The sequence below is a fragment of the Lepisosteus platostomus genome, chromosome 3, assembly GCF_059453375.1.
Source record: "Lepisosteus platostomus isolate fLepPlt1 chromosome 3, fLepPlt1.hap1, whole genome shotgun sequence".
NCBI classification, from domain to species: Eukaryota; Metazoa; Chordata; class Actinopteri; order Semionotiformes; family Lepisosteidae; genus Lepisosteus; species Lepisosteus platostomus.
In genome coordinates, this window is record NC_142613.1 from 76,062,708 (window position 1) to 76,134,796 (window position 72,089).

The following is a 72,089-nucleotide window of genomic DNA, read 5'->3' on the forward strand; positions in this document are numbered from 1 at the left end:
GAGAGACTTTCTGTAAGTAAGAATTCCATTGTACCAGTACATGTACCGGTTACATATGGCAATAAAGTTCAAGTTCAAGTTCAACAGTTTGTTTAAATAATCTGTATTTTCTTGGGGTTATACGAGGGACTTAACTGGATATACTCCCAACATAATGAAATGTAAAAGAATAAGTAATAGGTTAATTCTATGCTGAAAAGAAAAGAAAGAAAACACAACATTTCCGCTCCACACCTGAAGAAGGCTCCATGGTCGAAACGTTGTGTTTTCTTTCTTAAGTTCTTAAGTACTGAGTTAGGACCTCAGTACTGTAGTGGCTTTAAAACTACACAGCATCACACTGTATGTCTTTGTTCAAGTTTCAAAACTACAGTATGGAAAAACGAGTGTTTAGAAACAACAGGACTTTTGATTGCTGATTGTCTTATGTTAAAGAGAGACAAACACAACAGAGGGCATGCTACTGAAGGTGCATCCCCACCCCCAAAAATTATCTATTCTACATATCAAACACAGCAGTGTGTAACACTCCTAGCCTTTGTGACAACTATTTCTTAATGAGGTACGGAGCTGCTTTACATAACATAGCTGCAATGGAATACATAAACAGCCGCTGAAGCAATTGTGCCTACTGGCCACTCGGCCGGTCATATTGATGCAGATGTTTACAAAGAAAGTGGAATATGGTAATACTTTGAACTATATAAATATATTTAGATCCTTCAATTAAAATCGTTATTAATTTCTTTAGACATGTGATTCCGTAGTATATTCCCTATTAAGCAGATTCTAAAAAGTATGCGTTTTTTTACTGCAATAACAAGGGCAAGTATTCATAGAAAAGGTTAAAACATTATTGCTTTTTTATAAAGTATATAAACTTAAAATAGTCAGAACGAGCACATCAAAATAACCACAGTTAGAGACCGAGTAAAAGACTTTGATGCATAAAATGTTTATGAAGAAAGGAATACTGTTGTGTATTTTTTATTTAAACTACAACCACAAGCCATATATAGTTTTTATAATATATTTATATTCCTAAATTAATGTGTGGGTCACAATGCCCCAGTGTAGTGATGGGGATGCTATACTGTAAAAACGAATTGTTCTGCAAATGAGCTGTGAAACTGAGTTTTTGACTTTCTGAGGTCATTAAAAATCACAGAGCTTTTCTTGAAAAGTGTAGGGGTGTTTCCCAACAGTCTTGCCCAAATTTTCTCCTGGCCTTTACCAGTCATGACTTCTTAATAATCTCCGTCTATGAATTGGCTTCATTACTCTGTTTTCCTCCCCGCTAATAGCTGTTGTATAATGCGTTTACTGGCAAACTTTGTCTGCTGTCACGTTAAACAGGTGGGGCTAGAAATTGGTGATGATGGAGGGGAGTTCCCATTACCTGAAAAGTGCTTTGAGTGGAGTGTCCAGCACAGATCTGTATAAGCGTAAGATAAGTGTAAGGATTCTTTATTATTTATTAAATTGACATGAATGATGGAAGGTTGCTGGTTTGATTCCCACGGCCAGCAGATGAATCCTACTCCGTTGGACCCCAGCTGCTCCAGGGATGCCATATAAATGGCTGACCCTGCGCTCTGACCCAAGCTTCTCTCCCTATCTGTGTGTCTCATGAAGAGCAAGCTGGGGTATGCGAAAAGACAAATTCCTAGTGCAAGAAATTGCATATGTCCAATAAAGTGATCTGATCTTTTAAACATGAGCCCCTCAAAAAAGCACCCACCTCTGAAGACATGCTGTAGCCATTACTGGAACATCTTTCTATCGCTGAAAAATGGACACCGAAGGATGGTGTTCAGTCACTAAGGGGAGGTAATGTGGAATTTTTGTTACACCCCACACAAAGCTCAAACCTTCACAGACCATTTGGGCATAACCACGTTCTGCTTTTGTTAAAGATCTGGAACCAAACAGCTCTGGTCTTTCAGTGCCATCTGTAAGCTTGTGTGATACTTGTGTAAGCTTGTGATTGACTGCACCAATACTGAAAGGTGAAGCATTACATGCCTGTCTGATGGGCAGAGATGGGTCAAAGTGCACAAACACTGATGCGATCAATCTTTTCATTTCTTGGAAAGCTCTACTGCTGCTTTCACACCAGTTCCAAGTTACTCCCATTTGAAGCAGAGCATTTAGGGGATGAAGAACTGTTGACAGGTTCGATTAAAACGTGTGGTAATAGTTTACCAACCACAGGTAAGATCATGGTTGGGGTGCTCTAAACACTGCTGCCATTGTTTCCTGTGACTACTGTACAAAGGTTATGTATGTTAATCATATGACCACAATATGAGATTTCACTTTTAAGAAATTCACACTTGGCCTTATTAGCTCTCAATCCACACTCTCTGAGTCTGGTAAGTAGTCTCTCTAAATTTCCCAAGTGTTCTCTATCATTTTCCCCGTCAGTCCAGAAACTGTGTACCTGGAATTCCTTGCAGGACTTGATAAATCACCCACAGCCATAGAGCTGGGGCCAACAGAACCCCAAAAACAAGGAGATTGTATTGAAACAGACCTTTGTGAGTATTGTCAAACGTTTCTTTGATGCATCTTCAATCTCCATTTGAAAATATGCCTGGGCTTAGTCTATCTTGAAGGAAAGCTCTGTTACACGTGTGGTCTTTCAGTCATGTATGAACAATGTTTTTTCAAGATCTCATTCAGAAATGCCTCCTTGTATATCTTGATGATATTTAGATTTTTTCCACTAACCTGCAGGAACATATCTCTCAAGTAAGAGCGGTCCAGTCTCGTCTGATTCGTCACAAGCTCTATGTTAAGAAGGAAAAATGCATTTTTCATGTGTCCAAGATCCAATTCCTGGGCTATATCTTCTCACTGCAAGGGGTCACAATAGACAAAAGCAAGATCTTTGCAATTACGGATTGGCCAACCCCGAAAACCCTAAGACAGGTACAATGTTTCCTGGGTATTGCAATTTTTTATAGGAGATTTATTCGTAATTTTAGTTCCTTAGTGGCTCCTATTATGGCCCTCACCTGGAAGGGCCTGTAACAGGGTAAATGGACCCCTCAAGGCGATGACGCCTTCCAACACTTAAAGGGCCTTTTTATCTCTCCTTTTGTTGTTGAAGTTAGCACCTCAAGCCACAGTGTTGGGGCCGTTGTCTCTCAGTGCCACGACGACAAAGGCATCTTGCATCCTTGTCCTTTTTGTGTTGACCACGGCTGAGATGAACTAAGATGTTGGAGATCATGAACTCCTAGCCATCAAGTTAGCACTTGAACAGTGGAGACACTGGATGGGGGGGGCACAACACTCTTTTCTCATTCTCACTGACCATAAGAACCTTTCTTCCCTTCAGTCGGCTAAACATCATTGTTCCAGGCAAGCAAGGTGGTCTTTATTTTTCTGAAGGTTCAATTTCATAATTACCTACACACCAGGTACCAAGAACCTCAAAGCGGATGCCCTCTCTTGCCTCCATGAACCTCCTAATGTGCAACAACCCCTGGAGCACATCGTCCCATCTAGCAGGATTTTGTCCAGAGCGCCCCTGGAGCCAACTCTCGGTAGACTTCATCACTGACCTCCCTGTCAGCCAGGATTGCACCAATGTCCTAGTTATCATAGACTGGCTCTCGAAACCTGCTCATTTTGTTCCTCTGCCCTCTTTGCCCACCACCCATGAACTCGCAACCCTTTCATGCAGCATGTTTTCAGACTCCATGGAATCCCCAAGGACATTGTCTCGGATTGGGGTCCGCAGTTTGTTTCCTAGTTCTGGCATGCCTTCAAAGCTCTCGGAGCCTCCTCCACATACCACCCTTAAGCTAATGGGCAAACATCACATACTTCAGAACTTTAGACTTTTCTCAGAGCTTACATCTCTACCATGCAGGACAACTGGGTTTCTTACTCCCCTGGGCGGAATATGCCCACAATTCCTTCTCCACCTCATACTAGACATGCTGCTAGTATGTCTCCGTTTCAGTGTTCTCTTGGCTACCAACCCTCTCTCTTCCCTGATACCATTCCAGAGATCCAGGTACCATCTGTACAAGATTTCATCTGCAACTTTTGGAAAATTTGGAAAACGGCAAAATCGGCTCTCTTTTCGCACCTATCTGCCAAAGGACATCTGCAAATATACACCGCATTTTTGCACCCCAGCTCAGGCGTGGGCGACTGGTTTGGCCCACAACCTTTCCCTTCATTGCTCATCCCACAAACTTGCTCCCCGCTTTATAGGTCCCTTTCGTATTCTGGCACAAATGACCCTGGTAACATATTGTTTAAACCTCCCTTGTTTGTTGAAGATTCACCCCACTTTTCATGTTTCCCTTTTCAAACCTTTCCACAGATCTCCCCTTTCTAGACCCCACCCTCCCGGACTATTGATGGACTCCCAGCATTTACTGTAATGATACTGGAGTCTCGCTGGTTCCGTGGCAAGTTACATTATCTCATTGATTGGGAGGGCTATGGGCCCAAGGAGCGCTCCTAGGTTCCTGAAAAGGACATTTTGAACCGACAACTGATTGCTGGTTTCCTCCGGTGTCTCTTCAATCAATCCTCTGGGGTGTTGGAAGCCGTCCCAATTAGCCCATTTACCCCAGCCTGTTTAATGCTGCTTCACACTCTTCCCTGTGCTCAGTATTAGGGATTTCCTGGCTAGAGCTACTTCGATTTTCTTATAACTTACTAATTGGTTTTTGGCTTCCTGACCCTGGTTTATTCTCTGATTACGTCTCCTGTTGATGGTTTTGGTACTTCGGTTATTGTTCTGGTTTCGAATCTCGGCTTCCTCATGGCTTACGGCTCCGCTTCTGGTTTTTTACTTTTGCACCTGCTTGTTTACCTTCGGTTTTCGGACCTTGGATTGTTATATCGACTATACCTCTGGAGATCACCCTGGTTTTATGCATAGAGTCCTCACTACTATTTCCTAGCATGCCCACCTGTACTGATGTTGCAAAAATGTCTTCTATATGAAGTAAAGGGTAATGAACACAGTGGAGTACAGGATTTATCGTAACTTTAAAATCTTCACAAATGCACTAATTGCCAGCTTTTCCTTTCTGGAACTGTTGGAATTTCCCACTCACTGTGTTCAGTTTAAGACAAAATTCCCATTTTCTCTAAACATTATAATTGTGCCTCCACCTTAGGATGAATCATATAAGGTACGCTTGTTTACATAAAAATATTGCAGACAGATTTAATTTTACTATTGACACAAACACACAGAAAATACTGGCACTCCTATGCAAAAGATTCATCCCCACCCTCAGTATTTTAATATTTAAGATACTGTGATATACTGTATACACCTGTCCCTCTTTTTATAAAGGTTCTTTTTATGGAAATTCTATACTACATAGCATGCAAATTATTCCATACATTTCGAATAACGAAAGCCAACTTTGAAACTACAAGGTAGAGATACGAAGAAAAATTCCAAGTGTCTAAAAATATATTATATATAGTTGCTTTAATGTTTAGTATTTAAAAGCAAATATGCACATAAAATTGTGTTTTCTGTGCAAGAGCATCTTTACATTTTCTTGCTTTCTCCAAGCAACTGGTAGAACTAATTTTTAATCCCACAATTGAGAATATTCATGTTTTGCTAACTCATTCCTGTTTATTGAATGTTTTTCATTTTAACAATATATAACATACATGCAAAAATAATGAAATATTCTATTTTACTATTAAAGAAAGGCGCTCTATTTGTTAAAAGCACACCTTATGCATTGGCCAGGAATTGAACACAGAACCATTTTCAATTCCAACAATCTACAGTATACAGCAAAATACAGTTAAAGCAAGCATGTTAAAATGTTTCCAAAACAACCAAAAACCAAAACTAGTGACCTGGTAAAAGAATTAAATGCAACATTTATGAAGATGGTGGAATATGGAAGATGGATACTGTTGTGTACCTTATTTTTTATTTTATTTTTACCACTACCAGCTATACAAATGTATTGTATTTCTTTTCATATTTCTATACATATAGTTAATAACATTCAGAAATGTTGTTATACTTGAGTTATTTTAATTTTCAAAATTTCCATATTACTATTCTATATTAAGTTAATTTAAAGAAGTGGTACAAAAGATTAAATGAAGCTAATGTAGCGGAGTTCTGCAGAACTGTGGACTGTACGGCAGCTGCTGGTGTAGCGGAGCTGGTGTGGTGACGTCAGCGCCCTCACTGCGCGTAGCAGGGTCCTCGGCTGCCTGGGCTGGGGGTGGTCTCCTTTAGCTCACGCTGTTGGTGCCCTGTTGCGTTACGCCAGAGACCCGGGATCGCGCCCCAGGTAAGGGGGATGGAACGGGCGTTGGGGGGCACGACCCCGCGCGGAACTGTGACTATCACAGCAAGCTGAAACACATTGCAGTTTACCACACCTTGTTTATCAGTAATGCTAGTTCCTCATATTATGATTTTAACTCGAAACAATACTTATATTTGATTAAGCTTTTACTTCTAATTGACACTTTTTTATCAATATTTATCATTTTACTTACTTCTCTGCCCTACTGGAAGGATTATCATGCTAACAAGTACTACAATATTGATAGAAATGTACCTGCACAGAAAGACACTTTATGACATGCACCTTTCTGTGTGTGTTTGTGGCAAAAGAGGTACAGTGACTGAAGTCCAAACCACAAAACTCTTCCAATACACAGTGCATTTTTAAGATGTTTTTTAAATGTGATATATGTTAAATGTGATAAAGATGTTGAAGAAAGACAGGCAATGTAGGAACTGAACACTGAAATGTTACTTTTTTCTGCAATGGATAATTAATCTTTTTCAAATTTTCATTATGAATTCACACGTAGTGGATTTTTAAATGACATACAAAACCACAACATTTTGGGAGACATTTTAATTGATTCTTTACAAAGAAAAATAATGTTTTAGGTCATTTTTATGTTAAGAATATGAATTTTAAATAAAAGCTTAGCCAGTAAAAATAAAAAAAACTAACAAATAAAATCACATCTCTAGGCACAGATCTTTATTTCTGCAAAGATTAACTTGATTTCTAATTAATATGTTTCATCAATATTAATCATTTAGGTTGCTTTTCTCTCTGAGTGATTATTTGGCAAAGGAGAACTAAATACTGATAGAAATGAATCTGTATAGAAGTATGCTTTTTGCCAAAAGAGATACATTGATTTTAAACAGCAAACCACAAACACAGTGAACAAAATAGTTTAAAACCACAGAAACAAAATAAAAATAAATCTTCAAAAGCACATCAATGAACCTTCAAAACTGAATACATTTTTAATTCGTTTTTCATATTAGCAAAAGTTAGTTTCTAGAGAGTGTAGTGTTTAGGATGGCTTCATACTGTATAATAAACAGTATGAAATGAGATAAAGACAGTGAAGGAAGACAAGCACTGTAGGACTGGGGTATTCAAATGCTGCTTTTTTCATTTATTTTGAAATCAGAGGTTTTCACTTCATAAACATTAAAAAAATACACAGGTACTGTATTGTTCAATGAAACAGAACACAAAAAGCTTAGAAATATTTTAAAAATATTTTTTAACATAAAATTAATTGTAGTTCAGTTTTAGGTTGCATGCATGTTACTGCACAAAACCAATGTTACAGTATTACCTAAAATTAAATAAAGAAATTGAATATATAAATCCTTATATATATATAAAGTACTAGTTTACATTTTAAGGTGGGGGTGTAAAATTGAAATCAAAGTTTATCTGTAGCATCCCCAGCAGCTCAACTGTTCATAAACACTTCTTTAAAGACATTTAAACTACAAAGTTATCATGTAAAACTCCAAGAGAAACACTCCAGTTCAATTATACGAATCAGTTGGATTAATCATACCTCTCAAAACTTAAAATCTACACTGACAATCAGTATAGATGCCATGAGCAGGTTTTTATAGTACAATATTGGATAAAGTGTAATCAAGTATAAATTTAATATAAAATAAGAATTATAATTAAAATACTTTAAAAATAAATTTGTACAGAAAAACATTAATTTAATACATTAAATTAATGTCATAATTTATATTTCTGATGTAATGAGAAGACTGAATTTAAATCTCTTTAGAAAATACATTTATCAGGGAGGATTCTATTTTAAATATCTTAAGGATAAAAATCAGCTTCAAAATAATAAAATTACAATAAACAGAATTAGTTAAAGAAGGTAGCCGTGTCTGCATGTGTAGGATGCAAAGGGACAAGTAAAGGTTTATTCCATGCTGAAAAGGTTAGCTCCAGTTGCAGAATTGAACTAATTATTTAGGTTACCTGTGGAAAGATAAGACTGCAAATTTAAATATGTTTAGAAAACACATTTATCAGGGAGGATTCTATTTTAAATATCTTAAGTGTAATAATCAGTTTAACCGACCTCTGGAACCAGGGATAAAACAAAGCATAAATAATAGGATTGATGGCAGAATTAAAATATAAAAACCAACTCAGAACACTAAGTACTAAAGAGGACCGGTCCACATTTTCAAGAGCAAGACTGCATATGTAATACGGCACCAAACAGAGAAGAAATACAATCACTAATATTCCTAATGTTTTTGCAGCTTTCCATTCAGATTTTGCGGACATTTTATTATTCCCTCCATCTGCTGAATGCATTTGCTCTGTAACAGAGCTGATTGCATGTGCATGCTTTCGAGCAACTATGAAAATCTTGAAATATAATGTTATCATTATAGAACAAGGCAAAATCAATGTACATAATACATCAAATATTACCCAACCTTTAGTTACAAAAAGCAAACAGTCTCCAAGACAAATATTTAGCTTTTCAGCACCACCAATATTTCCATTAAAATACATGAATACAAAATTATACAGTATTGATATCAGCCAAATAAGCAATATGACAGCAGCTGTAGCATTAACTGTGACTTTAGTAGAATAAAGTAATGGGTAATAAACAACTAAATAGCGGTCAATAGCTATGTATGCCACATTACCTATTGAAACAGAAGTGAAGATATAAAACAAGATTTTATAAATTATGCAAACTATTTCTCCAAAATACCAACAGGTCTCTACTAATAAAATTAAGCTGAAAGGCATCACAGCTACTCCTATTAGAAAATCTGCCACAGCCAGGGAGAGCATTAGGAAGTTAGTTGGTGTGTGGAGCTGCTTGAAGTGAGAGATAGAGATGATCACCACCAGGTTTCCACACACTGTCAGCATCACCACTGCCACTGCAGAAATATACATCACCACATACACAGCTGGAGATCGGACTTGCTTCAGGCAGGAAGAATTAGATTCAAAACAGTTTTCAACAGCTTGTAATTCTGACTGTTCCATTGAATAAAGAAAGCTTAAAATTCAGACTGTTCTGAGTTCTGTATAATTCAAAATTCTATCCTGTGTAATAAAGATATGATCATAAGCTTGTAATAAAAACAGGTTGTCAGTTTTGCAGTGTCTGGAAATTCTATGATGGTGTTGTGACATTTATAGAGCTGGCAGCCATATCACCCTGCAACTCACAACTGGCAACCCACTGAAGCTAAGCAGGTGTGAGCCTGGTCAGTACCTGGATGGGAGACCTCCTGGGAAAAACTAGGTTGCTGCTGGAAGAGGTGTTAGTGGGGCCAGCGGGGGGCGCTCACCCTGCGGTCCATGTGGGTCCTAATGCCCCAGTATAGTGACGGGGACACTATACTGTAAACAGGCGCCGTCCTTCGGATGAGACGTAAAACCGAGGTCCTGACTCTCTGTGGTCATTAAAAATCCCAGGGCGCTTCTCGAAAAGAGTAGGGGTGTAACCCCGGTGTCCTGGCCAAATTTCCAATTGGCCCTTACTAATCATGGCCTCCTAATAATCCCCCTCTATGAATTGGCTACATTACTCTGCTCTCCTCCGCACTGATAGCTGATGTGTGGGGAGCGTTCTGGCGCACTATGGCTGCCGTCGCATCATCCAGGTGGGGCTGCACATTGGTGGTGGTGGAGGGGATCCCCATTACCTGTAAAGCGCTTTGAGTGGAGTGTCCAGAAAAGCGCTATATAAGTGTAAGCAATTATTAATTATTATTATTATTATAACATAAGTGGCATTGTTGGCTCCACCTGCTGTTAGCAGAATTCAATGATAGTTTATTTGTCCTGTTAATCTCTATTCTCCTGAGCTTATGTGCGGATGCTAACAGAGCAGCCCCCCCCACACAGAATGAACTGTATGAGAAAATTAGAAAACAAACTGGTGGAAACATTCTGGTGGAAAAATGTTTTAAGGTAAAGAAGATTTAAAATAATACATTTTAAAAATAACTTTATTTAGAGATTTTGTCTCAAATGTGTTCATCAGAAGCCATATCACCCTGCATCTCACCTTTGGCAGCCCACTGAAGTTAGGCAGATGGGAGACTAAGCAGATATGAGCCTGGTCAGAACCTGAATGGGAGACCTCCTGGGAAAAAAAAAACTAAGGTTTCTGCTGGGAGAGGTATTAGAGCAAGGAGTGCTCACCCTGCAGTCTGTGTGTCCTAATGCCCCAGTATAGTGACAGGGACTCCATACTGTAAAGTGGCGCAGTCCTTCGGCTGAGGAGTAAAACCGAGATCCTGACTCTCTGTGGTCATTAAAAATTCCAAGGGTGTTTCTCGAAAAGAGTAGGGGTTTTACACAGGTGTCCTGATCAAATTTCCCATTGGCCCTTACCAATCATGGCCTCCTCAAAAGCATGAGACTGTACTATGCATTCTCTCTTAGGATTTTACTTACTGTATTTGCATTTCTGTGGTCTGTTTTTATTTTAATTCATGTGCTTAAATATCTTACACTTTCTGTTGTTTACTGTCTTTTTCTGTTTATTTCCTGTTCACTATGAGGATGTTGGATGCTCATTTAACATTTAATTATGCTGAAATTAGCCAATGAATACAAAGGGATACCATACAAAAATATTTAGCACTAACACACCTGGGTGAGGAAACTGCAGCACTGGCTTAAGATCAGTGCTGTTACAATCCCCCTTACGTACAAGTAATGAAATGTGGAGAACGCTGGAAGAGGTTAGAAAAAATGCATGAAGAGTTGTGTGTAGATAGAAATGCAACAGTAGAGTTCTTGTACATCAATTAAAAAACAGGACCAGCCTGCAATGGGAATTCAACAACAATACTGGACAATAATCTTTAATTAACACATTTTTGGGATCTCATTGTACATTAGAAAACATTACAAAGCTGTAAAAGATTCAGTAAAAGTATTCAGGCATAAATAACATGTAGCCATTCAGAATGCACGTTAAAACCCTGTAACGAGTTATTAGGACTTTACCATGGCATGTGATTCAGTGGCCAAAGATGATCGACAGGTGGCACTTGTGGTGCATTAGATGTAAGTGAAATGAGTGCTTCATTTAAGCTCTCAAATATGCACGCTTAAATCTGCTTAATATGGAATATTAATATAGAATTTTACAACTAAAGGGACATTTTGCTAGCTGAGCATAAAAATAACAGGAGCATAACATCCCCGAACTTCATAAATGTATTATACATACAGTACTGTATATGGCTGGTAGTGTAGCTTAAATAAAAAGTACAAAACAGTTTTCCACTTTCTTTATAAACATTTTATGCACCAAAGTCGATCACTTAATTTGGTTATTTTGGAAATGTTTTGACATGCTCGTTCTGACCATATAGGTTTATATACTTAATATGTTAAGCTTTAATATTTTAACCTTTTTTTATGAATATTTGCTGTAGTTCTTTCAGTAAAAAAAACATTCACTTTTTAGAATCTGCTTTATAGGGAATATAATATGGAATCACGTATCTAAAGAAATTAATAACAATATTAATTGAAGGATCTAAATGTAATATATTTATATAGCTCAACGTATTACCATATTCCACTTTCTTTTTTAACACATCTGCATCAATTTCTTTGACTCATTCACTCGACATTACTTTGGAAACATTTTGACCTGTTAGTTTCAGCTATGGTTCTGAGGATTCGCTTCCTGCTTAGTGCACATTTTTCTTCTAACAAATACTCATTTTTTTTTAATAAAATAATAAATATTAAAATAAGAGAAGAAAGGAAACACAATGTTTCAGGTGTCATACTACATGAGGTCCTGGCAACAGGCAACAGGTCAACAGACAAAAATACTGTTACAAATGGGTGGGTTGTAAAACTAGTGAAAATGAGGAATTGACCGAGTATAATAGTTGATTATAAAATAATTGATTATAACCCGGAACTTGTAAGTGATTTCTGCGAGAATATACCTGTGTTTTATTGTCAAAACATATTTTTTTCACCTCAGAAATATCGCTAGACTATGCCCTATGCTATCATTAACTGTGGCTGTAAAGCTGATCAACATATTTGTGTTCTCTCTTATTGACTACTGTAATGCCCTACTCGGTGGGTTATCTAAATCTACATTGAATAAACTCAAGTATGTCCAAAATTCAGCAGCTAGGATCCTGACCAGGTCTAGTGCAAGTGATCATATTACTCTTATCCTGGAGTCCTTGCACTGGCTTCCTGGTAAATTCCGTGTGGACTTTAAAATCCTCTTGCTTACCTATAAGGTTCTGCATGGCTTGGCACCTCAGTACCTCTCTGAACTATTATCGCTCTACTCCCCACCTAGCAACCTTCGCTCTTCTAATTCTGCTCTCCTTACTGTCCCCCAAGCCCATCTACATTGTATGAGTGACAGGGCCTTCTTCTGTTATGCCCCTAGGCTCTGGAACTCTCTGCCCAAGGATATCAGAGAGTCAACTTCTCTAAACTCCTTCAAATCCAGACTCAAAACCTTCTTCTTTAAAAGAACCTTTACTTAACTGGTTCCATTCTTCACCCCTCTGCTTTTCCTAGTACCACCATCCACTGTCTCCTCTGTATATTGTAATTGTGTTTAATCTTGTGTATTGTGTTTATTTATTGTTGTTCTCGTTTTGTAAAGCGCTTTGAGAAGCCACCTTTAAAGGTACTATATAAAATAAAGTTTATTATTATTATAATATCAGTAGTAGTTGGAAATTATTCGTTGTTATTAATAAATGACTTTGCTTCGAACATGTTGTTTATTTAGAAATATAAAAAATACAAAAAATGTCAAAATACAGTAGTGTCCATAATATTTTCTATTTTAGTTTTTCAAAGAAATGTTTATTTGTTAAAAGAAAACTCATGGCGATAGCTGGGTTCGAATGCCAGACCTTATAAGTCAGTCACTTAAGACATCAAGCCACATAGAAAGCATTGAAACAGATGTACATATATCAGTAGAAAGTCTTATACTACTGTTTGAGTTAGAGTATATTAATATAATTATATCATTATTAATTTCTTTAGATACGTGATACCATATTATATTCCCTATTAATAAAATTCTTAAAGTATGCTTTTGTTTACTCCAATAATGAGCGTATTCGTAGAAAAGGTTAAAACATTATCACATTCCACAAAGTATATAAACTTAATATGGTCAGATGGAGCACGTAAAAACGTTTCTGAAATAACCACATGCTCAAAATGTTCAGGGAGAAAGTGTAATACTGGTGTGTATTTTTTCTTTAAACTGCCAATACCAGCCATATACAGTTTACATGTTATGTTTATGTTCCTAAATTAATATCATTTATGATCATCAGATGCGTTATGCTCCTCTTCTTTTTATGCTCAGCTACTAAAATTTCCCTTTAGTTGTAAAATTCCATATAAATATTCAATACTAAGCAAATTAAAACGTGCACAGTAAAGAGATTAAATGATTAAATCTTTTCACTACCGACCAATGCAATACAAGTGCTCCTGTACGTCGCAGTGGCTTCTGGGTAGTTGCATGCGGTACAGATTTGTATCTTGCATTTTGAATGGCTGCATCTGTAAATCCTGTTAAACTAGAAGCGTTGCAGAAGGTGATACATTGCAGGAGCACGGTTTAGTTCTAACAAGCAAGTCCATGGAGTTTCCCTTGTTTATTGTTTTAATGTTTCTTTATTAGCCCTATACAATTTCTTGCATTAGGAATTCGTCTTTACGCATACCCCAGCTTTTTCTCCAAGGAGACACAGACAGGATTGTATCTCTGTGTCAGAGCGCAGGGTCTGCCATTGTATGGCACCCCTGGAGCAGTTAGGGTTAAGGGCCTTGCTCAGGGGCCCAATGGAATAGGTTTCCTCTGCTGGCCGCGGGATTTGAACCGGCAACCTTCCAGTCACAGGCGCAGATCCTTAGCCACAGAGCCACCGCTCCGCCCATGGTACCAAACCTTCATGCGATGTCATGGTTCTGTACAAATTACAGAAAAGTGAGTGCTAAAACTCCACCAGACACCAAATGTATTGATTAACCATAATCAAGGATGCGCTGTTCCCTTTTGTTATAGAGTTACTCCCTGGAAATTAGACACAAAAATGGCATTGGCAATGTCTTGTGGCTTTGGGGGAATTTTTCTGTAAACTGAAGAGTTATAGAGGAGACATGTTGTGTATTGCCTCTTTTTATACTTGTAAAAACGTTCCAATTTAAATGCAATGCGAAATATATACTGATGGAAGATTTAACGCAACACCTCCTCCTTCACAATCTGGCCCTCCCGTCTGCGTGGAACAGGCTGAAGAGTAACTCATCCACGAAGAGGACCTGCTGCCATAGTGTCTGCCAACACCGGCACATCACATGCCTTCCGTCATCATTCCAATGGCCCTCTCCATTGCTTCTGGTGACATTCGAGGCAGTATGAAGTGCACAGAAAACTGACCAAGTTTTTTTCTTGCTGTGACCTAAACTTTGAATTAAGGCCTTTTTAAAGGTGACCAGATCAGGCATTGTTCCACCTGGACCTTGTTGGGTGAAAGTGCACTTAACAAGCTTTTGTGTGATTGGCAAGTTGCAATGCCTCACTGCACAAGCTGTATTGCTGGTCAGAGGACTTAAAACAAAATGTTGTGTTTCTTTTTTCCATCACTATATTATGATATTAATAATAAATGACCATGAATGAGCTGTAAGCTTAAGAATTATAGAGAAGACAATTTGAGCTTGGAATTAACCTTTAGAGCGATCCTTTTGGCTATATTTTTACATAGTTGGATACATAAAATAGTTTATTACTTTAGCTTGTTGCAAATGCGATGTGTTTCTATCAGATTTACACCTGCATTAAGAAAATATATATTTTGTCTTAATGGATATTTCAGGACTGGGAAATATAGCTTTAAATTTCAATTAAGAAGAATATTTCACATATAATGTACTGTAGTGGCTTTGAAACCATATGGTATCATACTGTATATACAGTATATACAGTATACGATCACACTGCAGTTCACTGACATGTACAATACTGTTTCGGTGTATCTGTGGATATGACTTCATGGGATTTGCGTGTGTGGAATGTCGGGAAATGAGAACTGGTGGGGACGGGGGGGCGTTTTGATTATACTATGAATGAGTCCATGAGTCATACCATCCAAGGTTTTGAAATTCTAAAAAAATAAACCTTTTGTACACTATCTGAATGACTGTGGATTGATGGAGGCCTAGGACTTCAGAAATGCTTCTGTAACCCTTTCCAGCCTTATGAGCTTAGACGTAATCTCATTGATTGCAACTGATTCCAATTACATATGTACCATTTTGTAACATAGAGTGTACATTGTGTGGTGTTGTCTGCTCTACTGTGCTTGTCTGGTCGTGAATAACTATGTCAATGTACAGTACATGTACAGATGCAGCCATTCAAAATGCACGGGCGATACCGCATTATTTTCCGGTGCGCTGTACGCAGTCTACCGCGAGTTACCGGTAAATACCGCTAGTTACCGTAAATTCTCCTATAATACCGCAAGCAAAATAATAGTATCCGGAATTTCCGCAAGGTAGAGCTAATTAAGCTCAACCTCTCATGTTTGAGCTGTCGCCATCAAAGTCTTTAACGAAGATATTACTAATAGTATTAATAATGAATGACCTTGGACAAGCTGTAAGTGTAAACTCAAAGTATTGCCCTGGTCCACATTCTTTTTTTCATTGACCGTCTTTGTAAAAGTAACACCACAGCATTTCGCAATCACGCATTTGTTTCCAATCATGCAAAGTACAGTAATTTTTGAGAATCGATTCACCATGCCTTTCACATGCTCATAAAAGAGATTGATTTAGGAACATAAACATATTACCGTATGCAAACTGTACTGTATACAGTATGTATATGTATATTTAATGTCTTAACTGTGCCCGTTTAAGTATTGAATATTTATATGGAATTTTACCACTGAAGGGAAATCTTAGTGCCCGAGCATAAAAAGAATAGGAGCATACTGCAACGCGTGTGAAGGCCATAAACGATATTAATTTTGGAACTTAAACATACAGTATATGGCTGGTCTCGGTACTTTAAAGAAAACATACACACCAGTATTCCATTTCTCCCTAAACATTTTAAGCATCGAAGTCTTTAACTAACGTGATACCGGAGTCAACAAGCATACTTTTAGAATTTGATTAAAAGGGAATATAATATGGAATCGCGTATCTAAAGAAATTAATAACGATATAATTATATTCATGTTGCAAAAAAACTGCAACGGACATAAAAACTCCCTTGCTTTTAACAGAGCGTTCCATAATTTCTAACTACAAAAATTATTTAAACTGCGACACTTATCATTCAACCAGAGCTCGAAATATCACAAGGATCCTCTAGAGCACAGCAAAGACTATATTAAAAGAATCGCGTATCTCAAGAAATTAATGAGATATAATTATATTCGTGTACTGTGACAGGGCTGTGTAGGGCTGTTTCACCTCTCTCTTCATGTGACTCTATTCAAAAGCCATTTAGCAAAGAGGGGATGAGAAGAGTGACAAACTAGTATACAGTACAGTACTTTAGATCTTTTTTTCTGAACCGGGGAAAATCTGATCATGTTTCTCTATAACAATAATAAAAAACATTGCCACACCCGGACTGTTAAACCAACGCATTAGCACGTCAAAGCCCATTGAGGAGCCGGGCACAATAACTGTTTTGTCCCTTGATTTACTGATCTGCATTAATTACAGAAATCGAGTTCCTGCTCTTTGCAGACGACCTGGTCCTGCTGTCGCCCACAGAACACAGGCTGTGACAGAACCTGGCGCTGCTGGAGCAGCACTGTCAGACCTCAGTGCTGACAGTCAATCTGGACAAGACCAGAGTTATGGTTTTCCAGAAAAAAAGCCAGACCCCCATTAATCTTCCTGAGATCGTCGGATTATGAATGAATAAAAGCATCTTATTAAAAACACGTTTGCGTTTGTTTGGGAGCTATATTATGTATTTTTCATATGTAAGATATAATGATGTGTTCCCGCTTACACATCGCACGACTTTTAAAGCTAGAAAAACAGGTTTCGATTCACATTATCTGGTGAGACTTGTTTTGTCAAAGGACAGCACAAAAGAAAACAGCCATTGTGTGGTACAGCACGGAGCTCAGTCAATTCAAACAAGTTCAGTTTCAAAAAAACTGCAACGGACATAAAAACTCCCTTGCTTTTAACAGAGCGTTTCATAATTGCCAACTACGAAATTTATTTAAACTGCGACACTTATCATTCAACTTTAAATAAACTTTATTTTATATAGCGTTTTAAACTAAGTTTTTATGTCCATTGCAGTTTTTTTGCAACATGAATATAATTATATCGTTATTAATTTCTTTAGATACGCGATTCCATATTATATTCCCTTTTAATCAAATTCTAAAAGTATGCTTGGTGACTCCGGTATCACGTTAGTTTAAGACTTCGATGCTTAAAAGTTTAGGGAGAAATGGAATACTGGTGTGTATGTTTTCTTTAAAGTACCGAGACCAGCCATATACTGTATGTTTAAGTTCCAAAATTAATATCGTTTATGGCCTTCACACGCGTTGCAGTATGCTCCTATTCTTTTTATGCTCAGGTACTAAGATTTCCCTTCAGTGGTAAAATTCCATATAAATATTCAATACTACGACGGGCACAGTAAAGACGTTTACTGTAAATCTTTCTACGACAGACCAACGGACCATGAGTGCCCCTGTCGGTCAACCAATCACGTACCGCGGTACCGCGCGTCATCGTGCGTCACAATGCGCGACGCCGTAGCCAATTACCTCCGGTACGTGTGTGTACCACGCACTTTGAATGGCTGCATCTGTACATATGGCAATCAACTCCTCTACCAACTGCAATAGAGGCCATTATTCTAGAGTTACACATACTTTTTCCAGCATAGACAGTGAATGTTTATAATAATAATAATAATAATAATAATAATAATAATAATTGCTTACACTTATATAGCGCCTTTCTGGACAGCCCACTCAAAGCGCTTTACAGGTAATGGGGACTCCCCTCCACCACCACTAATGTGCAGCATCCACCTGGATGATGCGACGGCAGCCATAGTGCGCCAGAACGCTCACCACACATCAGCGATCAGTGGGGAGGAATGTGTTCAATATAGACAAGAAAAAGTACAATTGTTGGTTGTGTTTTTTGTTTAATCAGATTGTGTTTATCTATTGCTATGACTTAGATTACGATCAGATCACATTTTGGGGGCAAATAATGCAAGAACACAGATGATTCCAAAGGGTTCACAAACGTTTTTCTCACAACTGTAATTGCAGCACTGACTGACCTCTGCAAGCTTTAATAGCACTTGATAAATTGTTCTGCACAGTCTGCACATTGTCTAACTGAATTAGATAATGAAAGATGACAATCTCAAATTAACAATATGTGAACCATAAATTCAAACAACCTTGTTAGTACAGCCACTCAAGAGCCTGGCATTTTTTTCTTTGACGCACATTATTTTCCATGAAAGTCAGTGACATGAGCATATCTCACATGTTGAAGTTCTGAACAAAATCAGCACTAAGACACAGAGACTGTGCATGATTTCTTTCTACTTTAGTTTTGCTAATTATATTTACATTGTATTACCTTTTTTGTTCAGAAGATCAGATCTCTTATTCACCTTATTGTGTATAATTTATTCAGTTTCACTTAAAGTTCTATCAAGCTTTTTTGTTTACTACCCTTTTCAGTTCGGTCTCCCTGCACTCTGAGGATTTGGGCTGCTCTCCTGGCTCCTCACAAAACCCCAGGACAACAGGTGTAATTAACAACACAGAACAGTCATCTCTTCTGGGGCCAGTAAGTATTTATTTATGTCATCATCATTTAAATCTATCTTTGAAAACTTTATGAGTTTTTGAAGACAATAACATTCTGATAGGATGAGTCTGATAGGACTGAGTCGGTCAACATTTTATTTGTTTTGCAATTCAGTTCAATGGAAGTAACACAATCTCAAGCTATGCAATATTGCTTTGAGGATAACAACTCATCCTGCCTGAAGGAGGTCCGATCTCCAGCTGTTTATGTGGTGATGTATATTTCAGCAGTGGCAGTGGTGATGCTGACAGTGTGTGGAAACTTGGTGGTGATTATTTCTATCTCTCACTTCAAGCAGCTCCACACACCAACCAACTTCCTCCTGCTCTCTCTGGCTGTGGCAGACTTTCTAGTAGGAACAACTGTGTTGCCCTTCTGCTTAATTCTATTAATAGAGACCTGTTGGTTTTTTGGGGAAATGTACTGCATATTTTACAACACAGTTGGTTGTATCATAGCTGTTGTTTCAGTTTATAATGTTGTCTGTATTGCTATTGACCGCTATTTTGCTGTGTGTGACCCTTTACTATATTCCACCAAAGTAACAGTTAATATAACATGGTCCCTCATTTTGTTTACGTGGTTCTTTGCAGTCTTATACAATTTGGCACTCGTTTATTTTAATGGAAATATCAATGGTTCAGACAAAACAAATATTTGTTTCGGACAATGTAGATTTCTGATCAGTGAAACCTGGGGAATAGCTGACGTAGTTTTTGTATTTATCCTTCCATGCACCGTGATATTATTATTATATGGAAAATTTTTTATTGTAGCTCGAAGGCATGCAAAAGTTACTGGTTTGGTGAAGGAACACTTACATTCTTCTCAAAAATGGAAATATACAATTTCTTCTAAATCTGAAAGAAAAGCTGCCAGAACCTTAGGAATTGTAATTTTTGTTTTTCTCATGTGTTTGACTCCATATTACGTGTTCAGTTTTGTTAAATCTGATGAGATTGTATCTTCTTCTTCAGTGGATATTAATTTTCTAGATTGGTTGGTATATTTTAATTCTTCTCTCAATCCTATTATTTATGCTCTGTTATACCCCTGGTTTCAAAAGTCTGTGAAACTAATTATAACACTTAAAATTTTTAATACAGCATCATCTCTGATCAATGTATATCCTGAACACTTTTAATTATGTACTGCTACTATCCATAATTTGAAATTAAAGTCTAACATGAATTAATTCATCACTGAAAGATCTGTATGAAGTTTGAATGTTCTCCCCAACTTCAGATGGATTTCCTCTGGGTGAACTGATTTTCTTCCACAGTCCAAAGACATGCAGATGCAGCCACCTAGAATGTTCAAGGTGTCATTCGGTATAGTGCTGTAGGCACCGTGGTATCCTGGACAGCAGACATTCAAGGTGTTTTTCTTTTTTCTAATAAACGCAGGACTGCACTACTCTGGAAAACTGCCAGGTGATGCAGTGAATCACTGCAGCTGCGAGTGGTTTTCAGGTATTTCAATACAGTATTAAAAGTTTATTAACCCATTAGGGGTTTCCAGCCCTAATCTTCCTGTATGCAGACTGAAAAGAGAAGAAAAGTAACACACCGTTTCAGCTGTGGAGCCTTCTTCGGCTGTGAGAAAGAGAGGGAAGTCAGTAGTGGATGTATCATAGGAGAACAAAAGCCGGGAGTGTAGAGGAGGCGGGAGCAGGAGGGAGGCCACTTGGGTGGTGTGAAGTTAAGAGAGGTGAAGAGAGGTGAGAATTCAAAACCTGCAAATTAATAGAGGATTAGAAGGAAACGAGTTGGTCGTTGAGAGAAGGGGGAAGGTGTGACCCTAGGATCATTTAAACATTCCACTTAATATGGAATATTAATGAAGGAATTTTACAACTTAAGAGAAATTTTGGTAGCTATAAATATAAATTCAATAAAAAGTATAATGTAATATATAACCATTGTGTATACAATAGATGAGAGTGGTATCTAAATATAACAGCAGTATTCCGCCTTTAACATTTTATGCATCATGCATGTTTATGCATGTTAATTGTGAATTTACTAATTGTGACGTTGCCTGGGGCATTGTGTGGGTGCAATTATCTTTTTATAAGTGGATCTCTTCAAAACATATACACCAGATACAAACAGATATATTTTTGTTATTGTAATTCAGAAAGTAACCTCCACCTTGTTTAAAATTTCTTCTTTAAAATGTATCTACTGGGGCATTACTAATTACAATATGGCAATACAAAATCTCACCCCAAACTGCATCTAATTTACATTGAAATTGAATATTGACATAATTCTTCAATTCATTTGTACTTTTTTTTAACTGTTGTAACATTTTGTTAACCGTTCATTACTTACATTGTCTAGATGAAATTATGTATACGTGATGTGATGACTCACATAATTAACTTAATGTTTTTCATGTGCAGCTTCTATCACAGTTTATTTTATAGTGGCATGTAACACACTTCATTTGTCTATACATTTAGAATCTAAAATATTAATATCAATATGAAAGAGCAATGATTCTTACAGATTCCTGTGATACTCTACTAACTATATCACCCCAATTTGAATGTTTACCCATTTTCTGTATTGACTTCAGTCAACCTAAATAAAAACATAAACGCAAATGTGTACTCTCTGCCGTTTGATACTTAATCTTTAATGAGGACATTTTTATAAAAAACTATTAGAAAATTTACATAAAGAATATAATACTCTGGCAAGAGAACTCTATCAGGGTTAAATAAATATAACAAATTAATTTATTTTTTAAACATTTTGACTGCCTCTTAGAATCCAATTGCCAACCTACTCTTCTAGTAGTACTCTGGCCAAACTACTCTTCTGCAGAGTTTCCACTTCCCATTACAGAGCTTCAAGCTCCTGCTAATGCAGCTAGCTGCTAGTTTAGCCAACTGTTCTACATTGCATCACTCTCATCATACATGCACTGCACACCAAATCCACTTGTTCAAACAAGTTCAAGCCTGTGTCATATGCACTTTTCATTTGTTACATGCATGTCCTGACAGTTTCTGGCTAAACCACAGCTTATCCAGCCAGCACTTAACTCTATGTTTGAATTTTGTGTCGGTGTATTGGGGAGAACGTGATAGTTCTGGTTTCTTCAGGCAGGCAAAGTACTAAGCATCAAACACTTTCTGGAAATAGAACTATATCACTGTACTTTAGTGTCATCCTATGTCCTTCTTGCTTTGTTTGAAAATTATATCAGGTTGGACAACACTTTCCCTTTATAATCCCATTAAGATTGTCTCTTATATTGTCCTTGTATTATCCTATTTTATCCATAACTGTCATTTTACTTTACCAGTAACAGACAAGACTGATTGGTCTGTAATTTCCAGATTCAGTCTTATCTCTGTTTATGTGGATTGATGTTACATTTGCAATTTTCCAATGTGTGGGTACTATTCCAATTCTAAATGAGAGATAAAATATTCTGACTATAGGTCTACAAATATCAGTCCACATTTTCTTAAGAATGACTAAGAAAATACCATCATGCCCTGGTGATTTGTTTTTAACAATAATAAATCAGAGGCATCTAGCACAAAAAAAATATTTATCTACAATTAACAACAACAACAGAAAACTTAACAAAACCTTAATTGAAATCCTATATAATACCTAAACCAGAGAAATACTGTTTGTCCTAAAGAATACAACCCAATGCTAAATGTTCCTTCCTATAACCTGGAAAGCCAATAGCTAATAGGAATCTGTCTCCATATTCTAAAATGCATCACCAACTAAGACAGAATATTTTTAGCCAGGGGATTCATCAATAAAGGGAATCAGATTTTCTTGCCGCTGTCTTAAACAAGTTAGAAAAATAACTTATTCAGAATACAGTCACTAACTGTGATCTGATCGAAGTCCTCTCACCTGACACAATCATTAGTCTGTCTCTCACTTTTTTTTCCTTCTCTACTCTTTCCTGTCTTCTCTCTCCTTCCTACCTCTCCTGTGTCGTCTTATGCTGTTTATCTGTGATCTGAATGTTTGATCAATTCAAGTCAGTTCACTTGCTGGCATGATTGATGATGATGTGACATATTGGACATTCACATACATCACATAAAACACAAAAATATAATTTATTAAGAAAAAACACGGTAAATCACAAGACAGTCCTCTTTGATCCTCAATCAGGGCAACCACCTGAATTCTATTAATCTATTCATTTTTAGGCACTGGGAACTGCAAATCCTAGATTTTATAACCACTGAACTCATAACATTATGTTATATTAAAATTGTATAATACACTAGGGAAACCTCATTTAGAGGTGTGTGTGCAAGTTATGTCACAATGAGATAGAGAAGATATTACTGCTATTGAATCAGTGTAAAAAAGAGCAGCCAGATGCTTTATGTGGCTGAAGTCCTTTAATAGAACAGACCTTGAGTAGAATATGAGTATGAATGTTTTCAATATTCTCATTGGTACCATAAAATTTAGTCAATAGATTTCTTCAAATGTCCAGAGAGACATGAACCAGAGGACGCCGTTGGAAACTGCCACTACAGTATGTGTTGCCTAAAAACAGCACTTGTTCACTGCACTGTGGTGCCCTACTGTACATTTGGCAACAATCAGGCAAAGAGTACATCCCTCACCCCTGTGAACTCTAATAGAAATTGATCAAATGAGCTATACTGCTTGGATAAGATAATCACAGAGCCAAGATCAAATTAACGATATGTGCATCGCAGATTCAAACATCTACACATACTCAAATCAAGTGTACTACACTTTGTCTGTATAAACCTATGCACATTTTGCACATACTGTATTTAATTGTTTTTACAGTGACTACGATCATCACATTTTGCACACACCTATGTATTTATTTTAATTGTTTTTAATTTTTTTTATATTTATTTTGTTGTCTTTTGTTTTATAACTATTCTGAGTTTTTTTTTTTGTTTGTCTTGGGCTGGACTGCTGTAACACATCAATTTCCCTACGGGATTAATAAAGTCTTATCTATCTATCTCTATCTACATATACAGTACTGAAAACACTCTGTAACACTCATTTTGTTTTCCAATTCCAGTTCCAGCCATGCAGAATGCACACCGGATAAAGCAGCAGAGTGTGGTGTACACATGTCATCACACCCTACTGCAGCACTCGAAAAATATTCAGTTGTCGGACTGCACTCTTTTGTAAAACTGCCAGGTGGCACAGCAAATGCTTAACAAGGCTTGTGGAAGCATTTGGGCTGTCACCAGAAAAGGATTGGTTTTAAATCCCGATCTATGCTGACCCCTTTGGGACACTTTTTTTCCAGTTATAGAAGTTGTATAGTGTCTAGACCTTTGTTTAATTCATACTGTATATTACAGTATTTAAAATATTAAATTAATTTTTAAAAAGAAAGTATGACTGTTTTACAAAAACAAAAATACTCAGTCGGATATACGGTATAAAGAAAGAGTTTATTATTATACAGTAACTTGTTGTGAATGTGATGTGCTTCTTTCAGGTTTACATATGCGTTAAAATAATTAATATTTTCTCTCAAAGTAGATTTAATCAACAAGTAATCAGGAAACAATTTTACTATATTTTAATTATAAAAACAAATATTCACAAATACTACACTGTAGTGGCTTTAAAACTACTGTATATGGTATCATACACTGATGTGTACTCTACTGTTTCGGTATATCTGGTGATATGACTTCATGTGAATTGCATGTGTGGAAAATTGGGAGATAAGAAAGTGCGATTTAAATAAATAAAAATGCATATTTGATTTACTGTAAAACCAATAACATCAACACAGCACATGCATATTTTTTCAATGTGAAAACGCAAAGACTGAACCTGAGTAACTCAACAACCACATCACAGGTATAACACACATGAATAACAATCGCAATATTAGACAATAAACAGTAGAACCAGAATTATATTCACCATTGTATTAACAGTTACAAGAGATTCAAATCTTAAAACCAATATTTTAAAACAGAAGTTATTAACCCTACTTCATATCAGATCAGAATGTGTCCAGTGGGTGTTTTGTTTTAATTATACTATGAATTAGTCCATGAGGCATACTGTTAAAGTAAAGGCTTTGACATTATGAAAAAAAGAAAACTTTTGTTTAGAGTGCAAAGGATAAAGGGGTACCTCTTCATAAGTCATGAACTGCTTGCAAAGTAGCTGATTTTAACAAATTAAACAGCTAATTCTGCCTAAAGAATTCAACATTTGTCTGCTTGACTGTATTGCAGCTTATTTCATTGAGCAGAAAGTTACCTTGCTCTTGCAAGCAGCTGTATTAGCAGATGAGTTTGTGGAAACACATAAAAATGTGTTTACTACTTCTATTTGACCCTCTTCTCAAGAAAATTACTGTATAACTGGAGTCAACGTTAAAGGCCTCTTGTCCTACACTGGCCTGAAATACACACTCATTTCAATACCATGTACTGTATATAGCATTTTGTAGCCTATTTAAAATTTGCCTGAGGAAGATTAATGAAGAAGATGCATTTCCAAGGTTTTGTTTCATTTTTTGATTGTTTTAGACACATGTTTTAGGTTTGAGGAACATTTTCAGATCTGATTATTGGAGGGCTTCAGAGTCAGATTTCACAATTGCTCTCTTGAGACTCCAGCTTGGGTTAGGGTTAGCATTCCCACTCTACTTTGATATTTTTAACACTGTATTTTGTATTTTACACTGTAAGTCAAGTTTAGGACGAGTGATAATTTGCTCCCATCTTCAACTTTCTTTTTGACACTTTTGGCTGCTTAAAATGTATTGTATATTGCTCCTTTCAGTAATTGTAGTCCAAAACTGAGTCAGATCAAAAGTTGTCAGAAAACCTATTCTACTGTGTAAACTCTCTTAATTTTCTCATTTAACATGCAAATAGATTTATAACTGGAGTCAACATTTAAGGGTTCTTGTAACCCAAACCTTACACTGGCCTGAAATGCACTCTCATTTCAATATAATTTACTGTATGCTCTGTGGTAGTATTATGATATGGAGACGTTTTTGTTTTCGGTAGGAGGAATGAAAAATCATGGGTATGGTTAAGGTACAAATGCATTCTTGTCATATTCTTTCATATTTATATAGGATTTCTGAGTACTGGGTTAGCAGTCTTGGTTTTTCTGTGCAGCTCGAAACACAGGCCTCTGAATCATGCTGTTTTGAAGATAGGGTAACTTTTATATTGTATGTTGTGTAGCAATTAGTTTAGCAACTAGTTTCCCTCTCATGTATTACTCTTACAGTTGTGCAATAGAAGAAAGAAGTCAGGTGCCACTAACTGTACCAGCCACTCGTTTATATTTGTGGCATATCTTTGACAACTGAGGGTTTTAATTATTTACTATAATTATTGATTAGCCTGCTCTGTGTTTTATATTTTCTTATTTGTAACAATACATTATATATATACATTTCATAATACTGTTTTAGACAGTAAGTTACATTTAGATTCAATTTACGCCAATATGAAACTAAATTCAGAAGCTGCTTTACATAACTTTAGTGAGTGATCTGGGATTAGCACACCTGTTCTAAGAAACAAGTAATAGGTTTATTCCATGTTGAAAAAAAGAAAGAGAACACAACATTTCGGCCGTGGAGCCTTCTTTAGGTGTGAGAGAGACAAGGCAGTAGGCAAAGGTAATGTAGGGGGAGAACAAAGGCTGGAAAAGAGGAGGAGTGAGAGGCAGGAGCAGAGGATAGAAAAAGACCAATCAAGAGGTGACAACCTTTACAACCTCTCAATAGGTAACAACCTATTACTTGTTCCTTTGCAGCCTACGCATGCTGACACAGCTACCCACCTGTTCTAAGAAATACTCCCATGAACACTTTATTGACCACAAACAATCACAAATCCAGTTTAACATCTCATATGAAAGATAACACCAATTACAGCACAATGCTTCCTGTCATCATTGCATCAGTAGGGGTAATTATTAAGATAGGTATTCAATGCTTGTAAAAAATGATTTTTCTTAATCTTTCTCTTGCCTAGAACAGACAATAACAGTGCCACAACGTTGGTCTCCTGTCTTAATAACTGCATCTGAGATGTGACTGTTTCAGACTGTTTCAAAATATGTACTGAAACAAACCAGGACATCATAAAGTGGCTCCATGTTTGACACCTGCAATAGTGAAGCTCCCAACATCTGTATCTTATAGTCTACTACTCAAAAAAGGACCCATCTGGACTGGGACCCTAGCTGGAAGTCACTTGTCAGTTGTCAAACTTCCAGGGACTGTGAGCTTGGGCTTACTTGGGTGTTACATTATATGACAACAAGAATCAAATGCTTTGTGAATGTTTTGAGTATTTTAGATAGGATAGTAGCCCCCAGGCCATTGGACACATTCAGAAAGGAGTTAACTGAAAGGTAGCTGTACCGTGGAGATAAAATGGAAGGAGGGATGCATGGGACTAATGTGAAAAGAGGTATTAATGTTAGACATACAGTATATACTGTAGCTAATAATCAAAGATGATTATGATTAGAAACAGTTGGGTGAAATTGTATTGCTGTCTTTATCCTTCCTGAACGTCACTTAAGTACTTCCATTTAATGAGGGACAACAACATGAAAGAATGAGATGCTTTGTGAATGTTTGAATGTTTACAGATGCAACCATTCAAAGTGCGCGGTGTAGACATGTACCCGAGGTAATTGGGTATGGCCTCGCGCAAAATACCGCGGTACGTGATTGGCTGACCGACAGGGGCACTCGTGGTCCATTTGTCGGTTGTAGAAAGATTTAAATTACCACTAAAGGGAAATCTTAGTAGCTGAGCATAAAAAGAATAGGACCATACTGTAACAAGTGTGAAGGCCATAAACGATATTAATTTTGGAACATAAACATACAATACATGGCTGGTCTCGGTACTTTAACGAAAACATACACACCAGTATTCCATTTCTCCCTAAACATTTTAAGCATCGAAGTCTTTATCTAACGTGATACTGGAGTCAACAAGCAAACTTTTAGAATTTGATTAAAAGGGAATATAATATGGAATTGCGTATCTAAAGAAATTAATAACGATATAATTATATTCATGTACCGCAACACAAGAAAAGTACACGATGTACGATGTCTGTTGATAATGTTTGTAAGGCTTTTTCAACACTCCTCATGTGACCTTGCTGGCGGCGCTGTGGGTTAGGTTCCTGACTCCTACATCACACGTTGCGTGTTTGAATCCAGCCGAAGACATGACTTTTTTTTAACAAACATTTCTTTGAAAAAATAAAACATTTCCCTGGGTCAGAGATTAAATAAAACTTCACTCGCACCAAACAAATTTATATTTCTAAATATCACAACATGATCGAATTTAAGTCATTTTAATAACAATGAATAGTCACCTATGCGTTACAATATAAACATTTATATTGATTTAAATTGTGTTTAAATCGCCTTTATTTAAAACCTATAAATAAAGCTGATACTGTTTTGACTTTTAATTATTTAAAACTGTATTACAGCAGCACAATGCACAATGCAACGTAAATCGCTATCATTGTCTTCTGCATAATAATGTTTTCCTCTCTGTCCAGCAAATTAACAATAGTAATAATAATGAACTTTATTGTATATGGCGCCTTTAAAGGTGGCTACTCAAAGCGCTTTACAGGATAAAAACAATAACAACAATACTGTTAGACTGGGAAAACGATTTTTATTAAAAGAAATACAAAATGAGATATAATGATGTGTTCCAGCTTAGACATTAACGAAGAGCATAACGAAGGTCATAAAGGTCATAAACGATATTAATTTTGGAACATCAACATCTTATGTAAACTGTATGTTGCTGTTATTGGTATTTTAAAGAAAAAATACTGTAAAATCCTGGGTTCGGTACAATGATTCAGGCATTCATGTGAAGGACAACAGAGCTTTCACTGGCCGATTATCAAACTTTATTGATAAAACAAAAACAAAAGCTATCCGACCAAGCCAGAAGAAGACAAAAAGAATAACGGACAAGCGCGAGCCTGCATTCTCTCCTCAGCCGTCCACACCACACTTTTCCCTGGGTCAGATTTTAAATAAAACTTCACTTGCACCAAACAAATTACCACACACTGAACACTGAACATGTTAACCCAAATATGTCTCACATTACTTTTATGGTACATTACTTTGCTAAAATGTATTTAAAAATAAAAACGATTACAAACGCCAGCAGAGAGAGAGAGACACACACAGTTCTTCATTGTCAAAAAGTAATTGTTTTTTACTTTGTCAGCACCCAGACAAATCAAATGCGTTATTAATGAAATGCTTTTATTCATTCTTAATCGAACTCACAAGTTGTCATCTGCTGTTGAAGCTCTGTGAGACTAGACTCACACATGGCTAGACTTGACTCGGTTCTGTGTTTCCCATCTATACCGATGCACTGCAAGTACAACCCCCCTCTCTGCGGGAGTGCTGGCTGTGATGAATTAAACCAGTTTCACAGGTATTTTCAAAGTAGAAGGGGGCGAGATTTCCAGCGAAAGACACCTCCCCCCCTCCAAAACCCAGTAAGTACAGTACTTACTAGTTAAGAAAGCTAGTCTCCTCAATGAAATCGCTTTAACATCCTAATGCGTTGGTGAGCTAATGCTCTGTGAGCTCGGTGACTTTGAGACCACTTGTTATCCCAAGTTGTTTGAATCGAGAAAAAAGAGCTGACTGACAAGATTTGCATTGCTTTAAAAATAATTTTATTTCAAGAGAATGGATAAGTAATTCAAGTGTTTTTTTAACTTCCTGAAAAACAAGTAATAATTTAACAATAGGTGCAAACTTTTTTTTATGATATGTCGCTGTTGTGAATGTCTGTGGAGTGTATCTTATTAGCCTGTCTGTCCTGGCTGTGCTCTCGCTCGCCCTCCCCCCCCTCAATTCAATTCAATTCAAGGTGCTTTATTAGCATGACAGATGGGTACAATCAGTGTTGGGTATTTACTTTGTAATCTGTATTTCTTTGAGATGCCACTTTTAAAGGTGATATATAAAATCAAGGCTTTAACTTGCTTTAACTCCGCAAGTCTGAGTTCTTGTGTCCGTCCTATCCTAACCCGAAAGTATTACAATATGTATCTTTATAGCAGGTGGTGTACAGCTTTTTAGTATAGATTACACTTTTCTAAAATGTATTTAAAAAATAAAAAAGATTACAATCTAATGTTTCCACGTTTGATCCCAAGATCCCAAGAAAAATAAATCTAAACGGGGAGAAAGCTATGCCGAAAGTTTATTAAGATACTTAGAAGACTACACAGCCCAATTTCTGTTGCATTTGTCTGATTGTGAGGCAAAACAGCCCTACACAGACCTGTCGCAGTACACGAATATAATCATATCGTTATTAATTTCTTTAGATACGCGATTACATATTATATTAGCAGAAAAGCTTAAAACTACCACTTTTTTACACGCTATTTCACATGTTAGTTAAAGACTTCGATGCTTAAAATGTTTAGGGAGAAATGGAATACCGGTGTGTATTTTTTCTTTAAAGTACTGATTCCTGGAATCTGACTGGCTGACATCCTTCTGAAGTGGTTCCATAATATCTGGTATACGGAAAAGAAAGCGTTGATAAAAAAAAGCCTGGATTCTCATGTATCTGATACGAGTATCTTTTAATACAGTCTTTGATGTGCTCTTGAGGATCCTTGTGATGTTTTGAGCTCTAGTTGAATGATAAGTGTCGCAGTTTAAATAATTTTCGTAGTTAGAAATTATGACATGCTCTGTTAAAAGCAAGGGAGTTTTTATGTGCATTGCAGTAAAAGAAAATGCCTGACAAAGTAGGGCTTGGACAGATTCCAAGTGCTTGTACAAATGTGCAAAAGAAATTAGCAAAAAAAGTAATTCCTTTATTGTATTGGCTAGCTAATGTCCTGTCCTCGTTAGTTAGATCCACGAAATGCTGTGGTGTTTGTCAAAGAAAAAACTAAAAGTATTTTCGTTGAAAATGACAGTTAGAAAGAATGTGGACCAGCATAATACTTTGAGTTTACAGCTTGTCCAAAGTCATTAATTATTAATACTATTAGTAATGTCTTCGGTAAAGGCTTCGATGCATAAATATTTCTTATAAATGTAGGTTGTGTACTGTACTTTTGTCCAACTGAGCAATCTTGCTTTCATAAAATATACCAACTTTTTAATGACTGATGATTAACATGCTGTAATACACAGTTTAAATTTAAAAGCTCAAATGCTGTACATGAGAGGTTAAGCTTTATTGGCTCCTTCTGGTGGTTTTACAAGGTGATTCCGGATACTTTCTGGCATGACGTCAAATGACCCGATACACCGCGTGATACTGTGTGATACTGCGTTTTGATGCGACACGCCCACTGGGGTATACCGTGAAATACCCCACCCATTTTGAATGGCTGCATCTGTAGGTAGGATAGTTTTGGTTTAACCCACTTTGTTAAGGGACAGGGCTCTGGCTATAGGACATGGAGGGTTGAACCCCAAAAAGAAACACACCTCAGGACCACTGTTTATATTACTATTTGTTGTTTTCTAATTACTATTTATTTTCGAATTACTTTTTAATATTTATATAGCTATATGTAATATTTTATTTATACACAACTTAATAATTCTATATGACTTACAGTATGTATTTAAAAATGAAAATTTATTGTTCTACATTGTTTTGACATATCTCATTTGGAGTGGTAGCAATGTAGTGACAACACACTGTCTCAATGTAATTATTATATTTAATGAAATTGCCTCTAGTATGTATACAGTTCAGTTAGTGCAGAAAAGCACTAATGAGTTAATACATATTAAACGCTCTACTGAGATTTCTGACAAACACATGCAACTGTGGTACATTAAAGATTCACTGTGCCACCTGGCAGTTTTAAATTGTAATGCAGTTCTGCTTCAGATTATTTGAAAAAAAATGTCTGTTTATGACACTACTGTACTGTATACCTACTGACACACTGTGCGCTCTAGACTGCATCTGAAAGTTCAATGATTACTGTGAGAGGTCAGCAGGACAGTAATTTTAACTGACCTGCAACTATACTTTAGGTCATCAAGGTTTAGATGTGGTTTGTGGATTGTGCTAAAATAAATTGTGGAGGACTGAGAGACACATACGCACAAGGCATTAATTCAGACTAGTTTTATTATGAAGACAACAATTAGTATAAGGGTAAGTTTGGTTTGTTCAATATAGTGAAGAGTTTTGTTAAAATAAAACATACAGTATGTTTGCTATCCATTGTAATTTTCTGTGTTCTTAGGTCTCACGGGATATGTTGTTAGAGGTAGGCTTGTGACAGTCCCATTATAATTTCTGACACATAAACTATTTTTCCAGACACATTTGATAATGCATTCCTATATGATATAGAATTATATAGTAGGCCTTCCAGTATTCTTCTAATCCAGTTCAAACCAGTTTTAAATATACACCTTATAAAATATTGCATTTTCTGTAGGAAAAGAGTGTACAAAGTTCATAGAGACCCACTCTGAAGTGTAAACCACAAAACAGACTAAAAAAAAGAAGTGTGTTCAAAATCACAGAAAAAGAAAAGAAAAAAATCTTCAGAACCAAATAGCTGAACCTTCGACTCTAAATAAATATTTTTTATTAAATAGCTTTTTCATTTATAATTAAATTCTTAAGGATGAGGTTTTGAATTTAATAGATAAAATGTGAAAAAATATATTAAAGAAAGAAAAACAGTGTAGAAACTGGACAACAATGTCCTGCAACTGATAAGCCCTGCTTTTAAAATGCTTTAAAGGTTTAAACTTCAAAAAGACTAATTTCATTGCATAACAAATTCACAAGTACAAGATATTTGGAAAACATTTTAATGTATTTTTTACAAAGCTAAGTTATGTAAAAATGTGTTTTAGGTTGCTTTCATGCTATTAAGAATATACATTTGAAATAAAAGGTATTGCTGAAGCAAAATCACAGCTTCAGCTGTCACTTCTCCTTTTTCGTAAATACTCTAGAGTAAAAGTAAAACAAGAAGGAACCATGTGAAACAGCAATAACACTCCAGTTAAAAAATTCCTGTCAGTAGGATTAATTATACTTCTAAAAAGTGAAAAACTACTCTGACATTAAGGATAATACCAAGCACAAAAGCGATGCTACCTTTTTTTCTCATAAAAGGTATTTAAATTTGCTTTGATGAGGACATTCTAGTAATCTTTAAAGAAATATTAAATACAAATTTAATATCGTATAAAATCAAATAAAATAGTATACAACTTTAACAATAAACAATTTCAACATTAAATGAATTATTTAGTATGTAATGAGAAGACTGTACATTTAAATCTCTTTAGAAAACACATTTATAAGGGAGGATTCTATTTTAAAAATAAAAAACAACGTCTATCCAGTATTTATGAGTAAAATGATATTAAAAACTCAGCTGTTGCTGCAGGGTACCCATGTCACACAGGTCATCCCTGCAGCTCACCCTCTATTCATTCTAATAAACATAAACACCTCTGTGAAGACATTGAAATAAAAGAAAGAAATCTTCATGCAACAAAAATATTAACACTCCAGTCAAAACAGCCCATCAGCAGGTTTTATTACACTTCTTGGAGCTGGACATCTATACTGACATTAAAGATACATACAGAGGATAAAAACAATCCTCCAGATTTCTTTTTTAAATGAATTAGATAATTATTTTTTTTATTTTCTTATGTAATGGGATAACTGTAAATTTAAATGTCTTTAGAAAACACATTAATCAGGGAGGATTCTATTTTAAATATCTTAAGGGTAACAATCAGCTTAACTGACTTCTGGAACCAGGGATAAAACAAAGCATAAATAATAGGGTTTATAGCAGAATTAAAATATAACAACCAACTTAGAAGACTAAATAGTAGTGAGGTCCGGTCCACATTTTCAAGAGCGAGACTGCATATATAATATGGTACCAAACAGAGAAGAAATACAATCACTAATATTCCTAATGTTTTTGCAGCTTTCCTTTCAGATTTTGTGGAAATTTTATTATTGTCTCCATCTGCTGAACGCATCTGCTCTGTAACAGAGCTGATTGCATGTGCATGCTGTCGAGCAACTACAAAAATCTTGAAATATAACGTTATCATTATAGAACAAGGCAATATCAATGTAAATAATAAATCAATTATGATACCACTTTTAGTTATGAAAAGCAAACAGTCTCCAAGGCAAAAGTTTAGCATTTCAGTACCATCAATATTTCCATTAAAGTACATGAATGCCAAATTGTACAGTAGTGATATCAACCAATTAAGCAATATGACGGCAGCTGTAACATTAACTGTGACTTTAGTAGAATAAAGTAATGGGTAACAAACAACAAAATAGCGGTCAATAGCTATGCATGCAACATTACCAATTGAAACAGAAATAATGAAAAAATACAAGATTTTATAAATGATGCAAAACATTTCTCCAAAATACCAACAGGTCTCTATTAATAAAATTATACTGAAAGGCATCACAACTGCTCCTACTAGAAAATCTGCCACAGCCAGGGAGAGCATTAGGAAGTTAGTCGGTGTGTGGCGCTGCTTGAAGTGAGAGACAGAGATGATCACCACCAGGTTTCCACACACTGTCAGCATCACCACTGCCACTGTAAAAATATACATCACCACATACACAGCTGGAGATCGCACTTCCTTCATGCAGGAAGAATTAGATTCAAAACAGTATTCAACTGCTTGTATTTCTGACTGTTCCATTGAACAGAGTCAATTCTTGAATCCTTGAAATTCAGACAGTACTGATACAACACAATTCAAATTTCAAGCTTGTATTATATATGTAGAATTAGAAAACTTAAAAAAATACAGACAACATCAATGCAACTTTGTCTGCTTTGCAGTACCTGGAAATTCCTTGATGGTGGTGTGACAGTTATAGCACAAGGGTTGTTGACTCCTCCTCCTGCTGCTTACGGGATTTGATGTCAGTTTATTTATCCTAATAATCTCTAATGTCCTGGGGTTACTTGATGAAGCTAAGTGAACAGCCCTTAGCAGACCTTACATCAGAAAGAACTGTAACAAAACAATGAATTTTATAGTGTTGTATAGATAATAAGAAAATATAATCAGATAATGATATGATAAAAGCAGAAAACTGTGTAGCAGGATGAATAAATAAAATTTGTCTCGAAGGTGCACACTGTAGTTATATTTACTGAGTGTGGAAAAATAATATTTTATGAGGAAATGAGGTTCTTGTGAGAATTTATGAGGTTCCCCCGGCAGCCGAGCAACCCCCTAAAGGGCCTTTTGGAGACAAGCATGAGCCGCCAGGGGCCAGAACAGCCCCTCAGCACCACCAGTGGCCACAGCCCTTACCAGGGCTACCCAACGGTGATCTACTCAGCAGAGGAGGGACCTTTTCCTGTGTCGCCTCCGTCCGTGTGGTGGGAAGGAGATGTCAGACCTGGCCAACACACCAGGCCGGAAGGAGATGCCAGACCAGCAGGGTCCAGCCCGCCACCCCTGCACCAGCCAGCTCCGGTGCGACCGAGCCTCTAGAATGGGGCACGGCAACTTTTTGAGGCCCAGTTTTAGATGGCGACCTGGGTAAACGGCTGGTCTCAGATGTTGATGGCGGTCCGCCAGCACCTACAAAAATTACAACTACAACAAAAAGACACCAGCTTGACAATCACCCTGCTGCGGCCTGGTGTCCAGCTGGGCACCGAGGCAGACGGACCCCCAGGATTGGAAACCACCAGCCAGCGCCTGAGGACAGTGACGGGGCAGTGCGCAGAGGTCCATGGCAAGTAGGGGCTCACCATGCAGTTTGGGGCTGCGAGGATAAAACACTCCTTCTACCTTGCCCCGATCCGCAAGGACTGTATCCTGGGGTTGGACTGGTTGTAGCAGGTGGGTGGTTGCCTTGACTTGGGCCGGCAAGAGTTGGTGGGGCAGGGGGAACAAATCAGTTTCGCGGCAGGCGGGGCGGGAGGTGTCCGGGGCTGACAAGAGCGGGAAGCGGAGGCGGCAGCAGCGGGCATTGCCGGGGCCTGTTGGGGTCACGGGTGTCGGGGCGAGCGTTTCGGAGTTGGTTCCCGGGCCTCCCGGCTGGGCGGTTGATGGTTTGGCTGCTTGGGGGGAATGCGGGGGCCAAGCGCAATGCTGAGAGAGGGCGTGCTGTGGGGGAGCTGTTGCGGCATGTGGGGCATGTGGTCGGGCTACGAGGGGTGGACACAGACCCAGGGAAGGTCACCGTGGTGCGCAACTGGCCGGTGCCCCGTGCTGTGATGGAGCTCCGCAGTTTCCTGGGGTTGCCGTCTTATTACTGGAGGTTCATCTGGGACTTCGCCAGCCTTGCTGCCCAGCTGCACCGCCTCACGGAGAAGGGGCGGCGTTTTGTGGGGGATGTGGACTGTGGGAGGCACTGGTGGGGGCCCCCGTCCTGGCCTTCCCAGATCCGATGCTGCCCTATGTGCTGGATACAGATGCCAGGGATACGGGGGTGGGTGCAGTGCTAGCACAGGAGGGGCCAGACGGGGAGAGGGTCGTCGCGTACTTTAGCCTGGTGCTCAACAAGGCCGAGAGAAATTATCGCGTCATCCTCAGGGAGTTGCTGGCTGTAGTCTCTGCAGTCCGCCACTTAAAGCCCTATCACCTGGCTGCTCAATTTCAAAGAGCCGGAGAGTCAAATGGCGAGGTGGATTGAGATCCTTCAGGAGTACGACACCCCGTGTGGGGTCTCGCCACCGAAATGCAGACTTTCTCTCGGACTGCCACTATTGCGCCCACTGGGAGCAGTGTGAGGAGGCCACCCGCGGTGAGGGGGAAGCGAGCACTGCAGCCACGTCCTTGAGTGGGCCATTTGGTGTGTGCCTGGCAGGTATGGTGCAGCAGCAGGAAGCAGACCCCGACATCAGGCCAGTGTTCCGCTGGAAGGCGGCGGGGACCCGGCCCGCGCGGGAGGAGCTCGCCCCTCACCCAAAGTCCGTGAATGTGCTCTGCACACTGTGGAAGGTCTTGGAGGTAAGAGACGGGGTCCTGCGCCAGGGTGGTGGGTACCCTCCAGCGACGGGGTCAGGTGGCAGCTTGTGGTGCCATGGTCACTCTGCTGGGCAGTTCTCCAAGCGGTGCATGGCCAGCCGGGTGTGGGGCACTTCTGCTCTGCGAAAACTCTGCAGCGACTCCAGGGCCACTTCTATTGGGGTCTCTGTCACCAGGACGTGGGGCAGTCCTGCCAGAGGTGCGTGGCCCAGAAGGGTCCACCCGGGCGCTCATGGACGCCCCTCCAACAACATTAGGTGGGGGCGCCCATGGAGCGGGTGGGGGTGGATGTGCTGGGCGCATTTCCACGCACCGAGGCAGGCAGCCGCTACGTCCTGGTAGTGATGGATCTGAGCGCATCCACTGTAACCGATGCCCTGCTGGAGGGGATGTTCATCAGGCTGGGGGTGCCAGAGGAGCTCCACAGCAACCAGGGGCAGAATTTCAAGTCCCGGGTGTTTGCAGAGGTGTGCCTTCGCCTGTGGATTAAGAAAACACGGACCACCCCACTGCACTCTAAAACGAAGGGTTGGTGGAGTGTTTTGACTGGACGCTCTCCACTCAACTGGCCACACTGGTCTTGCGGCACCAAGTGGGATTGGGGTCGCCACTTACTCCTTGCCCTCTGGGCACACTGGACCGCTGTGCAGGAGTTCACTGGGTGCACCCTGGCCTCGCTCATGCTGGGCCAGGAATTGCACACCCTAGTGGATTTGGTATTCAGTTTGACACTGGGAGGAGTGCTGGCACAGCCAGCCAGGCTGGATTACGTACAAGTGGGACCTGCAGCAGCGGATGCTGAGAGTACATACTGTAGCATCGCCCGAAGCCGCCTGATTCAGGCGGGGGTATGGCAGAGGCGCTACTACGATTTGCACTGCAGAGGGACCCCTTTTAGACCAGGGGACCTCGTATGGGTCTAGAACCCGCAGCACCGCAAGGGCCTCAGTCCAAAGCTGGCGCCGGCCTGGGAGGGACCCGGGGAGGTCCTGGAGGTCTTGGGGGAGGTTTACCGTGTCCGGTTCATTAAGCGAGGTAGGGTGGTGGTCATGCACCGAGACTGCCTGGCTCCCTTCAGGGCTCGTGAGGGGGCACTTGAACAGTAGAGCGCAGAGGAGCCCGGGGAGCAGCCATGTCCAGATTTCACTGGGCCGGAGGGGGCTGAGGGGGTGGACCGCCTGGCTCCACCTTGACACAGTGGGCGCCGCGGAGGCTGCAGGATTGTGTGCTGGACGTAGACGGGCTATTCGATGTCAGTGGGACGTCAGACATCTCAGGTCGGGGCAGTTTTAGTGCATTCGTCAGGTGCTGCAGTCGAAGAGCGCCCGGCTGGGGTACGCAGCGAGGGGCAGGACGGGAGTAGTAGTGGTCAGGGCGGGGACTAGGAAAGCTGCTGACCAGTGCAGCTGACCCACTGCAAAACGGGCGTACAGTTTGGTAAGATCACCTGCATTCTTGTAAATAGTTCCCTGGTTTCGCACCTCTGTTATACTTGTACCCAACTGCCACACTATCCCTGTGTAACTACCCGAATAGACCCCAGTGTGTTGCTCTCTCTCTCTTGTCTCTCTGGCGCCTGCTCATTCTCCCTCTCTCTCTGTGGGCGTGGGAGTGTGGGGCTGGCTGTGCCGAAATTCAATAAAAGCGTTGTTTTTCACTCAACGAGTGACTGAGTCACTGTGTCTGCTCTTACCGAATCCGAAAATGCTACGATGTATAATTAAATTCTGAAGGATGAGGTGTTGATTTCAATAGATGAAATGTGAAAAAAATATATTAAAGAAAACAGTGTAGGAACTGGACAGTTAATGTCCTGCAACTGATAAGCCCTGCTTTTAAAATGCTTGAAAGGTTTAAAATTCAAAAAGACTCATTTCATTGCATGACAAATTCACAAGTACAAGATATTTGAAAAACATTTTAATGTATGTTTTACAAAGCAAAGTTATATAAAAATGTGTTTTAGGTTGCTTTCATGTTATTAAGAATATACATTTGAAATAAAAGGTATCGATGAGCAAACATAATCACAGATGCAGCTGCTAGTTCTCCTTTTTTCGTAAATTACAATAAAAGTAAAAGTAAAAGAAAAAGTAATCATGTGAAACAGCAATAACACTCCAGTTAAAACATTCCCACCAGCAGGATTAATTATATTTCTAAAAAGTGCAAAACTACTCTGACATTAAGGATAAGGACCAAGCACAAAAGCAATGCTCCATTTTTTTTATCATAAAAGGTATTTATATTTGCTTTGATGAGGATGTTTTAGTGATTTTTAAAGACATATTAAATACAAATTTAATATAGTATAACATAAAATAAAATAAAAAGTATAAAACTTTAACAATAAACAATTTCAGCATTAAATGAATTCTTATATTTAGTATGTAATGAGAAGACTGTACATTTAAATCTCTTTAGAAAACACATTTATAAGGGAGGATTCTATTTTAAATATTTTAAATGTAACAATCAGCTTAATAGACTTCTGGAACCAGGGATAAAACAAAGCGTAAATAATAGGATTTATAGCAGAATTAAAATATAACAACCAACCCAGAAGACTAAATACTAATGAGGTCTGGTCCACATTTTCAAGAGTGAGACTGCATATATAATATGGTACCACACAAAACAGAAATGCAAACACTAATATTCCTAATGTTTTTGCAGCTTTCCTTTCAGATTTTGTGGAAATTTTATTATTCCCTCCATTTGCTGAACGCATTTGCTCTGTAACAGAGCTGATTGCATGTGCATGCTTACGAGCAACTACAAAAATCTTGAAATACAGTGTTATCATTATAGAACAGGGCAATATCAATGTACATAATAAATCAATGATTACCCAGCTTTTAGTTATGAAGAGCAAACAGTCTCCAAGGCAAAAGTTTAGCATTTCAGTACCACCAATATTTCCATTAAAATACATGAAGGCCAAATTGTACAGTAGTGATATCAGCCAATTAAGCAATATGACAGCAGCTGTAACATTAACTGTGACTTTAGTAGAATAAAGTAATGGGTAACAAACAACAAAATAGCGGTCAATAGCTATGTATGCCACATTACCAATTGAAACAGAAATGAGGAAAAAAAACAAGATTTTATAAATGATGCAAAACATTTCTCCAAAATACCAACAGGTCTCTATTAATAAAATTATACTGAAAGGCATCACAACTGCTCCTACTAGAAAATCTGTCACAGCCAGAGAGAGCATTAGGAAGTTAGTTGGTGTGTGGAGCTGCTTGAAGTGAGAGATAGAGATGATCACCACCAGGTTTCCACACACTGTAAGCATCACCACTGCCACTGTAAAAATATACATCACCACATACACAGCTGTAGATCGCACTTCCTTCAGGCAGGAAGAATTCGATTCAAAACAGTATCCAACTGCTTGTATTTCTGACTGTTCCATTGAACAGAGTCACCTTGAAATTTAGACAGTACTGATACTCAATTCAAATTTCAAGCTTGTATTATATATATAAAATCATAAAACTTAAAATAATACAGACAACATCAATACCACATTGTCTGCTTTGCAGTACCTGGAAATTACTTGGTGATGTGACAGTTATAGCACAAGGGTTGTTGACTCCTCCTCCTGCTGTTTATGGGATTTGATGTCAGTTTATTTATCCTAATAATCTCTAATGTCCTGGGGTTACTTGATGAAGCTAAGTGAACAGCCGTTAGCAGACCTTATATCAGAATGAACTGTAACAAAATAAGAATCAAAATGATAAATTTTATAGTGTTGTGTAGATAAATTAAGAAAATATAATCAGATAATGAGATGGTATAGCAGAAGATAAATAAATCAAATTGTCTTGAAGGTGCCCACTGTAGTTATATTTACTGAGTGTGGAAAAATAACATTTTATGAGGTAATGACAACAAATAACACACAAAAGTAATATGAAGTAAGAAACTGCAGACTAGATTTTCACAATTAAAACAATACATTTTGAAAATTCACACTAGCATTATATTTGTCTTTAACACACTTAACCTTTAGTGCTCACACATGACACACATGACAGAAAAATACAAACAAAAGATAATGATTTTCATTTCTCATAATGTGTTGAAGAACGTGTTGCAAAGAGTTAGCATTAATTTTGAGATATAAAAAAATGAATGCAAATGTTCAGGCTATACAATCTGTAGGACATGTCAATGAAATTGGAAGTTCAAATAAAATAATATTTACAAACACTATTTATAGACTCAATACATAAACTAAACAATCTATCTAGTTCACAGGGAGAGTAAAAGAAAAAAAGAAATGTCTAAGATAAGAAGTCTTAAAATGTTTTGGAGATATTCAGTGTATGGGTGGCCGTGGGTGAAATATATCTTGTAAACTTCTCTATGGTGAATCAGAAAGCTAGAAAAGCGAAACTAAAAAGGCTTTCTTGATGCAAAATCGTTGTGTGTAAAGGATGCCATGAATAACTCAATGTACCCTATCTGGAGTGTCAACATACTGTAAAAGGGGCCAAGTCGGTTTGAATTTTGGGGCCCAAGACTTAGCGCCATCAAGACACAAAAAAGTCCTTAAAAAAATTAAGATAAGATAAAAAAATCACTCATCCTAAAGCTGACTTGGGCCCCAAAATCCAGCGCTGAGCGTAAAAAAATGGTCTACTTGGTGTGTGAATGCTAACCGTAACCATAGCTGGGGTGTCAGATGACCCATTTCTCAATCAATATCTGAAGTCCTCCGGGCATCAGATTTCAAAATATTCCCCCCCAAAAAAGTATGAGTGTTGATAAAAGCTCTTGCAAATGCATAAGATTCTACAACGTTTGGTTACAACTTCTGATCCGAACGACACAGTTTGGGATACAAACAACATGCAGTGCTCCATGTCATCCAGGCCCCAGAGGGCTTCTGAAAAAAAAAAGTCAGATAGAAATATAAAACTACCCATCCTAAACCTAACATGGGCCCCAAAATCCAGCGCTGAGCTTAAAAATTGTCTAAGTAGTGCGTGAATGCTAACCCTAACCCTATCTGGGGTGTCAACTGAGCAATTTTGCGATCTGTATCTGAGCCTATTTGGGCATCGGATTTTGACATGTTCTCCCCCCAAAAAGGCATGAGTGGGAAACAATCAAGACCGTTGATTAAAGCTATTGCAATTAAATGAGATTCAATAATGCTAGGTGACTTCTTTTGATTCCACCGACTCAGTTTCGGGATACAGCTACCACATGGTGCACCGCGCCACACAGGCTGCCATCGCATCATCCAGGTGGGGGCTGCACACTAGTAGTGGTGGAGGGGAGTCCCTATTACCTGTAAAATGCTTTGAGTGGAGTGAAATGTGAGTGTAAGGAATAACAATAACATTATGTATTATATTATATATATATTATTCCTGACCGGAAGGTTCCGGGTTCAATCCCAGGTAGGGGCAAGTGATGTAGCTTGCTCTAATTTCATTCTAGACGGCTCGCAGGTCCACTCAGCCTGCTTTCCAAATGAGTACCGGCCAGCCGGAGTGTGATGCTGACCAGATCACCTCCACTTCCAGTGTCAGATGGTCAAGATAAATGGTGGCCCTTGCCCCCCATTCCCCCATGGGCCTTTATGACCTGAAATGGGGCCTGCCTGTATAATATATCATTGTAGTGTTCCGCTTAGCCGTCACCCTTCGACCCCTTCCCAGCAGCAGTTTCCCCTTCCAGGAGAGCTATATAAGGGGGGACCCCGATGCATTTTAATAATAATAATAATAATAATAATTGCTTACACTTATATAGCGCTTTTCTGGACACTCCACTCAAAGCGCTTTTCAGGTAATGAACGAATGAATGAATTTTCTCTCTTTTCCCTCGTGGCATACTCGAGGTTACCTCACAGCTGTGAGCTCCACCTTCCATCCCCCACCTGCAGCGACGAGCGCACCTTTTGTAAACAAAAGGGCAATAAGTTCCTCTCCTTACTGCTGCAGCTCGCCTTCTGTCTGCTCATTCTCTCTCATCCGCACTCCGAGTCGACCGATTCCCCACAATTGTTCTTCACATGGACAATAAGTTATGTTAGTGTAAAACTATGGAGGTTCATCCTAGGAGAAAGGCTTGTGAGCTTTGCTTTTCACTATAGCAATATAAACATGCTTTAACTTAAACAATCTTCAACCAGGTTTGTTAGCTTTCTACAGCAGTATCCTGATTGGATATTGTCCCACTTGTACTGTACATAAAACACATGTAGGATTTTTTTTCTCCCAATTAAGGTACAGCTGTATAGAGGATTTTTATCTCATAATTAAGACTTCATACACTCCACTATCGAATGTATTTCTCCTACAGAGGACTTTTAATATGTAACATAATAAAAATGAAATTTGTGCTAAATATTTAGTTATTAAATAAAATTGATCTGACAACTATACAGTAGGCAGCTGCAGAACTATAAAACGGTCCTCACGCATTAATATTATTTCAGTTCTAAACTATTTAATCATCATTGTTTATATTTAAATAACCTTTAACTTTTAATTGACTTGTTAAAATTTATTAAGTTGCCTGTCTTAGTAAACTTGCATAAAATTATGCTTTTTGTCCCAAAGGAGCTACATTGACAAAATGCAATAAAAATCTAAAGTAAAGTTAAAAACCACAGAAAAAAAACTCTAGAAGCACATAATTAAACTTTCAAATCCAAATAAATTTGTCTTATTAAACAATTTTGCATATTTAACTAAATTAATGTTTAAATTAAATTTTTAAAGAGGTGAAATGTTTTAAAAACACAGAAAAAAAGTAAAGCAATATAGGACCTGCATATCAATGTGCTGCTTTTCTCTACAACTGTTAATATTTGCTTTTATCATGGAAGTGTTGAACTTCAGATTTATTTTTTTGCATAACAAATTCGTGAGTACAATACTTTTGCAAAAAGTACCAGGATGAAAAAAGAAAACAAAAATAGTGGGAAACATTTTAAACATTTTTTTTGCAATGCAAAATTAAGTAATTAAATGTATCATTTTAGGTTTGCATGCTGTTAAGTACAGATGCAGCCATTCAAAATGCGCGGTAAAAACCCGCGGTACGGTAACCTACCCACAAGCCACCGAGGGGCACCGGAGGGTACCGCAGGGCAAGTGATTGGCTGGCCAAAATGACCGACAGGGGCACTCGTGGTGCATTGGTTGGTAGTGCAAAGATTTAATCATTTAATGTCTTTACTGTGCACATTTTAATCCGCTTAGTTTTGAATATTTATATGGATTTTACCACTAAAGGGAAATTTTAGTAGCTGAGCATAAAAAGAAGAGGAGCATAACGCATCTGAAGGTCATAAACGATATTAATTTAAAACATTACTGTATGTATGTAAACTGTACTGTGTATGGCTGGTCTTGGTAGTTTAAAGAAAAAATACACACCAGTCTTCCATTTCTCCCTAAACATTTGAAGCATCAAAGTTTTATGAAACGGTCCCCAAATATGCGATTGCTGTATAGAATGAATTTTAATTAAAAAAAAATATTTAACACGAACATTAAGCTGTTTACATCTTCCGCCTGAGAACAGTCACCCGTTGCTACCCAACGCAGAATGGTGATTGGCTGACACCATCTGACACCCCTCTGATTGGAGAAAAAAGACGTGCTGGTTTGCTATACCAGGAAGAGGATTTCTTTCTATTCAAAACGTGTATTTTAAAAGTTTAAGAAGTAAAAACCTTACAGCGTACACAGATTTCTAAACTGATCAGGATCGTTATCTTTGTCTTATGCATAATAATGTTCACCGCTCTGTCCAGCAAATTAATAATAAACTTTATTTTATATAGCTTTTTAAACGAATAAGTAATTAGATTGCTCATAAACCTAATCACTTGCTTTTTCTTTTTATTTAGGCTCAGATTTCAACTATAGATCGTATTATTAATAACCATAATAACAACCAACCAACAAAAACAACCATATAAACATAATACCAACCAAAAACATAGATAACAACCACAATACAAAATCAAATAATCAAACCATTTTACACTCGCAAAGTCCTCCAATTATCATAATCCCGCCCCTTATGCAAAACCAAACCTTCCTCCCATCCCAGTTTATCCTGTTTATCATAAACAAAATCCACCTCAATTTTCAACATAAAGCATTACACAAAATCAATACCTCAACACTCCATGCTCAACAACGATAATTCACAAACAGCCAGAACATGTAACTACACATTCCCAAACATACCTACTTTCCATAGCCCCGCCCCTTATGCAAAACCAACATCCCTCCCCTGTTCTCTCTCTCCCCTGGCGGTTGTAATTGTTTTTATTTTCAAATAAATTCAAGCAGAGTCATGTATTTTAAAAATCTTAAGATTTTTCTATATATGTCTTTATTTAGTGGTTTCATTAGTGACAAAGGCTAAACTTTCTTGGAAAAATGTATTTTATGTAAACCATGTTTGCTATTAATTCATTCAGGGCTAAAATATGTTCATTGTCTTCTAATGAAAGAAGGGTTCCTTTCGCCGTAGTTGGGAGCCTAGCCTTTAACTAGTAAGTACTGTATTTACTGGGTTTTTGAGGGGGGGGGGTGTCTTTCGCTGGAAATCTCGCCTCCTACTTTGAAAATACCCGTGAAACCGGTTCAATTCGTCACAGCCAGCACTCTTGCAGAGAGTTGGGTTGTACTTGCAGTGTATACAGTACACGCGTTATGCTCTTCGTTAATGTCTGTGAAGTTTTATTTAATCTCTGAGCCATACTGATTCTTCTGGAAGCCAGTTTCCGCCAGGGAGTAAAAAAAAAAACACACTATGGTATTCTCTCCAATGCAGTGCAGTTAAAAACATACCTCTGATGCTGCTCCTAAATGAATATCGTTTATGACCATCAGAAGCTTTATGCTCCTTTTCTTTTTTCCAGTGGATTGAACAGGGAGAGGCATTTCATGATGTACTTTTCACTGATGAAACAACAGTGGCTCTGGAACAGTTTTCAACCAAGTCGTTTTATAAAAAGGGGAGATATGTACACGTTACTGAAGCTAAAAGTTTAGCCTTTGTCACTAATGTAAACACTAAATAAAGACATATAGAAATCCCTACGTTACAGACTGTATATGGCTGGTATTGGTAGTTTAAAGAAAAAATACACACCAGTATTCCACTTTCTCCCTAAATATTTTTAGGATCAGAGTCTTACATGTGGTTATTTCGAAAACGTTTGTACGTGCTCCTTCTTACCATGTTACTGTTTACCGTTACTGACCATATTAAGTTTAAGTGCCTGTGGGCACTTTTCCTGTCCGTGGGGGGTGGACCGTCTTTCATTAGAAGGTTAGTCTGTTCTACTCTGAGAATGTAGAGGGGGTGGGAAGTGCCCGCGGTTATTTAATTAGTATTAAAATCTTAGTTATCTTTCTAGTTCACAGGTTTGCATGCAGAATTTAATTTTGAAAGCCACTGAGACATCAGGTACTACTGTTGTATTTATGAAAAAGAAACAAAACAAAAAACATACTAACAACTGTGCCATCCTACTCCTTAGTTAATACATTTTATTATTCATAAACAGTTAACATTGTTAGCAAAATATTTTGAATTATATTTAACCCTATTTTTTCTTTAGTTTTGTATTTAACTTATTATATGATAGTCAGACTTAATGTATATTAATGTATATTTGAGCAATGAAAATATATTTTTACAAGATTTTACATTAAGCACTTAAAATTAATATGGTTAATAATAGTAAACTGTAACATGCTGTAACAAGATCGGTTAAACTCCGAAGAAAATCCTTTCAGAGAAAATGTTTCAGGTGTGAAGAACAAACCTGTTCCCACACACCCTGCCCCCACTACCATTAGAATATACACAAACATTTTAGCGTTTCATTCTGAGCAGAAGACCCTCACACCTGAAGAGTGCTGGCTGTGACGAATTAAACCGGTTTTACAGGTTTCAATCACAGATTGGGACTCAGTAAAGTAACACACAGCGCCACTGGATTTGATAATACTGTACCTAACCAAAATCCGCAATATGGAAACAGAACCTGTGTAATTGTTGATAGATGATGTACTCGTAACATTTTTTCAAGACGAACTACAACATTTAAAAAATGACTTGTATGTACTTGATATCTCTAATCAATCCACGGGTTCCAGCACAAAACGAAACTAAAACGCATACCGTTTAGCGCTTCTTATTAGTTTCTCAAAAGTAATTTGACCATATGAAATGCATAATATAAACCTAGAAACATATACGTGAGCAGTACTTAAGCACTGTAGTATCGGTGTTAAGACATACCTCTCAAATACTGTAAATCAAGTTAAAAATATCTCAAGACCGATTCTGGTCGTAATGAAACCATGTTTCGTGTATGTTTTCTTTTTCATCTTGAAATAACTCATTTCTAAATACCTTTTTCACTGTTAACATCTTGTAGCAACTTTGCGACAAAATATACACTCTGACAGTTCATCCTGCTACCAACATTAAATAAAACAAATCTTAAGATTTCTATATTTATGTCTTTATTTAGTGGTTTCATTCGAAGCTTACAATGTTTAGGGAGAAATGGAATACTGGTGTGTATTTTTTTCTTTAAAGTACCGAGACCAGCCATATACTGTATGTTTATGTTAAGATTTCCCTTCAGTGGTAAAATTAGATATGAATATTCAATACTTAAACGGGCACAGTTAAGACATTAAATATACATATACATATTGTATACAGTACAGTTTGCATACGGTAATATGTTTATGTTACGCGATTAAAAAATAAATAAATAAAACTGAAAGGTCCAGCACCAGCTGGATTCGAACACACAACCTGCCAGTTGGTAGTCACGCACCTAGACCAGTAGGCTACAAGACAGCTCGCATAAGCAGGCAGGCGAAACAGCCCTACACAGCCCTGCCGCAGTACACGGATATAATCATACCGTTATTAAATTCTTGAGATACGCGATTCCATATTATATTCACTTTTAATCAAATTCTAAAAGTATGCTTGTTGACTCCGGTATCACGTTAGTTAAAGACTTCGAAGCTTACAATGTTTAGGGAGAAATGGAATACTGGTGTGCATTTTTTTCTTTTCATGATAGGTGTCGCATTTTAAATCATTTTCGTAGTTAGAAATTATGAAACGCCCTGTTAAAAGCAAGGAAGTTTTTATGCCCGTTGAAGTAAAACAAAATGCCTGACAAAGTATGGCTTGGACAGATTCCAAGTGCTTGTACAAATGTGCTAAAGAAATTATACTTTGAGTATACAGCTTGTCCAAAGTCATCCATTATTAATACTATTAGTAATATCTTCAGTAAAGGCTTTGATGCATAAATATTTCTGATAAAGGTAGGTTGTGTACTTTTGTCCAACTGAGCAATCTTGCTTTCATAAAATATACCAACATTTGAATGACTGATGATTAACATGCTGTAATACACAGTTCAAAATTAAAGGCTCGAATGCTGTACATGAGAGGTTAAGCTCCCCCTGGCGGTTTTACAAGGCGACGCCGGATAGCTAGTCACGTGACACACGTGATACCGCGTGATACCCCGGTGGGCGTGTCGCGGTATGCCGTGAAATACCTCACCCATTTTGAATGGCTGCATCTGTATGTCAGCTTGAAATAAAAGTTCAACTAGTATTAATTAGCTAATTAAATCACAGCTGTAGCTACAGGTTCTAATAAACACTTTAAATTAAAGGAAAATTCATTATGTAATAAACCATAACATTGCATTTAAAATTGATTTATCTTGTTTTTATGCTATTGTTTAAGAATGCAAAATCAAAATCAACGTCTATCCAGTATTTATGAGTAAAATGATATTAAAAACTCAGGGTACCCATGTGACACAGGTCATCCCAGCACCTCACCCTCTATTCATACTAATAAACATAAACACCTCTGTGAAGACATTGAAATAAAAGAAAGAAATCATCATGCAACAAAAATATTAACACTCCAGTCAAAACAGCCCATCAGCAGGTTTTATTACACTTCTTGGAGCTGGTCATCTACACTGACATTAAAGATACATGCAGAGGATAAAAGCAATCCTCCAGATTTCTTTTTTAAATGAATTAAATAATTCGTTTTTTTCTAATTTTCTTATGTAATGGGACAACTGTAGATTTAAATTTCCTTAGAAAACACATTTATCAGGGAGGATTCTATTTTAAATATCTTGAGGGTAACAATCAGCTTAACTGACTTCTGGAACCAGGGATAAAACAAAGCATAAATGATAGGATTGATGGCAGAATTAAAATATAACAACCAACCTAGAACACTAAGTACTAAAGAGGTTCGGCCCACATTTTTAAGAATGAGACTGCATATATAATACAACACCAAACAGAGCAGAAATGCAATCACTAATATTCCTAATGTTTTTGCAGCTTTCCTTTCAGATGTTGAAGATATTTTATCTGCTGAACACATCTGCTCTGTAACAGAGCTGATTGCTCGTGCATGCTTTTGAGCAACTACAAAAATCTTGAAATATAATGTTATCATTACAGAACAGGGCAATATCAATGTACATAATAAATCAATTATTACCCAGCTTTTAGTTATGAAAAACAAACAGTCTCCAAGGCAAATGTTCAGTTTTTCAGCACCATCAATATTTCCATTAAAATACATGAAGGCCAAATTGTATAGTAGTGATAGCAGCCAATTAATTGATATGACAGAGGATGTTATATTAATTGAGACTTTAGTAGAATAAAGTAAAGGGTAACACACAGCAAAATACCGGTCAATAGCTATGCATGCAACATTATTAATTGAAACAGATGTGAGAAAAAAAACAGATATATTATAAAGTATGCAAAATGTTTCTCCAAAATACCAACAGGTTTCTATGAATAAAATTAAACAGAAAGGCATCACAGCTGCTCCTACTAAAAAATCTGCCACAGCCAGAGAGAGCACGAGGAAGTTAGTTGGTGTGTGGAGCTGCTTGAAGTGAGAGATAGAGATGATCACCACCAGGTTTCCACACACTGTCAGCATCACCACTGCCACTGCAGAAATATACATCACCACATAAACAGCTGGAGATCGGACTTCCTTCAGGCAGGAAGAATTAGATTCAAAACAGTATCCAACTACTTGAAATTCTAACAGTTCCATTGATGTGTCACTATTCAAATTTTAAACTGGTACTGTATGGCTATAACCATAAATTTGTAATAATATGTAGACACAGTCAATTCTACTTGGTCCGCTTTACAGTGTCTGGGAATTCCTTGTTGGTGATGTGAAATTTATTACACAAGAAGTGTGTTGACTCCTCCTGCTGTGAGCAGGATTTGATGACAGTTTGCTTGTCCTAATAATCTCTATTCTCCTGAGGTTACATGGCAAAGCTATCCCCTCCCTCTGTCTCAACTGTTTTTTAAAAATAATAATTATAAATAATGAGTTTCTAAGCAAACGTAATATATGAAATATGCCATATGAAGTTGGAAACCTAAATTATATTTACTTATTGTTAAAAAATAACACATAAAAGAAAATGACTAACAAAAAAATATAGCACACTAAAATAATAGGAAGTACAGATGCAGCCATTCAAAATGCGCGGGCGATACCACATTATTTTCCAGTGCGCTGTACGCAGTCTACCGCGAGTTACTGGTAAATACCGCTAGTTACCGTAAATTCTCCTATAATACCGCAAGCAAAATAATAGTATCCGGAATTTCCGCAAGGTGGAGCTAATAAAGCTCAACCTCTCATGTTTGAGCTGTCGCCATCAAAGTCTTTAACAAAGATATTACTAATAGTATTAATAATGAATGACCTTGGACAAGCTGTAAGTGTAAACTCAAAGTATTGCCCTGGTCCACATTCTTTTTTTCATTGACCGTCTTTGTAAAAGTAACACCACAGCATTACGCATTTGTTTCCAATCATGCAAAGTACAGTAATTTTTGAGAATCGATTCACCATGCCTTTCACATGCTTATAAAAGAGATTGATTTAGGAACATAAACATATTACCGTATGCAAACTGTACTGTATACAGTATGTATATGTATATTTAATGTCTTAACTGTGCCCGTTTAAGTATTGAATATTTATATGGAAATTAATAAGATATAATTATATTTGTGTACTGCGACAGGGCTGTGTAGGGCTGTTTCACCTCTGTCTTCATGTGACTCTATTCAAAAGCCATTTAGCAAAGAGGGGATGAGAAGAGTGACAAACTAGTATACAGTACAGTACTTTAGATCTTTTTTCTGAACAGGGGAAAATCTGATCATGTTTCTCTATAACAATAATAAAAAACATTGCCACACCCGGACTGTTAAACCAACGCATTAGCACGTCAAAGCCCATTGAGGAGGCGGGCGCAATAACTGTTTTGTCCCTTGATTTACTGATCTGCATTAATTACAGAAATCGAGTTCCTGCTCTTTGCAGACGACCTGGTCCTGCTGTCGCCCACAGAAAAGAGGCTGCGGCAGAACTTGGCACTGCTGGAGCAGCACTGTCAGACCTGAGCGCTGACAGTCAATCTGGACAAGACCAGAGTTATGGTTTTCCAGAAAAAAAGCCAGACCCCCATTAGTCTTCCTGAGATCGTCGGATTATGAACGAATAAAAGCATCTTATTAAAAACGCGTTTGCGTTTGTCTGGGTATTTACTTTGTAATATGTGGTTTACATCTACTGTATTGTTTTGAGATGCCACTTTTAAAGGTGATATGTAAAATAAAGTTTTTTATTATTGTTATAGAGAAACATGATCAGATTTTCCCTGGTTCAGAAAAAAGACGATTAAAATCTGTAATCTTTCCACTTGTATGTCATCGGAAAATACAAGAAGTTTCTGCTTTGTGCTAAGACATTAACGAGTACAACCCCCCTCTCTGCGGGAGTGCTGGCTGTGACGAATTAAACCGGTTTCACAGGTATTTTCAAAGTAGGAAGTACTCGATTGGTACTCGAAGTACTCTGTCAAAATAAACAACAAAAATAAATGAAATGGGGAACTGTGCACCCCCCGGTGTTTGTCTGTCCTGTACCTTCTATTGTTTAGCCATTTATGGCGCTCACTTTTTCCTCTTCCTCCCTTATTAATATAGGGGGGCAAGCTCACACACTCTCCCTCTTTCTTCTCATGTGCATCACTCTCTGCATCCCCACGTACAGTATTCTCCAGCTCTGTGTATAGCATGCCCCTTTGTAATGAAAAGGGCCTATTTTGTTCCCTGCACCACAAGCATACAGTAGCAACCAGAGGAGGCTGCTTGCAGACTGGCAAGGGTGATGAGACAGAGAGCGTGGTGAGACTGTCTGTGATTACTCTGCCAGGCAGCTGGGAGCTGGGGGTCAGCTAGATGACGAGTGGGTGGGCCACTGCAAGGCTGTTGAGCAGAGACAGGAGATGGGGAGAGGACAGCGCCCTCCACAACCATGCTGGCTCAAAATGCTGGTTCCCACTTCACCATGTGCCCAGCAATCCACTATGTGTTTGGTGTTGGGCTGTCCCATGAGCTCTCCTCTTTACCAGGCTCACTATTTCCGCTCCTTCCCCTATAAAAGTGAGGAAAAGCACTTAATCTCTCTTTCTTCTCATGTCAATCCAGCAGATGTTGTCATCTTTCTCAAGATCATCAAAGATTCATAAGGTGAATAGATTAGTATGTGACACACATTTAAGGAGTTTACTTCTTGAGGCATAATTCGCTTAGGGAGATCTGGAGGGCTCTGCACACAGCTAGCTACGTTATGAGTCTTGTAGAACGGTACTTATCATTAAAAGAACTTTTACAGATTATGGGGCTGAACACATCGAAAAGAGACAAAGCAAAGTTTTAGTAATAACAGAAACCTGAGTTCACTTCAACCCAAGCTGCAATTAGAGCATGGTCTGGAAACTTTTAGACCTTGAAAGAAAGGGTTGCTAACAGAGTTTATTAAAGTCTAAGAAATTAGTCCAAAAGTATCTGCCTAAACAATTTCTCAGTGACTTAGGCCGATATAAACTACATCATTTTTGGAAAATAGAACATTTCACAAAGTAACTTGTAGTAACATTCACTTTCACTACATTCATAAATAGAAACATGGTGAAACTTTATTATTATAAGAACACAATAAAGGTAACACTTTTATTGTGAGGAGGAGGCCAATCTTCTTATCTAGCCCATTTTGTAGTTGGTGATTAATTGAAATATCACAGTCTTAAATTGATTAAATTTAATACTTTAAACTATCCTAACACATGATGCACGGCAAAGACTGGGCTATTATTTTTAGTTGTTTTTTAATTTGATCATTAAAAGACAAAAACTTTAACTCAAAAACAAGATTAATTTAACACATTTCTTCCATCCTCTTCCCTTTCTCCCCAGACCTTATGAGAATCACACCTGTATCTTTCATTTTTAATACTCCGGGTCTTGAAAGTGACAGTACAAAACTCGAGCAATAAATTATGTACAATGATAACCTGGAGAGCATTCACTAATAAAATTAGACAGTTTGTGATATTGGAGAAACACAAATGCTCCAATAATGTTACAATGGCAGCAAGAAACGTAAGAAAAACAAATACTCTATTGATATGTTAGGACTTGTGTAATAGCTAAACTGCCACAATTGTCTTAAAGATGTTGTAGGCAGCCTGAACATTTGCTTTTGTCAAAAAATATTTTGCCCTTCCCAATTTTATAGTTTAGTGTTAAATTTAATAATGATTTTGAAATCTCCCAAGATTGGACTCTACGCAACCTAGGAGTGTTAAGAACCGAATTCCAGGATGAACAGGCAGCAAAGTTGGGGAGTCTGCAAACAGAACAAATTACTGAGACAGGGAGGAGTGGGGATCATGCATTTTGTGGTTGGAGAGCAAGCTGCTTGCAGGCTGGCGAGCCGAGTAGCCACACATGCAGGCAGATGTGATGTTGTGGCTAGCTATGGAGTCCAGAGTGTGGTACAGGTAAGGCATGGATCAGATTCAGAATCTAAGCGAAGCAAGGGGCTGTAACCAGGTTCACTCAGAGTTCAAAGCCAGGGTCGAAGTCAAAAACAGTTTTATGTGTTTTCTAGCTTGTTCCACAGCCCAGCAACCAGGGAGGCCTGACAAATGTTTGATATTGTGACAATAACACTGAGCACTAAAGATTTAGTGCATTATAGACAAATAAAAAAAAATAAAAGTGTCTCTAAGATTTACTTTTAAATGCATTGTTTTCAGCCTACTTTCCCTTTTAACATCCATGACAGCAGGCTGCAGTTATACCTCTGATTCTAACACATACTCTACTTCCTAGTATTTCAGTGTGCTATAATTATTTGGTGTACTTTCCTTTTTCTTGTTATTTAATAACACTAAGTAAATATAATTTAGCTTTCCACCTTCATATAGCATATGGCATACAGTACATTTTGTATATTAGGTTTACTAAGAAATTAATTCATTTCTAAAATATTGTATTGTATGTATTAAGTTAGAACTTCATCATAAATAATTCTTTTTTTTAATACAGTTCAGAAAGAGGGTGGGGTTAGCTTTGTTATGTAACCTCGGGAGAATAGAGATTATTAGGACAAACTAACAGCAGGAGGAGTCAACAACCCTTCTTGCACTATAAATGCCATATCACCAACAAGAATTTCCCAGACACTGTAAGGAAAACAAGTGCAATTGATTACACTTTATTACAAATTTATGCTTATAGCAATACAGTACCAGTTTAAAATTTGAATAGTAACACATCAATGGAACTGTTAGAATTTCAAGTAGTTGGATACTGTTTTGAATCTAATTCTTCCTGCCTGAAGGAAGTGCGATCTCCAGCTGTTTATGTGGTGATGTATATTTCTGCAGTGGCAGTGGTGATGCTGACAGTGTGTGGAAACTTGGTGGTGATCATCTCTATCTCTCACTTCAAGCAGCTCCACACACCAACTAACTTCCTAATGCTCTCCCTGGCTGTGGCAGATTTTCTAGTAGGAGCAGTTGTGATGCCTTTTTATTTAATTTTATTAATAGAAACCTGTTGGTATTTTGGAGAAACCTTTTGCATACTTTATAATGTATCTGTTTTTTTTCTCACATCTGTTTCAATTAATAATGTTGCATGCATAGCTATTGACCGGTATTTTGCTGTGTGTTACCCTTTGCTTTATTCTGCTAAAGTCACAGATAATATTACAGCTTCTGTCATATTACTTAATTGGCTGCTATCACTACTGTATAACGTGGCCTTCATGTATTTTAATGGAAATATGGGTGGTGCTGAAAAACTGAACATTTGCCTTGGAGACTGTATGCTTTTTATATCTAAAAGCTGGGTAATAATTGATTTATTATGTACATTGATATTGCCTTGTTCTATAATGATAACATTATATTTCAAGATTTTCATAGTTGCTCAAAAGCATGCACGAGCAATCAGCTCTGTTACAGAGCAAATGCGTTCAGCAGATGGGGCGAATAATAACATTTCCACGAAATCTGAAAGGAAAGCTGCAAAAACATTAGGAATATTAGTGATTGCATTTCTTCTCTGTTTGGTACCGTATTACATATCCTGTCTAGTTCTTGAAAATGTGGACCGGTCCTCTTTAGTACTTTGTTTTCTAGCTTGGTTGTTATATTTTAATTCTGCCATCAATCCTATCATTTACGCTTTGTTTTATCCCTGGTTCCAGAAGTCCGTTAAGCTAATTGTTAAACTTAAAATATTTAAAATAGAATCCTCCCTCATAAATGTATTTTCTAAAGAGATTTAAATTTACAGCCGTCTCTTTACATACTAAATATAAGAATTAATTCAATGCTATAATTGTTTATAGATAAAGTTTTTTTATTTTATACTATATTAAATTTGTATTTAATATTTCTTTAAATATTTCTATAACATACTTATCAAAGCACCTATAAACACCTTTTATGGATAAAAAACTGCAGGATTGCTTTTGTGCTTGGTATTTACAAATTGTAATTGTAATTCAGATGTGATATTTCTTTAATGATAATCTTATATTATACTATTAAATCATGATCAAAGCCACAAAAAATACCTTTTTGGAAAAACAATGTGGAGGATTGCTTTCATTCTTGTTACTCACATCAGTGTGGATTTCTGGTTTTTTTTAGAAGTATAGTATAATAAAAACTGATGGGCATGCTTTAACAGGACTGTTACTGTTGTTTTACATGATGACTTTTTCCTGTTATTTTAATGTTTTTACAGAAATGTTTATGAACAGCACATATAGAGGTGACCTACGATAGTGACAGTGGGGCATGATAATCCTGTAGCTACAGTTCATATTTTATATTAATTTTTCTCATAAATACTGGATAAACCTTGATTTCAATCTTATACAACACCATAAAAACAGCCTAAATCTGAATTTTAAATGGCGTGTTACAGTTCTATCACATAATTACTTGATGATTTCAGAGTATTCACAGACTTGGGGAGCCCATGGCTTTTATCTGTTGTAGCTATTATTCTATTTTTGCTCATAAATACTGGTTACAACTTTATTTCACTTTTACACACTTAACAGCATGAAAACAACCTAACTGCAATGTTACTCAATCTGGTTTGTAAAAAATACATTAAAAAATGTTACCCCCTTTTTTAAAAACTTTTCCTGGTATTCTTTGCAAAATCTGTGTACTGCAGAGAATTGTCAGCTGCAGAGAAAAGCACATTAATTTGCAGGTACTACATTGCTTTTCTTTCTTCAATTTCTTTATCACATTTCTTCTATTATTGTAGGAGAAACCTTATTAAAAATTCAATCTTAACGGTTATATATGAAAAACTTATTATTATTTTTTAAATATATATATATGGTTTTGAAGGTTTAATTATGAGCTTTTATTTTTTTCTGTGTTATTGAACTTTTTTTTTCACACTTTGGAGGCAGTATAATCGATACAAACACACACAAATGCACATTTCAGTAAAAGTTTATGCTGATACACTAGGGCACAGTACCAATTAAGATAATAAATATCTATAAAAAAGTCGATTAAACATTAAAGCTTAATCAAATATAATACATAATGGTTTAAATGTTTAGAGTTGTAAACATACTGTTCATGTACAGATGCAGCCATTCAAAATGGGTGAGGTATTTCGCGGCATACCCCGGTGGGCGTGTCACAGTATCACGCGGTATCACGCATTTCACGTGTGTCACGTGACTAACTATCCGGCGTCGCCTTGTAAAACCGCCAGGGGGAGCTTAACCTCTCATGTACAGCATTTGAGCCTTTAATTTTGAACTGTGTATTACAGCATGTTAATCATCAGTCATTAAAATGTTGGTATATATTATGAAAGCAAGATTGCTCAGTTGGACAGAAGTACACAACCTACCTTTATCAGAAATATTTATGCATCAAAGCCTTTACTGAAGATATTACTAATAGTATTAATAATGGATGACTTTGGACAAGCTGTATACTCAAAGTATAATTTCTTTAGCACATTTGTACAAGCACTTGGAATCTGTCCAAGCCATACTTTGTCAGGCATTTTGTTTTACTTCAACGGGGCATAAAAACTTCCTTGCTTTTAACAGGGCGTTTCATAATTTCTAGCTACGAAAATGATTTAAAATGCGACACCTATCATTCAACTAGAGCTTAAAATATCACAAGGAAAAATACACACCGGTATTCCATTTCTCCCTAAACATTGTAAGCTTCGAAGTCTTTAACTAACGTGATACCGGAGTCAACAAGCATACTTTTAGAATTTGATTAAAAGGGAATATAATATGGAATCGCGTATCTAAAGAATTTAATAACGGTATGATTATATCCGTGTACTGCGGCAGGACTGTGTAAGGCTGTTTCGCCTACCTGAACATGCGAGCTGTCTTGTAGCCTACTGGTCTAGGTGCGTGACTTCCAACTGGTAGGTTGTGTGTTCGAATCCAGCTGGTGCTGGACTTTTATTTTAACAAACATTTCTTCGAAAAAATAGGTAAGCGATATTATGGACAATCAATTGACTTTTATATTTCAAAATATCGCAACATGATCGATATTTGCGATATTTTGAATATATCTTCCCTTCTGACAGTGGTTCCTGCTTCTATTGTGTGTGTGTGTGCAACAGTAAATTGTTATAGAGAAATGGAGGCGGGACAGTATGCGTTACAATATAAACATTTATATTGATTTAAATCGTGTTCTGATTTAAATCGCAAACGCGTGTTTAATTATGTGTTTTTTAATCATGATCAGGCTAATGCATTTCTACATTTTCTGTATGAACCAGCTTAGAGGTTCATACAGAAAGACAGCTTGTGTTTAAATTGAGTGTAAGGTAATTTATGCTTCTAAAGTCATGGTCAGTATTGTTGTACTGTGCTGTACTGTGTCACATTATTTTATAGCGTTTTTATTGCGTTATTAAATCCGGTGGCGCTGTGTTAGTTTCCTGACTCACATTATTTAAACTGCGACACTGATCATTCATCTCTAAATAAACTTTATTTTATATAGCATTTTAAGCGAATAGGTAATTAGATTGCTCATAAACCTAATCACTTTTTCTTCATAAACACAGCGTGATTGCTCTTTGAAAATGCTTTTCCTTTATTTTTAAAGTAGGCTCAGATTTCAACTATAGATCGTATTATTATAAACTTTCTTGGAAAAATGTATTTTATGTAAACCATGTTTGCTATTAATTCATTTAGGGCTAAAATACGTTCATTGTCTTCTAATCGAGTCGAGTTGACATTGGAAGCCTGCCACACCCGGACCGTTAACGCATTAGCACGTCAAAGCCCATTGAGCCAGTATTGGCTTTAGTATCCCCCCCTTCTCCCCTCAATTCAATTCAATTCAAGGTGTTTTATTTACATGACAGATGGGTACAAGCAGTGTTGGGTACTGTATGTATATTGTAACGCTTACGGCAGACAGGCACTGTGTAGGAGCCGACGCACCAGAGCAGCGCCTGCAATTTTTATATTTATAACTTAGTTTTTAAAATTAGTCAAGCAATACGAAGCATCTCCTTTTACTTAGTGCCTGAGCATACTGCAACGCGTGTGAAGCCCATAAACGATATTAATTTTGGAACTTAAACATACAGTATATGGCTGGTCTCGGTACTTTAAAGAAAACATACACACCAGTATTCCATTTCTCCCTAAACATTTTAAGCATCGAAGTCTTTAACTAACGCGATACCGGAGTCAACAAGCATACTTTTAGAATTTGATTAAAAGGGAATATAATATGGAATCGCGTATCTACAGAATTTAAAGACCAGACAATCGCAAACTCGTTTTCAATAAAATTATTTTATTCATTCAGCAGTTTGTGAGAGGGACATCCAGCAGGGAGAGACACACACACCGGTTTTCATTGACAACATTGTTTTTTTTTCAATTCCTCTTGTCTAACAGGAATGTTTTGTTTGTGGACAGACTGTTAGACAAGAGGAAAAGACTGCCTCCTCCTACGAAGCATTTCGTTGATCCGATCACGAATTCTTTTCCAGTCGTACGCAGCAAGGGTTGAGAATCTCCGATTCACCATCGTACTAATGGTTTCCCGGAGATTGGGTTAAAAAAAACAAAAAACATACTAACAACTGTGCCATCCTACTCCTTAGTTAATACATTTTATTATTCATAAACAGTTAACATTGTTAGCAAAATATTTTGAATTATATTTAACCCTATTTTTTCTTTAGTTTTGTATTTAACTTATTATATGATAGTCAGACTTAATGTATATTTGAACAATGAAAATATATTTTTACAAGATTTTACATTAAGCACTTAAAATTAATATGGTTAATAATAGTAAACTGTAACATGCTGTAACAAGATCGGTTACAAGAAGAAAATGCTTTCAGAGAAAATGTTTCAACCAAACTTATTCCCACACACCCCGCCCCCACTACCATTAGAATATACACAAACATTTTAGCGTTTCATTCTGAGCAGAAGACTCTCACACCTGAAGAGTGCTGGCTGTGACGAATTAAACCGGTTTTACAGGTTTCAATCACAGACCATGTGACATGGGACTCAGTAAACTACAGTAACACCGTATTTGATAACGCTTTAAAAACGCTATAAAATAATGTGACTTGGCACAGAACAAGTTTACAACACAGTACAAAGATAAATGCTGACCATGACTTTAGAAGCATAAATTGCCTTACACTCAATTTAAACACAAGCTGTCTTTAGCCCTCTAAGCTGGTTCATACAGAAATGTAGAGATCTAGGCTCAGAACACACAGCTTCATTAGCGAATACATATGCAGGACAACTGGAGAAGACGTTTTACAGAGGATGGATTTTTAGAAACATCCCATCAGACATCCCATCATATTCACAACGTGAAATCTAGAAAATAATATTACGTAACCAAAATCCGCAATATGGAAACAGAACCTGTGTAATTGTTGATAGATGATGTACTCGTAACATTTTTTCAAGACGAACTACAACATTTAAAAAATGACTTGTATGTACTTGATATCTCTAATCAATCCACGGGTCCCAGCACAAAACGAAAGTAAAACGCATACCGTTTCTCGCTTCTTATTGCTCAAAAGTAATTTGACCGTATGAAATGCATAATATAAACCTAGAAACATATACGTGAGCAGTACTTAAGCACTGTAGTATCGGTGTTAAGACATACCTCTCAAATACTGTAAATCAAGTTAAAAATATCTCAAGACCGATTCTGGTCGTAATGAAACCATGCAAGGGAGTTTTTATGTCCGTTGCAGTTCTTTTGCAACATGAATATAATTATATCGTTATTAATTTCTTGAGATACGCGATTCCATATTATATTCCCTTTTAATCAAATTCTAAAAGTATGCTTGTTGACTCCGGTATCACGTTAGTTAAAGACTTCGAAGCTTACAATGTTTAGGGAGAAATGGAATACCGGTGTGTATTTTTTTCTTTAAAGTACCGAGACCAGCCATATACTGTATGTTTATGTTAAGATTTCCCTTCAGTGGTAAAATTAGATATGAATATTCAATACTTAAACGGGCACAGTTAAGACATTAAATATACATGTACATATTGTATACAGTACAGTTTGCATACGGTAATATGTTTATGTTACGCGATTAAAAAATAAATAAATAAAACTGGAAGGTCCAGCACCACCATTATGTTTATATGGTTGTTTTTGTTGGTTGGTTGTTATTATGGTTATTAATAATTCGATCTATAGTTGTAATCTGAGCCTAAATAAAAAGAAAAAGCAAGTGATTAGGTTTATGAGCAATCTAATTACTTATTCGTTTAAAACGCTATATAAAATAAAGTTTATTATTAATTTGCTGGACAGAGCGGTGAACATTATTATGCATAAGACAAAGATAACGATCCTGATCAGTTTAGAAATCTGTGTACGCTGTAAGGTTTTTACTTCTTAAACTTTTAAAATACACGTTTTGAATGGAAAGAATCCTCTTCCTGGTATAGCACGCCAGCACGTCTTTTTTCTCCAATCAGAGGGGTGTCAGATGGTGTCAGCCAATCACCATTCTGCGTTGGGTAGCAACGGGTGACTGTTCTCAGGCGGAAGATGTAAACAGCTTAATGTTCGTGTTAAATATTTTTTTTTAATTAAAATTCATTCTATACAGCAATCGCATATTTGGGTACCGTTTCATAAAACTTTCATGCTTAAAATGTTTAGGGAGAAATGGAAGACTGGTGTGTATTTTTTCTTTAAACTACCAAGACCAGCCATACACAGTACAGTTTACATACATACAGTAATGTTTTAAATTAATATCGTTTATGACCTTCAGATGCGTTATGCTCCTCTTCTTTTTATGCTCAGCTACTAAAATTTCCCTTTAGTGGTAAAATCCATATAAATATTCAAAACTAAGCGGATTAAAATGTGCACAGTAAAGACATTAAATGATTCAATCTTTGCACTACCAACCAATGCACCACGAGTGCCCCTGTCGGTCATTTTGGCCAGCCAATCACTTGCCCTGCGGTATGCTCCGGTGCCCCGCGGTGGCTTGTGGGTAGGTTACCGTACCGCGGGTTTTTACCGCGCATTTTGAATGGCTGCATCTGTATAAGAACCTTATTAACCCATTGCATATTTATGGTGGTACAGTATATCTGTATTATATTTAGTAAAGAATGGTGGTCCCACTGTGTAATTCGTATGTCAAAATGTGTTGGAGCTCAATATTAATGGAAGAGAAAGGACTTATGAGAGGCAATAAAGATACTGGAATGTTTATGATCTTCACATAGTGCTTAACATCAAGGTAACATTTTCTAAACGTTTTGAAGCCACCAATGCTAATAAAATATGATGGTAGGAAGATAAAAACATGAGAAATTTAAAATACCATAATCACTTGCTAGTAGATGTACCCTGGAAATATTTTTACTATGGACCTGTCGTCTGGTGTCGGATTGTATGATCTGGCTTTAACCTATACTGTTTATGAGACAGAGCTCAGTGATCCTGTTACAGAACTGATGTTACCTCCTTGAAACATAGGCAGTTCAGAATTCTATGGCAGCTTAATACCCGGTCTATTAGCAGTTATGCAATGGTTTGAATTTACTGAAACAATTAGATATTGAGAACAGTAATGTGAGAAAGTGCTTTTATTGCTACTAAGAATGAATTAATTCTACACAAAAATTACTCGGACAACAACAAAATATGAATAGCAAACCATAAAAAGTAATAAATATCATCTGCCTTTATATATGGCAGATCATTCACTAAGGGATTATTGAGATACAGATACAGCCATTCAAAACGAGTGGGGTACGCTGCAGTACAACGCAGTGGGCGTGTCGCATCAAAACGCATCATGACGCATCAAACATCATGCAAATTAGATTGTGTTAATAGGATTCAGAATCACCTTGTAAAACCACCAGGTGGAGCTAATAAAGCTTAACCTCTCATGTACAGCATTTGAGCTGTCACCAGAAAACACCCGGTTTCGAATCTCGATCACTGCTTAGGGACAATTTTTATTCAATTAAGAATTTAAGTTGTATACACTTTAGACTAAATTTAAACTGTGTATTACAGCATGTTAATCATTAAACATTAAAAAGTTGGTATGTTTTATGAAAGCAAGATTGCTCAGTTGGACAAAAGTACATGACCTAGCACTTTTATCATAAATATTTTAATTATGCAGAAATGTATTATGCATCAAAGGCTTTACCAAACATATTACTAATAGTATTAATAATGAATGACTTTGGACAATCTGTAAACTCAAAGTATTACATACAAATTAAGATTTGAGAATCTCTGATACACCATGCCATTCACATGCTCATAAACAATATTAATTTAGGAACATAAACATATTAAACTGTATATGGCTGGTATTGGTAGTTTAAAGAAAAAATACACACCAGTATTCCATTTCTCCCTAAACATTTTAAGCATCAAAGTCTTACATGTGGTTATTTCTGAAACTTTTTTACGTGCTCCTTCTGACCATATTACGTTTATGTACTTTGTGAGAAAAGTGATAGTTTTAACCTTTTCTGCGAAAACGCTTGTTATCGGAGTAAACAAAGCATACTTTTAGAATTTGATTAATACGGAATATAATATGGAATCATGTATCTAAAGAAATTAATAATGATATTCATTTACTGTAGCACAAACAGTAGTATATGACTTTCTATTGATATGTGTATGGCTGTTTCAGTGCTTGCTATTATCTGTGGTGTAATGGTGTGATGATTAAATCAGTGACTGATTTATAAAGCTGAGGTCAGGTGTTCAAATCCAGCAATCACCATGAGTTTTCTTTTAACAAATAAACATTTCTTTGAAAACCTAAAATAGCAAATATTATGGACACTATATTGACATTTTTAGAATTTGATTAATAGGGAATATACAGTAATATGGAATATACGAACATGTGATATTTAGAAATAAAAAAGGTCAATATACTGTAGTGTCCATAATATTTGCTATTTTAGTTTTTCAAAGAAATGTTTATTTGTTAAAATAAAAGAAAAAGAAAAATATGTTATTTATTTTATTTTTTATAAAGAGAGTATTATAGACATGGCAGGCAAGAATTCTGCTACTGAACCATCATCATCCAGGTGGATGCTACACATTGGTGATGGTGGAGGGGAGTCCCCATTACCTGTAAAGTGCTTTGAGTGGAGTGTCCAGAAAAGCACTATATAAGTGTAAGTAATTATTATTATTATCAGTCTGCCACTCTGATTTGACAACTTAGTGTGTGGGATTCTGAGAAATGTAGTTTTTTACATCATGTATACAGATGTAGCCATTCAAACTGCATGGTAAAATCCAGAATTCTGTATACTGTAGATGGTAGTATTACCGCAGTCCACTTTCTTTGTATACATGTTTTATTTTTTCTTTGACTCATTCATTAATGATTACTTTTGAAACAATTTAAGCTGTTTGTTTCAAGTGTGATTCTGAGGGACTAGTTGGTGCAGTGGGTTTTATGGCAAGGTCTCCATCTAGTATATCCGAGTTCAATTCCTGCTTAAGGCACAACTTTTTTTTCCAACAAAGTAATAAATATAATGCATACTATATTATTTATTGTTTATATATATCACAACGTATTCAATGTTTAACTATATTAATAATGAAATAAAAATGTAAATGAGCACAAAACCAGTTCAACCAGTTTAATTCAATTCAATTTAAAGCTCCGGAGACTTAAAACAAAAAAGTACACAAGCACAAACACAACAGACAAAAACCTGGGAAAGACCAGGGAGACAAACCACAAAAAACAAATAGGAACCAAAAACAGATAGGAACCAAAGTTCTGCAACACAGAGAGCAGGGGGGACCAAAAAGGAGGGGAAACCAGGAAGAAAAAAAATCAAAACAAAAGGCAAAAAACAAGAAAAAAACCCACAAAAACCCCGGGGAAAAATACCGCAGACTGGGCAAATTGCACGTTCACATTCTAACGCTGATATCGGAGTGGACAACCTGAGGAAAGCCAGACCGAAGTCCGCTCACAGACACAGATGCCCGGAGTGATATCCAGCGAAAAGAATGGAGGAACGGCAAATGGGCACGTTCACATTCTAACGCTGATATCGGAGTGGACAACCTGAGGAAAGCCAGACCGAAGTCCGCTCACAGACACAGATGCCCAGAGTGATATCCAGCGAAAAGAATGGAGGAACGGCAGAAAGCTTACCATTCTATCACTGATATCGGAGAGAGCAAGACCAGGAAGAGCCAGGCACGAGAACCCGCTCCAGACACAGAAGCTCGGAGTGATATCCAGTAATAAGAATAGGCAAGCCAGCTCAACATTCAATCACTGATATCGGAGTGATCTACCCGAGGAAAGCCAGATACAGGACCCGCTCACAGGCACGGAAGATCGGAGTGATATCCAGAGATTAGAATAGAGGAACTGAAAAACAAAAACAGCCCAGAAAACAAGAAAAAAAAAACTGTGGCAAGACAAAAAAAAACGCCGCTCGCGGGGTCAGTAGGTGGCTCAGCATTCTGTCACGGACGTCCAAAGGGACTAACCGTGGGGAGCAGGAGAGCGGAAAAAGACCCATATGCGTAGTGGCGAGATGGGAAAAAGGCCCGGGCTCATAGTGCAAAGAGTTCAGGAATGCCGTATAGAAACCTATGCCCTCAGGGAGCGGACGTGGGGCGCCCTGGTGCTAGGCGGGTCTCAGGACATCCGAACGTCAATGCTGAGCGAGGACAGAGTCCAAGACCCGGAAATATAAGGCCCAAGGGAAAGAGAGGGACCAGAAGGACAGCAGACCGGAAACTAGGGACAGGACAGAGAAGGAGTGCCCTCTGGCTGCAGAGGGCGTGACAGTTATTGACATCCGAAAAATCGTGGTCTCATAAATAGGCCTTTTAATAAGTGAAGGTTATGAAAACCGGAGAAAACAAATGACTCTGAATTATAATAATGTATCTGATAATTATTAACCATATTAGTTTATTAATACCAGCTAATAGTTTCAAAATGCTTCTTTTTTAATTTCAGCTGTCTTTTAAATTTTGTTTTGTTATTCTTGACTATAATTATAAGAATACACGCTATTATTGTTGGTGCTGCTGCTGTACCCACTGGGCTCCAATGTTTGAGTCGCCCACTTCTTCGACTAGCTTACTGTGCATTTTGAATGGCTACATCTGTAAACTGTAAGTTTTTTGTTTACTTTTTAACTAAACATTTAAAACACTTTAATTTTGTAAACGCAAAACACATTTAATTGGTTTGGATGATTGCTGTGGGCAGTCAAGGAAGCTGTGAACAAGAAGGTTGCACAGATTAGGTGGTCGGCGATATGAGATTATGTGGTCGTCAGAAAAGAGGGTACCAGTAGAGGGATCATCTTGTAAAATGGGAAAGTTCAAGTGAGTAGCTGCATCAGCATGTGTAGGCTGCAAAGAAACAAGTAAAGGTTTATTCCATGCTGAAAAGAGAAGAAAAGAAACACAATGGAATAAACCTTTACTTGTTCAGATGGGAAAGTTGACATTAATGGTCCTGAGAATAGAAAGGGTGTTAGGGTGGTAGGGCAGCACCAATGGAATATAGTTCCAGGAGTCCAGGAGTTCCTAATTTGATTGATCCGAGGGTTATGTTTGGCTCAGAAGAATGGCCTGTAAATAACATGGGCATTGTTCCTCTTAACAATCCTCTTTTAATTAAAAAACAATGCATTTTGAAAGCTTGGTTATAGATGTCCATGTTGTTACTGCAAAGTCATCAGAACCTGAGGAATTGTGAAAAACAGAGAAACTTTTTAGTATGTGTGGGGTGAAAGGAGCTGTACAGGAGCTAGCTGTGTGCATTTGTGGATTTGTATTAGAATTAGAGAGTTGTGGGTGATTAATGGATGGGTTAATGTCCAGAAACGTAAGAGCAGTGGAAGATATGTTAACTGTATACTGGAGGGATGGGTGGAAGTTGGTGAAGTGATGCAGGAAATGCTCTAGATGGTCATTAACCAGCAGCCATATCACCCTGCAACTTACAACTAAATATTTTATTGCTTTTTGATAAATAAAATATAAAATAAAATATAAAATAATAAAATATAAAATAATAAAATAATAAATAATAAAATATAATAAAATAATAAAATATAAAAAAATAATAAAATATAAAAAAAAAAAAAAAAAAACTCAAAACTGGCGACCCCTTAAAACTAAACATTTGTGAGCCTTGTCAGTACCTGAATGGGAGACCTCCTGGAAAAAAAAACTAAGCTTGCCACCAAGACATGAGACTCCATCCAGTTTTACATCAGAAAAGTTAAGCTGAAATATGTGCTACGCCTGAAAACACAAACAAATTTGGCTCAGCCAAATGTTTAGAAAAACTATATCAACTTAAAAAAAACGACACGTAAATATTTCAGATGATTATTATAAAAATATAAAAATAGTGGCTTTATAGTATTTAAAAGCAAATATACATGTAAAAACGTAAATTACCAGTTTTTGTAAAGGGCATCCATTACTCTTTTCATTTATTCATTATGGATCATATTTTAACATACTGTGATATATAAAATAATAAAATATAAATATAGTACACATATTGTTTATTGTATTTTATTATTAAAAGTACAACTTGCACATAGGCTGGGATTGAACCCAGACCTCCTGCATGAAACTAAATGGCAAGAATTCCACCACTGAGTTACTCATATATTTTATTTTCCATTATAACAAATGAGGTCAAAACAAGCATGTTTAATTCTTTATGTTGAAAATCAAGCAGGTAGATTGGTGGAGGTGGAATACCGATGTGTACATTTTTTTATGTTTTAGCTACCACTACCACCTACATATGTATATTATATTTATATTCATAAATTAATATGATAAATTACATTCAGAGATGTTGTTATACTTCGGTTATTTTTATTGCCAACTCCCAAAATTTTCATTTAGTTACATGATTACATATTAATAGTCCATATTTAGTACATTTAAACTAGTGGTAAAACAGATTAAATGAAGCAATTGTTTCAGAAGCATTGAACACACTAAAAGTGCCTCCTGCCAATCTTCTTTGGCCAGTGAAAAGTTAAGATAGGTATGCTGAATAATAATGCATATTCTGAGTTGCTGTATCTTTAAACAAATTCAGTTTCTTAAGATTGAATGTTTGAATATGGTTTTATATACAGTAGTGGGCAAAATATGATAAAGACATTGATCATTAATATAAATCAATTAAATTCAATAAATTCAGCAAATTCATGTATACACGATTTTTGCATAAAGTCGCAGATCTCTATTTCTGTAAATACTCTGAGATAAAGGACAAAACAATTATGTAATGGAACAGTAAAACTTCATTTAAAATTCTAATTTAGGCTGGTTTTATGCTGATATTTAGGAATGTAAATTTGAAAAAAAGTTTATCAGCATTTATGATAATATGATAATAATAAAAAAAGAAAGAAAACGCATCTTTTCAGCTGTGGAGCCTTCTTCAGGTGTGAAGGAAAATTAAAATTATTATTTTAATTATAAAATTAAAAAAATACAAAATTTAATTATACAATTAAATAATATTAATTTAATTATAAAATTATTACTTTATAATAATACAATCTTAGCTGTAGATGTAGGATACTGACATCTGGTAGATCGCCCCAGCAGCTCAACTCTACACATACTGTTAATTTTCTAAAGACATTAACATAAAAGGAAAAATGTAATTTACATAATGTAAAACAATAGTAACACTCCTTTTAAAGCAGACACTTCTGTATGGTTTATTATACTTCTCGACATTTGGAATCTGTACTGACTTTTATAACATATTAAAAATAACCATATTAAGAAGAAATATGATTTTTTAAAAGTATTTTCAGTTGCTTGGATCAAGACTTTATAGGATAATATTGGACGATCTTTAAAGAAGTATTAAATCTGAAATTCATATAGTATAACACAGGATAAACAACTTTAATAAAGATTGTCAGAATTAAAGGAATTCTCACATGATTTATATTTTGTAAGTAAAGGGAAGGCTGTAAATTTAGGTCTCTTTAGAAAACACATTTATCAAGGAGGATTCTATTTCAAATATCTTCAATGTAACAATCATCTTAACTGACTTCTGGAACCAGGGATAAAACAAAGCGTAAATAATAGGATTTATAGCAGAATTAAAATATAACAACCAGCCTAGAAAACGAAGTACTAAGGAGGTCTGGTCATTATTTTCAAGAACAAGACAGCATATGTAATATGGTACCAAACAGAGAAGAAATACAATCACTAATATTCCTAATGTTTTTGCAGCTTTCCATTCAGATTTTGTGGAAATTTTATTATTCCCTCCATCTGCTGAACACATCTGCTCTGTAACAGAGCTGATTGCATGTGCATGCTTTCGAGCAACTATGAAAATCCTGAAATATAGTGTTATCATTATAGAACAAGGCAATATCAATGTAAATATTAAATCAATTATTACCCAGCTTTTAGTAGTGAAAAGCATACAGTCTCCAAGACAAATGTTCAGTTTTTCAGCACCACCAATATTTCCATTAAAATACATGAATGCCAAATTGTACAGTAGTGATAGCAGCCAATTAAGTGATATGACAGAGGATGTTATATTAACTGTGACTTTAGCAGAATAAAGTAAAGGGTAACACACAGCAAAATAGCGGTCAATAGCTATGCATGCAACATTATTAATTGAAACAGATGTGAGGAAAAAAACAAATAAGTTATAAAACATACAAAAAAAGTCACCAAAATACCAACATGTTTCTATGATTAAAATTAAACAGAAAGGCATCACAGCTGCTCCTACTAGAAAATCTGCCACAGCCAGGGAGAGCACGAGGAAGTTGGTTGGTGTGTGGAGCTGCTTGAAGTGAGAGATAGAGATGATCACCACCAGGTTTCCACACACTGTCAGCATCACCACTGCTGCTGCTGAAGTATACATCACCACATACACAGCTGCAGGTCGAACTTCTTTCAGGCAGGATGAATTGGATTCAAAGCAAAATTCAACTGCTTGTAATTCTAATAGTTCCATTGATGTGTCACTATTCAGTTTTCAAACTGGTACTGTATTGCTATAATCATGAATTTGTAATAGAATGTAGACACAGTCAGTTTCACTTGGTCTGCTTTACAGTGTCTGGCAATTCCTTGTTGGTAATGTAGCATTTATAACACCGGAGGGGTTTTGACTCCTCCTGCTGTTAGCAGGATTTGATTACATTTTTCTTGGCCTAATATTCTCTATTCTCCTGAGGTTATACAACAAAGCCAACCCCATCCTCTGTCTAAACTGTATAAAAAAATAAGAATGATAAATTATGCATTTCTCAGCAAAATTAAGATATATATGCCATATAAATATTTGCTGTTAAAAAGCAGTACATGGGAAAGGAAATGACAACATATGTATATAACAAATAATAAAAAATTGGCAGTATTTGTTAGAAACAGAAGTATAACTGCAGCCTGCTGTCAAAGATATTCACAAGAAAAAGTGGTTGAAAACAAAACATTTTTAAATTATTGGAGATCCTAACTAGTTTCATATTTGCTTTTAATGCACCAAATCTCTAGTGAATATCTAACCCATTCAGAAAATCACAAACATAAAATGCATTCAAGTTCTGTTAATGTGTGGAAGGAGACTCAATGTTTTGGCTGTGGAGTCTTCTTCAGGTGTGAGCAGGAAACCAGTTGATAATAAAGAATGGGAGAACAAAAGACAGGGTAGTTAAGAGGAAGCAGGGAGCAAGGGAGAAGGAGTATAAAATCTCAGGGAAAACTGGAGAAGAGGTGTGAAGTCAAAAGCCCTACAAGTGAATAGAGAGGGGATGAGTCTCATTGAGAGAAGGGGGAAGGTGTGATCCTAGTTTCAGGATAATTTGGGTTTCGGATGTCTTTCTGCAATAGGAGTTGAGAAACCCCTCTTCAAGAATGCAGACGGAAGGATCATTATGATCAGGGCCGTTAGAGGTGGAAACTATGGATTTGGAGCGCTCCTCACAGCCCTGACTTGTTCCCTCAAACAGTCTTCCAGTCTCCTTCCTGTCTCACCAATGTAAATAGTTGGGCATTTTCTGCAAGAGTTGCAGTAAATGAGGTTGGTGGAAATAATAGCATGATATAATTGAATGTACTTGAATGTACTGTATGTGGTATTGGATATATATTTATAGGTGATGTAGCAAATTCTGTTTCAGGGGAAAGTGCCTGGTGTGGATGATTGCTGTGGGCAGTCAGTGGAACAAGAAGGTTGCACAGATTAGGTGTAATAGAATGAGTGCTAGGATGGTACGGAAGAACCAGTGGAATGAGGTTGTGAATCCGGGAGTACCTAATTTATTTTATGATCCAAGGGCTATTTTTGGGCTGGGAGAGGGCCCTGTTAATAATGTGGGTAGGTGTTAATGAAAAAAAAAGAAAAGCCTAAAAAAAGGCTACCATCAGAACCTGGCCTGGAAGATTTTAGGCCTTGAAAGAAAGAGTTGCTGGCTGAGTTTATTAAAGCCTTAAAAGTAGTTAGAAAGTATCTTCTTAGACAGTTTCTCGAGGGAAATAGGTACTGTACATTTACAAAGATTTCACAAAGTTAACAGCACCTTTTTTATGGTAAAGTGTTTCCATCACTGTACTGGGGCATTAGGACCCCCAGACTGCAGGGTGAGCACTAAAAACTGGTAACACTAACACCTCTTCCAGCAACTCTAGTTTTC

At 37.1% G+C, this 72,089-nt stretch overlaps 7 protein-coding genes across 7 annotated transcripts; 2 read left to right on the forward strand and 5 right to left on the reverse strand.

The window, feature by feature from the left end:
• Positions 1-8,327: 8,327 nt before the first annotated feature.
• Positions 8,328-9,344, reverse strand: LOC148675512 (trace amine-associated receptor 13c-like). Its single transcript, XM_088627197.1, has one exon. The coding sequence runs from the start codon at positions 9,342-9,344 to the stop codon at positions 8,328-8,330; it is 1,017 nt and encodes a 338-aa protein (XP_088483323.1).
• A 10,003-nt stretch (positions 9,345-19,347) lies between these two features.
• Positions 19,348-20,373, forward strand: LOC148675513 (trace amine-associated receptor 13c-like). The gene has a single exon (XM_088623480.1). It carries the CDS (start codon positions 19,348-19,350, stop codon positions 20,371-20,373), a length of 1,026 nt encoding a protein of 341 aa, XP_088479606.1.
• A 13,625-nt stretch (positions 20,374-33,998) lies between these two features.
• LOC148675514 (trace amine-associated receptor 13c-like) lies at positions 33,999-35,015 on the reverse strand. Its single transcript, XM_088627199.1, has one exon. The coding sequence runs from the start codon at positions 35,013-35,015 to the stop codon at positions 33,999-34,001; it is 1,017 nt and encodes a 338-aa protein (XP_088483325.1).
• Positions 35,016-39,293: 4,278 nt separating this feature from the next.
• LOC148675515 (trace amine-associated receptor 13c-like) lies at positions 39,294-40,734 on the reverse strand. The gene has a single exon (XM_088627200.1). The coding sequence runs from the start codon at positions 40,732-40,734 to the stop codon at positions 39,718-39,720; it is 1,017 nt and encodes a 338-aa protein (XP_088483326.1). The 3' UTR covers positions 39,294-39,717.
• Positions 40,735-49,463: 8,729 nt separating this feature from the next.
• LOC148675516 (trace amine-associated receptor 13c-like) lies at positions 49,464-50,535 on the reverse strand. The gene has a single exon (XM_088627201.1). It carries the CDS (start codon positions 50,466-50,468, stop codon positions 49,464-49,466), a length of 1,005 nt encoding a protein of 334 aa, XP_088483327.1. The 5' UTR covers positions 50,469-50,535.
• Positions 50,536-55,014: 4,479 nt separating this feature from the next.
• On the forward strand, positions 55,015-56,957 carry LOC148675517 (trace amine-associated receptor 13c-like). The gene has a single exon (XM_088627202.1). It carries the CDS (start codon positions 55,074-55,076, stop codon positions 56,088-56,090), a length of 1,017 nt encoding a protein of 338 aa, XP_088483328.1. The 5' UTR covers positions 55,015-55,073; the 3' UTR covers positions 56,091-56,957.
• Positions 56,958-69,233: 12,276 nt separating this feature from the next.
• On the reverse strand, positions 69,234-70,427 carry LOC148675518 (trace amine-associated receptor 13c-like). Its single transcript, XM_088627203.1, has one exon. The coding sequence runs from the start codon at positions 70,406-70,408 to the stop codon at positions 69,392-69,394; it is 1,017 nt and encodes a 338-aa protein (XP_088483329.1). The 5' UTR covers positions 70,409-70,427; the 3' UTR covers positions 69,234-69,391.
• Positions 70,428-72,089: the final 1,662 nt, after the last annotated feature.

Coding starts and splice junctions, on each gene's coding strand:
- LOC148675512 (XM_088627197.1), bottom strand. CDS start 9,344: ATGGAACAGTCAGAATTACAAGCTGTTGAAAACTGTTTTGAATCTAAT.
- LOC148675514 (XM_088627199.1), bottom strand. CDS start 35,015: ATGGAACAGTCAGAAATACAAGCAGTTGAATACTGTTTTGAATCTAAT.
- LOC148675513 (XM_088623480.1), top strand. CDS start 19,348: ATGGAAGTAACACAATCTCAAGCTATGCAATATTGCTTTGAGGATAAC.
- LOC148675518 (XM_088627203.1), bottom strand. CDS start 70,408: ATGGAACTATTAGAATTACAAGCAGTTGAATTTTGCTTTGAATCCAAT.
- LOC148675516 (XM_088627201.1), bottom strand. CDS start 50,468: ATGGAACTGTTAGAATTTCAAGTAGTTGGATACTGTTTTGAATCTAAT.
- LOC148675515 (XM_088627200.1), bottom strand. CDS start 40,734: ATGGAACAGTCAGAAATACAAGCAGTTGGATACTGTTTTGAATCGAAT.
- LOC148675517 (XM_088627202.1), top strand. CDS start 55,074: ATGGAACTGTTAGAATTTCAAGTAGTTGGATACTGTTTTGAATCTAAT.